Raw genomic sequence first — 72,089 nt, 5'->3', positions numbered from 1 at the left:
AGAAGAAAGGTATAGGAGATATAGGAGAGCAATAGGACAGGGGACGGAAGGCACTCTAGTGCACTTGTACTCGCCCCTTACTGACCTCTTAGGAATCTGGATAGGTCAACTTTAGGATAGGTCAATATCCCTTCCTATTTTTGACCTGTTGTTTTGGAGAGTCTCTAGAAGGCATAAATCATGTTATGAATCCTTAATTTCTGTTAGGAGTGACACAACCAAAATCACTTTAACAAAGCAGTTTTCCCCACTTTGCATGTGCAAAGAAATTTCCTGAAATAAAGACATTTGACATTCTGAAATAGAATGATAACAAGAGGCATTTGGAGTATATTTCAAATCTAAGTCATTTTTCATTAACTCATTAAAATTAGCCATTCGTGGCAAAAATTGTATTCCTCCCAGAGCCCCTATATGAGGGAGATGGACAGTTAAGATAGAAGGATGGGTGGGTGGATGGATGAATGGATGGGTGGGTGGGTGGGTGTGTAGGTAGGTAGATATAGGTATAGGTATAGATATAGATATACAGAGTGAGAGAGAGAGAGTAGGGTCAGGGACAACTATATAATACATGGATGACTTTGAGGAGTATGCCAGGAGTAACTCTGTACATTAATAAAATAATATTACATTTTTCTGTCTTGTTAATAATTATAATTGATGGCTATCTCTGGAGACATCTGGGGATTTCACTCAATGCTTTGGGGACTCTGGACCACATGTGGTACCCAAGTGCCTTGTCCATGAAAGACAGGTCATCCAGCATCAGGGATGGATGCTCTAATCAAAATTGTGTTCTGGGTATAGTAATTTATTTTTCATTATAAAAATAAATAAATGTCATAGGTGGATAGAAAAGAAATACAGATACAGTGGTACCTCTACTTAAGAACTTAATTCATTCCGTGACCAGGTTCTTAAGTAGAAGTGTTCTTAAGTAGAAGCAATTTTTCCCATAGGAATCAATGTAAAAGCAAATAATGTATGCAAACCCATTAGGAAAGAAATAAAAGCTCGGAATTTGGGTGGGGGGAGGAAGAGGAAGAAGAGGAGGAGAATCGCTGCCAAAGGAAGAAGATGAGGTGAGGGGAATCAAAAAAATCCAAAACTTTAAGGCTTAAAAAAAAAAGAGGGACTCTGAGGCGGTAAGGAGGAGCACGCACCTCCCATATACCTGGCGTGAGGCTTCCTCCCATACACTGCGCCAGAGAGAGAAACCCAGGCGGGCGATAAGGGGAAACCCCCACTCCTTTGACCGAAAGGCGGGCGGCGGCTGCTGCTGCTGCTAGCTGCTTCCTCTTCCTTCCAATGCTGAAGGGCTCCCCTCTCCTCTTGCTCATTCACTTTGTAACCGGTGCCTTTCCTTCACTGTGGTGACTCCTCAGTTTGGCTGAAGCCAAGTTGATCCAGCAGGGGCGAAGTGCCTCCTTTTGCCTTTCCGCGCTCAGACGTTCTGGGAGGCAACCTTGCGCAGGGTGTGTGGGAGGCAGCGTGAGGGAGTCACCACAACGAAGTGGTTTGTTCCCTCTCCAAGTGTCCAGAGAAAGGAAAACGCTCTGTTCACTCTGGGCTGCCCAGAGCAAAGGGAGTGTTTCTTTTCTCTGGGCGCTGGCAGACGTTTATTCCCTCTCCAAGCGCCCAGAGAAAAGAAAATGCTTCGTTCACTCTGGACTGCCAAAGCCTCCTTAAGCGCCACCAAAAGACTCCTATGGCAGCTCAGAAAAGCCGGAAATGGCCAGGATTAAGGGGGGAATGGCAAGAAACTGACCAGGCCTTTGTGCCGCTCTCAGATTTCCTGAGAAATTATTCCGGGCTCAGGTTCTTAAGTAGAAAATGGTTCTTAAAAAGAGGCAAAAAAATCTTGAACACCTGGTTCTTACCTAGAAAAGTTCTTAAGTAGAGGCGTTCTTAGGTAGAGGTACCACTGTATTCTGGGACACTTGGGGGTGTGTGTGTGTTCTGTCTTAATATCTTTAATGCCATTCTGATTTCCTCTCAGCAGTGCTGTACAGTATATCTTAATTAATTAATGGGAAGCACTGATAATCCATTGTATGTATATGTACCCTGTTTCCCCCAAATAAGACATCCCCTGATATTAAGCCCAATTGAGCTTTTATTTCAGGTTTCAAAAAAATGTAAGACATGGCCTTATTTTTGGGAAAACATGATATATCCCTTTTGAGATATATAATCTTATTGCAAATTTTGCTGGACAAAAATGTTTTGAATCTTGGAGGCTATTTATTTCTATACATATGACCAAAAAACCAGGGCTAGATAAAAGTTCATATTTATTGCTGGACCATCTGATTGACATGTGCTAGATCAGCAATTATTTAACGGTAGGAATAATGAAATTCCTCTATTCTAAATCCTAATGCTAATGTGAAACAAATCTGAGCAGGTGGCAGCACTCAGGCAACCTTGACAGATGGTAGAAGATAAATATTTGGCGAGAGGTTATGCCTGGCGATGCCAGGATTGTGGGTTAGATGGAGAACTAAAAGAAAACCCAGAAAAAACTATAGAAATCCACTTCTTTTATATTGCTAAGAAGACTGCATAGATGTACAGTAGTTATCATTTGCTTTAAAATGCTTTAAGGTGTGGCTGAATTCTATATTAAATGTTTTAATAAGTGCTTTATAATTTTGTTTTTACAACTTTGATTTTTTTTAAAAATTCAGCCATAGTAGAAAATCCCTGCATTTATCTTCAAATACACCTTCTTGTCGTTTTTCAAAAATTCCACACAGTCAAAAGATAGATCATCGTTTACAGCTGTGGAGTGTCCCCACACACACAATTTCAAGACAAACCTGAATTGTATTTTTTTTTATGCCAATACACATCCCTTTTAAAGAACACAGCACAGAATTCCTTTCAGTGAAAGGAAATAATTTAAGGTCTTCCTTCTTAAGAGGATGGAAAGAATAAAAAAAATATTGCAATTGTCAATTTCAATTTATTTCTTGGTTTTTCATTCATAACTCATATTTAGAGATTTTTTTTTCTCATCCAGCATAACAGAACTGCCAATAATTAAAGAAGAATACCAGCAAACTTTATAGGAAATGTTACTAAATGGATAGAAACATAGAAACATAGAAGTCTGACGGCAGAAAAAGACCTCATGGTCCATCTAGTCTGCCCTTATACTATCTTCTGTATTTTATCTTAGGATGGATATATGTTTATCCCAGGCATGTTTAAATTCAGTTACTGTGGATTTATCTACCATGTCTGCTGGAAGTTTGTCCCAAGGATCTACTACTATTTCAGTAAAATAATATTTTCTCATGTTGCTTTTGATCTTTCCCCCAACTAACTTCAGATTGTTTCCCCTTGTTGTTGTGTTCACTTTCCTATTAAAAACACTTCCCTCCTGAACCTTATTTAACCCTTTAACATATTTAAATGTTTCGATCATGTCCCCCCTTTTCCTTCTGTCCTCCAGACTAGATGGATGGCTGAATTGAGATAATAACACATAATTGTTTAATTTTCACAATAACCAACACATTGGTATTTAAATGCTTTGGGGTAAACAGTATTTTCTCCATAGAGATCATGATTAAATCCAGCAGAATAAATGAAAACTGCAGACTCCTTTCATAAAGAAAGAATGCAGAAAAAGTAACCAGAGTAACTGAGCTGTTAGGCTTTTCTATAAGGCAATCATGCTGGCCCTTTACTGATGTCACTTGATCAGCTCTTGCTGCTTACTTGATGATAGCAATAATTAGCATTAATAATGAAAATGCTGTAATGTGCTGCAAGACAATAGCCAGTGCATATTGAAATTATTTCCCAGACATACAATTTCAGCTTCTGCATATGGTATTGTGAGCATTTCCCTTCCCTTGTAATGCTGGAGCAGAAAACAGGCCATGGTTTTAAAAGTGTGTTGAGGGTGGTTGCATTTGCCACAATACATGTTTATGTTTAGCTGTGTTTAGCCCATCAGTTCTCTGCCTTCTGCTGCACGAATCCCAGCGACCAATTAGGTCCCACAGAGTTGGCCTTCTCCGGGTCCCGTCAACTAAACAATATCGGTTGGCGGGCCCCAGGGGAAGAGCCTTCTCTGTGGCGGCCCTGACTCTCTGGAACCAGCTTCCCCCAGAGATTAGAACTGCCCCTACCCTCCTTGCCTTTCGTAAACTCCTCAAAACCCACCTTTGTCGTCAGGCATGGGGGAATTGAGATATCTCCCCCGGGCCTATACAATTTATGTATGGTATGTTTGTGTGTATGTCTGCTTAATAATGGGGTTTTTTAAATATTTTAAATTGTAAATTATTAGATTTGTTATGAACTGTTTTATTGTGTTGTGAGCCGCCCCGAGTCTACGGAGAGGGGCGGCATACAAATCTAATAAATAAAATAAATAAATAAATAAAAGAACACCAATAGCATTCCTGTTTTAGCTGCCTGAGAAATTTTCTGGAGGGTTCTGTCCTGAACAGGGAGCCCAGCTGTGGGATTTTACTCACACCAGCTCTTATCTCCCCTTGTTTTAGGTGGTCAGCTTCTTCAGCCTCCGCTATGACACTGCTCCCACCTGGATGGTGCTGGCGGTCCTCTGGTGCTCCATGGTGCAAACGCTGCTACTCCCATCATTCATCTGGTCTTGTGAACGTTACCGGGCAGATGTCCGGACTGTCTGGGAACAATGTGTAGCAATAATGTCAGAAGATGATGGGGAAGAAGGTGAGAAATCTACCCACTTCAGTCTTTGTATCATACATTGAGGAAGTCTCATACTGTGGAGAGGAGGGGGGGGGAATAATCACAAGCTTCAAAGGTGTGTAGTGTGAGATCAGCAACCAGAATTAGGTATCCTGTCAGGAGATTCATTAGAGGAGCAGCTATCTTTTTATCTGCTGCAAATTTGCATATTTTAGATGTCTGTGTTAATTCTCACAGAGGGCCATCTTAAATAATTCCTAAAAGTGCAATGTGTTCCACAGAGGAAAACAAAACAGTTTCTTACTTTCCCTTAGTTTTAAGGATGAGGGCTACATTAACAGATCATTAACAGTTTGTGTTATTGGAATCTTTACACTCCTCCCCTTCAGCATGATATGCACAATCGATTTCCTATCGAACCCTGTCATTTTCATATCCAGGACAGGGAAGGGAAGGCAGTAGGTTTAGAGCAGTGATGGCAAACCTTTTTTCTTCTGGTGACAAAAGAGTGCCCACACACATAATTCAATGCCTGAGAAGGGCAAAAACTGCTTCCCCTGCCCCCCAGAGCCCCTCTGGAGGCCGGAAATGGCCTGTTTCCCAACTTCTGGTGGGCCCAGTAGGCTCGTGTTTCACCCTGCCCAGGCTCCAAAGGCTTCCCTAAAGCCAGGGGAGGGTAAAAACGCCCTCCCCATTCACCCAGAGACTCTCTGGAAGCCAAAAATGAACTCCCAGAGCCTCTGCAAGCCAAAAATCAGCTGGCCAGCACACACATGCACATTGGAACTGAGCTAAAGGCAATGGCTCGCCTGCCAGCAGATATGACACGCGTGCCATCTGTGCCATAGGTTCGCGATTACTGGTCCAGAAAGTAAACCCTTATTCCTAGAAGCCTGGAGGCCAGTCCATTTCTGCCATTATAAATAGTCAGGTACCAAGATGGAATTTAAAATACAACATTGCCATTTGTGTCATTCTCAACATTAAAATATATGACAACGTGTTACTGAAATCAAATTGTAGAAAATCAATTGATCAGATGACATCAGCTAATATTAGGTAAAATATCTGAAAAATTCTAATCTAATCACATTCAAGGCATAACTCTTATTTCATTTTTCCCCCAGCATCTACCTTGCAGGTGTATTGTGAAACACTTGCTCTTAACTCCATATATTAGTTACTAGATTACTACAAGTCTGGAGGCAGAGATGCTGCCTCTGCATTTCTGCTGTTCTTAATAGATCAGTACCAGATTAGGACATTGTAGGCCTATGCCTCTGTCTGAAGCTTCATCCCGTGATCCTTCCCCAAACTGCTGAGTTGCATGTGCTGATTAAATGTTAGCAATGATGCTGACCCTTCCATAACCAGCTCTTAGGCTGGATGTGGACATCCATTAAAATTGTAGAATAGATTGCAGCAGTAATCGTCGTAGAAAAATAAATTCACACTTGCAGCAAATGAGACAAGAATTGCCTGCAACTGTTCTACCCAAGAATGGCCATTTAAGCAGGAAATAAAAGAACTGGACATAATCTAGCTTGCTTATTGCTTAGGTTTCTCAGCAACCTCTTTCATACACGGCATACCTTTCACAGCACTAAAAAAAAGAGATTGGGATATATCATGGGCTATTTATAGAATAGAATAGAATAGAATAGAATTTTATTGGCCAAGTGTGATTGGACACACAAGGAATTTGTCTTGGTGCATATGCTCTCAGCGTACATAAAATAAAATATACATTTGTCAAGAATCATGTGCTATGACACTTAATGATTGTCATAGGGGTCAAATAAGCAATGAAGAAGCCATATTAATAAAAATCTTAGGATATAAGCAACAAGTTACAGTCATACAGTCAACATGGGAGGAAATGGGTGACAGGAATGATGAGAAAAACTAGTAGAATAGAAGTGCAGATTTAGTAGAAAGTCTGACAGTGTTGAGGGAATTATTTGTTTAGTAGAGTTCAGAAAAAACCTGTTCTTGTGTCTAGTTGCAAACTACTAACAAAAGCAGGTCTGTACTGTGAAGTGCAGGACTAAGACAGAACAATACAGTCTTCGAACCCTTAGGTAGGTAAATTATTTTTAGAAACCAACAACATACCATCACCTTGACTTTTTTAAAAAAGTTTTTATTAAGTTATAAAATATTATAAAATACAAAATACAAAAGTAAATAAAAAAGCATTGAGGAAGGAGGGGAAACAATGAGTTTCAAATGATACCCTGCCATGCCAGTGTGGAGGTGTGCTTTCTCTATGGGGAGGGCTGAGGTGGGAAGGGGAGAGACCTTTGAGCCTTTTTATCTTTCTCTTCTCCTATATAGATGGCCCTGGCGACGATTATGGAGATGGGAGGATCTGCAAGGTGCGATTCAATGCCAACGGTGCTACAGCCATGAAGCAGGATCCTAGGGATGCTAAGCTGCTGCCGGTGCACCATATGCTTTTGCCCCATGACAGGGTGCATTATTTGCAGGTAAGCTGCCAGCTCTGAGTGATCATTGGTTGCAGCTATCATACGAATAAAGAGCCAGTGTTGTTAGTAAAAATATTGAACTGCAGATTCTAGTCCATCTGCAACTATGGAAGTCTCTAAGTGACTTTTCAACAAGTGGTCTCTGCCCAGGGGCGGATTCCGCTTTCCACCGCTATCGGTGTGTTTCCCACGGAGCTCTGTGACCCCAGCGCATGGACATGCACAGGAAGCCAAATCCCATGCAAGGACATGTGCAAGTGCAAGATTTCGGCGATTTTTGGCAGTTTTTTTGCTTCCACGAGTCTTCGGAGAGGGGCAGCATACGAATCTAATAAACTAAACTAAACTAAAAAATAGGCAAAAATTGCCGAACTCTCACGCTCGCGTACGTTCTTGCACAAGATTTGGTTCCGGTGCATGTGCTGGAAGTAAATCTCACTCTGATGCGCGTGTGCGCCCGCCCACCGGTCAGCTGGAGCTGTGCACGCAGCTCCATTTTTGCTGCCAGAACGACGTCCCCTCCCTGTCCTTTCAGGAACTCAACACTGTCTCTACGCAGTCTACTTGACGATTGCAATTGTGGGGCAAAGTAGGAAGAGGGATTGCTTTGTACACCACCATGAAAAGAACAGGATAGAATAACAATAGCAAAAGGATTTACATACTGCTTCACAGTGTTTTACCTCTTTAAGTGGTTTACAGAGTCACCATATTGCCGCCAACAAACTGGGTTCTCATTGTACTGACATTGGAAGGGTAGAAGTCTGAATCAACTTTGAGCCCTTCAGAATTGAACTGGAGTAGAGCAGAGTGAGCAGTACTGTATTCTAACCACTGTGTCACCACAGCTCTATTGTGTATTGTGTATGTATGTATGTACAGTGGTACCTCATCTTACGAACGCCTCTTCTAACAAACTTTTCGAGATACGAACCCGGTGTTTAAGATTTTTTAGCCTCTTCTTCCGAACTATTTTCACCTTACGAACCCAAGCCGCTGCTACTGGGATGAAGGGGTTTCTGTTTTTTTCCTTTTTGAAGAAAGAAAAGGGAGGGGCGGCTTGGAGGGGGAAAGAGTTTGCATTTTAAAAAGTAGGAGAACAGCGTGCTTGCACAGGCACTGAAAGGGTGTCTTTTGAAGAAAGAAAAGGGAGGGGTGGTTTGGAGGGGGAAAGAGTTTGCATTTAAAAAAGTAGGAGAACAGCGTGCTTGCAGAGGCACTGAAACTGTGTCTTTTGAAGAAAGAAAAGGGAGGGGCGCCCCCCTTGCCTTTCTTCCTTCCCACTCACCCTTTAGCCTAGCCTTGCTTCTTCCACCCGCCCCCTTTAGCTGCTCCTCCCTGCCCTCTGTTCGCCTCCCTTCTAAAGTTTGGGATTTTCCTGAAGGATTTGCACGCATTATTTGCTTTTACATTGATTCCTATGGGAAACATTGTTTCATCTTACGAACTTTTCACCTTACGAACCTCCTCCTGGAACCAATTAAGTTCGTATCATGAGGTACCACTGTACGTACGTACTTACTTACTTACTTACTTATTTATTTATTCGATTTTTATGCCGCCCTTCTCCTTAGACTCAGGGCAGCTTACAACATGCTAGCAATAGCACTTTTTAACAGAGCCAGCGTATTGCCCCACAATCCGGGTCCTCATTTTACCCACCTCGGAAGAATGGAAGGCTGAGTCAACCTTGAGCCGGTGATGAGATTTGAACCGCTAACCTATAGATCTAGAGTCAGCTTCAGTGGCCTGCAATACAACACTCTACCTGCTGCACCACCCCGGCTCTTGCTCAGAAACCTGATGCATAAAAAATAAACTACACTTCTAAATATATGCACATGGTCTTCTATTAGACTGAGTCAGTCCATGTATATCATGCCAATGTTGCCTAACCATGTTCTCTTAGATTTAAAGTACTGTACAGCAACAACTCGCTGTCCTTTGTATTTGGGGACAAGTTTATCTCTTGTTCTTTATAATACGGTAAGCTAATATGGTTAATTGGATTGAGAGACTGGTCCACTTAATAGATGTTATGGCTGATCAGATTTGAACTGAAGATCTTCTTTTCTAAGTAGAATTTCAAAATAGACCATCAATCTTGAACTCTAAAACTGGATTCTGCTTTTGATTCTACAATTTACTGGAGGCTTTTTAGGAAGACAATGGATAGCCATCTGTATGGAAAGGAGGTTGGACTGGATGACCTCCGAGGTCCATTCCATCTCTTATTTTGTAATCTACTTCATAATTAGAGACACATTAAAAGCTAAGTGGGTCTTTATTATTTCTAGGGATATAGAGGCATTTAAACCTATTAGTTTGATGAATGTACATAGTTGACCTGTTTTCTAAGCTAGTTGTTTTCCTAAGGGGGTATTTGTAACTAACCAAACAAAGAGTATTCCTAGTTTGATGCCAAACTGCTCTGTGATAATTATGGATGTATTTTCACAATCATCTGGAGAGGAACATTTAAATATATAGCTTTTTTAAAATTCAGACTGTAATCCACACACCCTCCCATCTGTTCCTACATCTCTTGTAAGGAATATGACACAATTTTCCTCCAAGCAGCTGAGCTATATGCAATAATTCATGTTTGTGTGTTTAGGGAACATCGTGGGATAAAAACAATTTGGAGATTGATGTAGCACTGCAGAGAGATATGGTAGAAGCTTTATTCACTCTATTTAAAAATGTAGTATTGATTTGAACTGGGGAGCTGCTCCTCTAATTATTGAACATATTGGAAGATTGATATTCCAGAGTAATGTGGATATGGTGGCTATTACAGCTTTCCTTTTATAATTGAATTTTATGCTGAGGAAAGATGTATCTGGGAAAACATTGAAGGACCACCATCTGGATTTTTCTAAAATTCCTGGCAACTACAAATTGCAAAATGAAGCCCTCGAATAAAAACAGTATAAGAGAATGGTGGTACACAAAGGTACTTCTCCCCATTTCTACAAATACATAAGAATACATGTATAGTAAAGAGAGAGAGAGGACAGGACAGTAGGACAGGGATGGTAGGCACAATGGTGCGCTTATGCACGCCCCTTACAGACCTCTTAGGAATAGGGTGAGGTCGACAGTAGACAGTCTAAGGTTAAAATTTTTGGGGTTTGGGGAAGAAACCACAGAGTCAGGTAGTGCATTCCAGGCATTGATCACTCTGTTACTGAAGTCATATTTTCTGCAGTCAAGTTTTGAGCAGTTTATATTGAATTTATTGTGTGCTTGTATATTGTTACGGTTGAGGCTGGAGTATTCATTGACAGGTAGGACATTGTGGCAGATGATTGTATGAACTACATTTAGATCGGATCAAAGGCGACGTAGCTCTAAGCTATCTAAGTCCAAAACTTTGAAAGAAAGAGAGATGGGAGGGAGGGAGGGAGAAAGAAAGAAAGAAAGAAAGAAAGGAAAGAAAGAAAGAAAAGAGGAAGGGAGCACGTTTTTTTGTAAAACAACATTATGAGCAGAGGGCTCTATCTGTTACACTCACATAAACAAAGAACAATTAGGAAATTCAAATAACCAGACATTTCAAAGCAAATACTATATATCTGACAGGTGCCTTCTCTGATCTTCCCCATCTTGAGATGGCTTTTGCATGCTGAGAAAAGAGATACCCGAACACTCTAACTGCACAGGAAAAAGTAAACCTGATTTTTGCATCAGGCATTCTAGTCAATTAGTGGGAAGGCATTGGAGTGATTAACAAATTCTTGAGAAGCTTTTAAGTTTCGTAGTATTAACATTTGATTAAAGACAATTCAAACTTAATTACTTTAAACACTTTACCATGTATCCCCTATGACATTTGCCTGTGAGCCATCTGGGACTTGTTATATAAAGAGAAGAGAGGGATATGTTAAGTGGTTCAGATTTCTTTCTTTCATTTAGACTCCCAAAATGTTTAAGCTATTGGACATTTCTGTCAATGGAGAACAATCTATATTCTTCAGCGGCTGTTTGTCTACCGACTTTCCTTTCAGGTTCCTCTCTCCCGGAGGATGTCTCACGACGAAACCAATATTTTTTCCTCCCATCGTTCGACTCCTTCCTTCCTTCACAAGTGGTCCTCCTCTGATGACATTCGGGTGGCTGCTCCACACAGACATGGCGGACCCTCCAGTTATCTGCCTCCAGAGTTCCATAACTACCATCCCCGTCGACATTCCCCCGAGGATGAGTTCACTACACTTCGGCAGTTTCTAGAAGCCGGATTGGCTCGGGGAGCTGGGCCTGGCTCCAGCGCTTGCTTCTTCCGTGACGAGATTACGACCTTTATCGATGAAACACCACTGCCCTCCCCTCACAGCACCCCGCGCCACTCGCGCCTCCCATTCACAGTACAGCGTGAGAGGCACCATTCCCTAAACGGTGCGGAACTAGAAGGCCCTGGTAGGAACCAACCGTGTTCGTTGACTGATGGCGAAAGTCTATACCTCTGTGCTGGAGAACAGGGGCCTGGCAGATGGACAATGGCAGCTCATGGAGCACAATCCTTGCAGGAAGTCAGCCTACACAGTTGCACCAAAGGCAATAGCTCTGCTGTGGGTTTTTAAGGAAATCCCAGAACTCAACATTTAGGCTCCCGTGTTTTTTCTTGATACTCCAAGAAGGCAGGAGTTATGCCATAAGGGAACCTGATACGGAGGGGGAAATAGTACCGGGTGTGTGTGTGTAGAAAAACGTCACGGCTGGAGAGCACAGGGGCACCCTGTCCTCAGTTGACAAATTGCGTCCAGACCACCCGTGTTAACTGAGGGAACTCTTTCTCTGCTCTCTATCTTTGGCAGCGTTGTTAGCACTAAACATTTTACACCTTTCTTAGCTCCACTCATTACGAGAGGGGGGAAAAATGGGCGTGGTGAGAAGGAATATATATGGTTTTTGTTTTAGTGTTAATCATATTTTTCTGCTATTAAAAGTGATTCAGGCTACAAACCAATATGTACGTAGCTGGGAGTTAGTGCCCCTAAAAACTACAGGACACACCACAGAGGTATACAAGAGAGTGCTGTCATCAAGTGCTGAGTACGTCTTAGCAGGACAAACGGGGAAGAATCACCCTCAGCTAACCTTACCTTACCAATGATGTGCATTAAATGTGAAAAGAGAAATCTCTTGCACTGATCATGAAAGCGTTTATCATGCATTCCAATGTTGATTGATTGACTATGTGCCATCGTCATTGTTGACTTCTAAAGACCAGCAGCTCACACGTAATACAATACAATGGGTCTCTTGGAAAGTGCTATCATCCATACATTAGTGATGAAGGGAGGGTGGGGGCTAATGGGAGACATGAACATGTTCAAGAAAGCAATGGACACTCACCATCAACAGAGACTGATGAAAGCAAGTATTTCATTAGATCTTTGACCGCTATCTTTTATCATCATTCTATCAGGTGAGCAGAGCTGGTGCCAAAAGCTGGAAGAAAGATGCCATAAACAGCTGAACTTGTCTGGGTTCATATATTCAAAGCTTGTTTTTATGCCAGATCTATCCCCAGAGGATAGTAGTTAATTCAGGGGAAAGAGAAAAAAGGAATTGCCTAGTGTTGTATTCACAGTTGAAGTATTTCCAGATGATGCTTTTAGTGTGCAGTTAGAATTTTATGAAGGTGAAGATGTTATTTTCCACCGGTCAGTTTTCCATGTTTCTTACAACAATTTTTTACCAAAGAAAATGCATTAAGGAAAGAAAGGTGGAATAGTGGCATGGTGCTTTTGACTGGTACAATACTACCTAAGAGACAACCATTTGGGGATATGGAGTATATTATGCCTTGTTCACTCACATTCTGTTGGTAATGGGGAAACATATATGTGTGTGTGTGTGTGTGCATGTGTGTGTGTGATCCACCTATGTAGTAGCAGATGGTAGCAACTACCTGATTTTGATTGATATTCCCCAAAAGCTAAACGGAGTTGGATCTAGTTAGTAATTAGATAGAAATCATTTGATTCTTATTTCTTCCTTTTACTTCTAATAATCTTGATCTTTAGTCCCTTTGAATAATGTTGTGGAACTTGATTTCATTTTTTTTCTTTGTCCCTTCCCACAAAGTTCTTTAAAACTTTAACAAACTTCTTTTTGGAAATCCATAGGAAAAATATCTAGGGTTTTTCTTAATTAAAATGGATATACAAATAACAAATTAAGACAATCTTACACAATCAAGTGTAATATCTTTTTCCATATAATTCTTGTAGCCTGTCATTTTTAAATCCACTTTCAAATCAGTCTCAATCTTGTCAAGTAAAACCCTCCATAACATCTTATTAAACACAGTTTATAATGACACTCTTAAAATTAACTTCTGAGTCCACGGTTCAATAGTATCCATCAATGTGTCCAATGTTAATTTTGCTTCATTCTGTAATTGTAAGTTGAATTTGAGATTTCTCATTTAATTGTAATTTCAGTCCCTCTAGTATCCAATTTTTAAACTCTTACTTATCTTGAAAATTCGGCATTTTCCTATGGGAAGGATTCGTTATAATGAATTCCAAAATCGTATTTAATTTATGTTTAGTTCGCTTAGTTAATTTCTAACTTTCTAAAATTAAAGTTTACAGTATTCACTATTTGCTGGTTATTCCCCCTCCCCATTTTATATAATTCTTGAACTTGTAGTTAAAACTTCTTCTAGTATGGATTTTAGAAAAGCTGATGTATAAAATCTGTTTGAGCCAAAGGTCCCCAATAGCTAAAAAGCAATTAAACCATTTCTGAAAGTGATTAGACGGGTAGTATGTAATCTTAGTGTCCTTGCAAAGCCACCAACTATGGCTTGAGCAAGGTGACTCTTTTCTTATTTTCCAGAGCTCTCAACCCACGAGATATTGCTGTTCTTGGTCTCCTTGAGGGGAGCAGATGTCTGGAGCACTTGTGGGTAATCTCAAGTTCTATCTTTGAAGAGGAAATATCAAAGACCCAGTGTATTCACACGTTCTTCATTCTGCTATGCTTCTTGGTTCCACTTTTTTCAGAGCCACCTTCAGACTGTCATTTTATCCTCAGAAATCACAAATAGGCCTTTTTCCAAACAGATGCTAGCCAATCACCTCTCATGTTTTCTTAGGACTCCAAATGACCTAATCACTTTTTCTACACTATTTCATCTCAGCCATCCATTCATATCATCTAGCATTAATAGCTTTTCCTCGGGACTGCATTTATTTAGAAAGTTGTTAAGTTTTCCGCAAACTAACCCCCAATTCTATCATATATTTCTTTAATAGGTAAAGAAATAATTTGATATTTTTCCAATTTTCTCCACCAAAGGCCTTCAAATAGCAGATGAATTTCTCAGAGCCATTAATTTAGCCATCATTGCCAGTTCTTTTTATATATATTTTATTTGCAATTCAGTGAATTCTGTAATTGTTTTCATTAATTCCCCACAATCAAGCTACGTTCATTCAAATGTATTATATCCTTCCCGTTTCTCTTAGTTTCACAGGCACATCATGTGTCTTTACAATACATGATCCATATCATTTACACTACAAATCACAATGTTTCATATACCACAGTTGTCACTAGATTAACCCATAACTACCGATATCTACTATTATTGTGGTTTTCACATAATGGCTTGTTACCAATAAAATAATGTGTTACAGTCAGTTTAGGCTCATTTAGAATAATATGCCACTAGTATAATCAAAGCCCAATTTTACTCCAATTTATACTCCAAAAACCCATTCCATAGATTTTTAAACAAAAGACTATCTTGCAAGTCAGCAACCTGTTACAATCACTCACATGTCACCAACTAAGAGACACTGCCTTAGTTTACTGATGGCCATTCAGAATGTGCTATCTAAGTTCTGTCTACATTCTTAATAGATCTGGAGAGTATTTAATTTGAAACACCTGCAACTGGTCTTAGGAATTAGTGTGATACGTATTAAAAAAAGACAGAACTTCAACCACACTCTTGTAGTCACTATCTTGACTTTTTTGGACCATGTCACTTAGATACCTCCTACTTAATTTCTATTCTTAGTATTTTCCTTGGTAGTTCAGGTAGAAATAATTTGCTTTCCTCAACCCACAGCATGTAAAAAGCTCAAATCTATTGACCTAAGTGCCTATTTTTCACATGGTAATGAACTGACTCATATTTTTAACCTTATCTACCATATTAAAAATATAGATACCTCTGGGTAGTAAGAAAAAAACACACTCTGTTAATCCCGCTGTAATATATTGGGAGGCAACCATCCCTACTGATGAGAAATTCCCATTTAAAAAATGACAGCTAATAGACACCACTCGAACTGAATCGTCAGACATATTCAGATAAGATCTCAGTTGTCCTGCTAGGAGCCCCTCCCGCCCTCCATCTCTAAAGGGCAAAACCTGAAACAAATGCATGATATTTCCCTGCCCAAATCCAGAAATGCCAAACTTAGAAAACATTACGCATACCCTAAAACAGTGATGGCAAACCCTATGGCATGTGTGCCACAAGTGGTACTGGGAGCCATATCGGAAGGCATGCCCTAGGTCAGCGCCAGCGTGCATGATTTTCAACCTTGGGGAAGGCGGTTTCACTCTCTGGAGGTTTAGGGAGTGCGAAAAAGTGCCCAATAGGTAAGTCGGAAGTCCGTTTTTCTGAATTTTCAATTTGCCAATTTTTTCAACGTCCCAGCCCTCTGTTCATGCGTGGGGTGGGGGTGGTTCTACACAGGGGCAGGCTGTGCGCACATGTGTGGTGGGGAATGGGGGTGGGCACACACCTTTTTGGCATGCAAACCAAAAAAATGTTTGACATCACTGCCCTAAAAGCTCTAGAGGTAACTGTACCTTCTGCCCAAGGAAGAGTTCAATGAGAATTTTGGAATACACAGAATAAATTTATTTGGGGAAAAGAGGAAGAACAGCGGAAAAGTACCCATATAGAATTGCAAATAAGATTCATAAAGTTAGTTTAAATGTGCAGCTCCAGAATATATATAAAAGACTTTACAGAGAAAATGAATTGAGAGCCACATCTGGGCTTTCTGTTGGATGGCAAGTTGTTAACATTGCTCTCTTGCAGTGTTACAGCCATCTTCTTAGGAAGAGATCAGTTACTATCTTGTGCAGTCAAGTTGTTCTAACTTTATTGTTCCATCTGGTGAAACAAAAAATTATCTATTAGTTAAACCCACTTTCCCAACTGTCTTATAGATAAATGATAAAGCACTGATTAAAGCATTAGATTGAACAATAATAAACTGGAGGTACATTTTGGGAAACAATAGCTGAATCCTGCTCTATTTAAACGCCTAGCAGGACCAACTTATTTGGGAGCATCTCTGGTGTGGTTGAAACAAGCCAAAAGTTGATACATATATATGTTACATGTTTTTTTGCTGAATTTGAAAACTAGGATAGATCTATTTCGGCCTTATTTTGGCCTCATCAGCTAGCCATACCCACTGGGACTTGAACCTGCAACCTTTGCCTTGTAAGGCAGAGAATTATCCTCTAGGCTACAGTATCCAATCCCTTCAGCTCTGCACCAGGGAAGGGTGTCATGCTGTTATTGATAGTTGGTGTTCATGGATGCACTCTGCTAATTTTCAGCCTGTCTCTCCTACATAGTGGCTGTTAAAGTCTTTACGTTGTATGTTGTAGCAGACTTCTTACTCTTTCAAAATACTAGGTCTCGAGGGGGGGGGGTCATCCAATGAAGCTAAATGGTGCATGATTTGGAACTGATTAAAAGAAGCATTTCTTCACAAGGTGTATATTCAAAGAATGACATTCATCGGAAAAAGAGAAATGCAGAGATATTCATCAGAAGATTCTTTTTTTTGGAGTAAGTATTATGCAAAATGCAGAAATAAATAAGAAATTAAAGGCATCACTTCACGGAAAAAGAAATACGGCTACTTCCTATTGTATTTACCAGTATTTATTATTCATATTCTAAACTGCCCATCTCCCTTAAAGGGGGCCTTCTTCACACCAAACTGTTCACGTGTCTAATTTTCCAACTCTATCCAACCATGATTTTCTAGTAATTCGCCTTTTTCTTGACCGGTGCACTCTTCATTCAGATAACTATTTCAATATAATCCTCTTCATTTTCTCTGCACAATGAATGCATATCAACCAGCCTCTCTTCTACAGGTCACTCATCCCTATGCTCAGTCCATATTCATTCAGTACTCACTCATTCTCAATTGTTGTATCTGTGTCTGACAACAGCTGTGTGTATATATTAGGTGGCAGAATAAGGGCAACAATGTACTGGCTTGTAAGATAGCTTCTGCATAAGAAATCCTAGCTTGCATTAAACAACTTGAAATAAAACTCAGCTCCAATTGAACTTGTGGCAATCTGGCGTGATATCAGAAGGAAGACCAAGCTTGTTCCTCTATACAAAGCGGATGAATGGAAAAACTACAGGTGGGTTCATTTTCTACATACTGTATACCCAGAATAGTGTATGGAAGGCTTCTGATTGAAAGAATATAAAAAGAATTAGCAAACTTTAGGAAGTGCAGGATGGCTGGGCAGCAAGTGAGCAACTTACATAGGTCTGCTCTGTTATATAGTATGGAAGTGAATATGGAAGGTTAAGAGAAACACAAAAATAAGTCAAACATAGCTGGTCTGAGTTTTTAAGAAGTGTGCAAATGGTAAAGCAAAAAAGAAAAGAAGTCAAATGCACATTGCTGCAGTGGAATTTATTTATTTATTTATTTATTAATTATTTGTCAAAAACATGTACAAGATAGTAGGTATCTTGGTGTAAACATAAAAGCAAATTAGGTACAGGTAAATTTGGATGACAGTAAGACAAGGGATGGTAGGCAAAATGGTGCACTTATGCACACCCCTTACAGACCTCTTAGGAATGGGGTGAGGTCGACTGTAAACAGTCTATAAGCTTAAAGCTTTTGGGGTTTGGGAAAGAAATCACAGAGTCGGGTAGTGCATTCCAGGCACTGATCACTCTATTGCTAAAGTTGTGTTTTGTGTGCTTGTGTATTATTGTTTTTCTCCCTGCACTCCTGTTCAGCTTCCAGCTAGGGTCAACTAGGTGCTGCCACCTGTTTCAGTCGAATTGCCTTTTATATGCAAAGTTCGGGGGAGGGGAGGATTAAGGTAATTAAAGGCCCTTTCAGCTCACATAGGCAACAGCCAAAGCATCTATAGCAAAATATTTATTTGTTTATTCATTCATTCAAATTTGTTATTCTGCCCAATTCCTAAATTGGGAGTGTGTGTGTGTGTGTGTATAAATTATATGCAACATATTTTTTTCCTGATAAGTGAACAGGGAGACTAGTATAGATCTATTTTGAGCTTATTATGCTCTCATCAGCTAGCCATACATACATATATACATACATACATACACAGATATGTATGTATATGTGCATGTGTATATAGATTATGTATTAGAGCAAAAGAGCTCAAAATAGATCTTTAGTAGTCTCCCTTCCTTTTCATTATCAGCAAAAATATGTTACACACACACATATACTTTTAATTAATAAAATTAAAGTTTATTACTTTAATGCAAGTAATAAACCATGCATACGTTTTATCTGCAAGCAAAGGCGAACTCCCATTGAAACAGAGCATTTATGGAGCTATAGTACTTCAAAGGCCGGAGCCTCTGTGGTGTTGTGAGCTGGGAGACGGCTGTCCATTTTGTCCTCCCTCCCTCAGGAGAGATCCTCCTCTCCCGCCCAATGACTGGAGGCCAGAGGGCCGGGGCTCTCCCGCTCCTTCGCCAACCCCTCCGCTTCGGGAGGCTCTGAGGGACCGTCTCTTTCTTTCCTCCAATTTGGGTCTCCGCCGCCTTCTTCCCTTCCTTCCAGCAGGCCCCCCTTTCCATCCCAGCCAAGCAGAAGAGCGGAAAGCAGCCGAGGCATCTCTCTCTCTCTCTCCCCGCCCGCCCCCTGCCTTCCTCCCAGCTACGTTTGCAGCTTCCCTCCTGGCTTTCGTTCCCTCGAATAATCCCGCTTTCCCGGCGTCCTCTCCTCGCCTCGGCCATGCTGTCGTTCCCTTTCCCCCTCCTCCTCCTGGCTGGAAGCTGCGGCTGCTTCTCTTCGGGCTCGAGCCAGGCGGTGGCCCCTTTCGACTCGCTCTACGCGGATGGGGTGCAGGCTTACTTCGCCCAGGACTGGCCTCGGGCCTCCGAGCTGCTCCAGCGCTCCCTCCACAGCTACTCGCAGCTGCAGGAGGCGCGCCGTAAGTGCCGCGACGGGTGCCGGAGGGAAGCCTGCTTCGGGAGCCCGTCGCCTTTCCAGCCGTGGGAGGCGAGTTTCTTCGACCGGGTGCTGCAGCGAGCGGAATGCCTGGAGGAATGCCTGGGACGGAGGCTGGGCGGGCGGCTGTCCCGCTACCGAGCCAGCCGCGTCATCCAGCAGGACTTCGAAGAGAGGGAGCCCTACAATTATTTGCAAGTCGCCTTCTTCAAGGTGAGCGGCCCGAGAGGGCGGGGAGGTCTGGGCGCTGCAGTTGCTGATGTGGCTGCCCGTCCTCGGCCCCCCTCTCCCACGCCTGCGAGAAAAGCAGCGCAACAGTTACCCCCCCCACCCCAAGACCGCCCATTCCTCACCGAAGTATTAGCAGACACCGAAACACCTTCCTAAACTCCAGGAAGCTTTTAAGTTTTCCCTGCAGATGCTCTCGTGGCTTTGAATTTCAGCTACTGTAGTCCATTATCCAATCAGGTTTTAATATATTCTTTGCATTAACATTGTACACTGCTCAAAAATAAATAAATAAAGGGAACACTTAACAGAATATAACTCCAAGTAAATCAAACTTCTGCGAAATCAAGCTGTTCACTTAGAAAGCAACACTGATTGACAGTCAATTTCACATGCAGTTTTGCAAATGGAATAGTTGTGCAAATGAAATATTCAACGAGAATATTTCATTCATTCAGATCTAGGATGTGTTATTTGAGTGTTCCCTTTATTTTTTGAGCAGTATATATTTATTCTTTGAGGCATTCTTAACATTTAAACTATTCACTAGGGCTGTACAGTATTACTATTACTATTAGTTTTTCTCATCTTTCCTATCACCCATCTCCTCCCACTTATGACTGTAACTTGCTGCTTGTATCCTTACAATTTATATTAATATTGATTGTTTCCTGATTGCTTATTTGTACCCTATGACAATCATTAAGTGTTGTACCTCATGATTCTTGACAAATATATCTTGTCTTTTTATGTACACTGAGAGCATACGCACCAAAGACAATCACACTTGGCCAATATAAAGAATTCTATTCCATTCCACTCCATTCTGAGATGGGTTGTGACTGAGGGACAGGTCTAAAGTACTAAAGTCATCTGTTAGGTATACAGTAAGCTCTGTTGAAGACTGCAGGATATTAATCTTAACCCTCCCACCCAATTTTTATTTTCACTGCATCTGTAGGTTGTTTCTTTTCTCTTTTCCCCCCCATTGAAACCAATAGTCCGGTCATTGAGTTCCTTTGATAAAACTTGCACTAATTCCTGGCATCACATTTTAATTATTTTGTACTACTGTCTTGCATGAAATGTTGATCCATCTATTGATTGCAAATGCTGGGCTTGGGCCATCTTTTAAAAAGCACTAGTTTATGGGTCATTGCAAAACAGAAGAACTAATCTCACAGGATCCTAATTCAGAGCTTGTGAGATACACAGTGTGGAATGAAGAATAATTTGATAGCCAATGGGTGAGCAATAAAATGATTTAGCATTGCTGTTGCTGCTGTTGTTACATTTATACTGCTTTTTTTGTTTCGTCTGGGTGGTGTAATGCAGTGTTTCCCAACCTTGGCCACTTGAAGATATTTGGACTTCAACTCCCAGAATTCTCCAGCCAGCGCTTGCTGGCTGGGGAATTCTGGGAGTTGAAGTCCAAATATCTTCAAGTGGCCAAGGTTGGGAAACATTGGTGTAATGAATGTTAATTTGTGAAGAAACACTATATTCTTCAATCAGCAAAATGTCTCAGGTTGACCTGCTGTTGGAATTTTCACTGGGGACTATGTTAGCAAAGCTGATCCTACAGGGTGAAATCTTGAATTTCTTTTCACTTTGGGTTTACTCCATTATTTATTTATTTTGTCTTGCCCAGCTTGTTAGACTACTTTCTTCCTTCCGAGGGGTGGGGAGGATCAGTTGGCATCCATTATCCATCGCTATCTTAGACTGAGAGGGCTTTCAATAGTCAGTGTTGTTTTTCTTGACAAATTAAAAGGAAGAAAAAAAGGAGAAAAATAACTTAAACATATACTGTATAATGTAAAAATATTATTCTAAATGTAGCACTGTTTAGAGTTTACTTGTTTCTATTGAAATAACCTGATTTCCAGAATAATAGTCCTCAACTTTGTTTATTTGATTGTGGTTATTGTTGTTGTGCTTTTTGTAGGGAGTTTATTTTTTTTTATCAGTAGCTAAGAAGACTCCTCTCCATTTTCAAATTTGAGGTGACCCCTTGTTCCAATCCCCTGTTTTCTTAGAGTTCTCCATCTAGTTTTTTTTAGAAAGAACAATGTTTCCACCCTAAGTGGGAGGGGCTATGATGATTAGGCTTTATAAATCTAATAAAATAAATAAAACTGCCTGCTGTACATATCAGTGATAATCATGTGAATTTAATCCTAATGGCACATAGCTGTCAAGGCACATGGGATGAGGTTTCCTGCAGATTCACTACAGAGAATAAGGATTTTAAAAATCAAGTAGATGGTATATTATGGGTATTGGGGAGGGGGTTTGTGTGTGTGTGTGTGCTAAACAATTAGCATGTGAATTATTGTATAATTTTAATACAATAAATATTATTTCACAGATACTTTAGTCAATAGTACTATCTAGGAGCAAATGGATCTAACCAGAGGGATTGCTGAATTCCTTTTTAAACTCCCTGCTCCCAGACTGAGATAATTCCCTTGTAGTCTACATTCAATCAAAAAGGATTTTATTTTCTCTTTTTAACAGTTAAAAAAACTGGATGAAGCTGTCTCTTCAGCTCATACATACTTCATAGCCAATCCACAGCACCTACAAATGCGCGAGGATATGGAGAAATACCGGCGCATGGCAGAGGTGAAATCTGAAAGCTTTCGGGATCTGGAGGCTCAACCACATTGGGTGAGATATTTTTGGAAAACTGAATGCTATAGAACAGGTCAGAAGGGCTGCTGTGTAGAGATTGTAAGTTACAATTCTAAAGACCTAAGAACATGTCGACTCTCATAAATAATTGTGCTGTTAGTCCTTGCTTTCTAAGGGGTAAGAAAACATTGTCCTCCTGTGTTTTCCTCATATTTCTTCTGCAAGTTCTCAGAACAAAACTTCAGCATAAAACTTCCTATGTAAACCACTCCAGCACAAATCTTGTGGTCCTGATTGTCCCAGCTTTGTGACTGCCAAAAATGGTTGTCATTCCTGCTGCCGTTCAGCATAGCTTGCTTTGGACCTAATGAGGAAATTGCAGATCCTTCGTGGTCAGCGAAGCGCCTCTCCTTCCTTCACCACCACTACAAGACGGATGTGACCCTAAAGGATTACCTGGCAGTGGATACCAGCTGGATTTCACCAGGCTCTGCAGAGCCCGCTATTGTCCAACCATTCTTGCCGTGACGTCAAACCGGAACAATTATTTAGCAGAAATCTAACAACTGTTTTTAAAAAAACAAACTGCTTTTTAAGATTGAATGGTTATTGAGCCCTAGAAGTTATGTTTTTCTTTGTTTCAAATTTTTCTCTTTTAAAAAACTGTTAAAATGTATTTTTGAATTATTTTTGTAAAGCAGGATTTAAATTATACAAATGCTTATAAGGCAAATCCAAAAATATATTTTTTTAAATGATCTGAAAATTTTTGGAGATAATGCGCTCTGCCGAAGCATCACAGTAGTGGGCAAAACATCACAGCGTGCTCACTTGTCGTGAGTGTGAGAATTCTGCAAAGGTGATAAGTGCAAGAATTAGTTGTAAGTCATTTTTTTCCATTGCTATGGTAACTTCAAATGGTCACTAAAGGATTGGTTGTATGTTGAGGATTGCTTGAATTATTTTGACAATTGTAATATTCTTTGGATTCAGTAGTCCCCTCCTGCGCAATCTTTGAACTTTAACAAAGGTGGCTTGGTTCTGTGACTCTGCAGGTAGCTTATGAAGCTGGGATGCATTATTATGGTATGGATGACTACCAGCAGGCAGCAGCAAAACTGGAAGAATCGCTCAGAGAGGGGCTGCTGGCACTGGAGAATTGCAGAGCTCTTTGTGAAGGTCCTCGAGAAGATGAGTACAATAAAGAAGAGACACAACTTGGCCTCTATGAAAGCATTGCAGGTAACATGAAAGGTTTAGAAAAGTATGATGAATTGTGTGAGCTAGCAAAACCATAATGCATTGTCTGAAAAAACATCTTTTTAAAAAAGAGATTTGCAGATCTTCAAAGGAATGTGTCATTTGGACAAAAGATAGAGCAAAATATACTTTTGAAGGTATTTTGCAAAGCAATACAGCCTTTTGCTTGTGAGGCTTCCTTTTCAGGAATAACCAGAGAAATGAGAATTGGAACTACTGAACAAAGCTTCATTGGAACTACTGAACAAAGCTTCCAAAAATGGTGGAAGGTCTTAAGCATAAAACTTATCAGGAAAGACTTAATGAACCCAATCTGTATAGTCTGAATGAAAGAAGGGAAAGGGGGGGCATAATCAAAACATTTAAATATGTTAAAGGGTTAAATAAGGTTCAGGAGGGAAGTGTTTTTAATAGGAAAGTGAACACAAGAACAAGGGGGTACAATCTGAGGTTAGTTGGGGGAAAGACCCGAAGCAACATGAGAAAATATTATTTTACTGAAAGAGTAGTAGATGCTTGGAACAAACTTCCAACAGACCTGGTTGGTAAATCCACAGGAACTGAATTTAAACATGCCTGGGATAAACATATATCCATCCTAAGATAAAATACAGGAAATAGTATAAGGGCAGACTAGATGGACCATGAGGTCTTTTTCTGCCGTCGATCTTCTATGTTTATATGTTTCTAAGATTCAAGATTATGCAAAATACTTCTCTGGGGAATTCCTGTCCTCTATTTAATACTTGAGCATGACAAGGGAAAGTTTGAAATGGTAAAGTGTTGGGGTTTTTTTCCAAATTTGGAGCAGTTAGGTGAGGTATAGCTCTTAATCAGTGAGATTGTACAGTTACTTTTAGAAGAAATTGTTTGAATGGTATGACTTATTCAGGACAAGATAACAATGGATCTTCACTTATTAAAACTGATTAGAAAAAGTGTCCCTGTAAAGAAAAACAACTGCCATTTTTTCATGTTCTCACAATAGCTGTAATAGCTTTTGCAAAATAAAAGAAAAAGAGGGGCGAGGAGAATTCTGAAATTTGGAATCAGATTTGGGAGAAGATTAAGTTATTGGCTACTTTAAAAAAAAATATTGAAAAATTGGGAGTCTGTGCTGAAATTTATGGGAATGTCTATGACCATCTGTCTATTACTCAATATTCAATGTGCCAGTCTCTCCCACCCCCCAAAATTAAGAAATGTCAGGAAGGATTGATTGCTTGATCGGGTTTGTAGGACTGCCAGATACCTCCGGAACCGCCTTCTACTGCACGAATCCCAGCGGCCAATAAGGTCCCACAGAGTTGGCCTACTCCGGGTCCCGTCGACCTAACAATATTGTTTGGCGGGCCCCAGGGGAAGAGCCTTCTCTGTGGCGGCCCCGGCCCTCTGGAATCAACTCCCCCCGGAGATTAGAACGGACCCCACCCTCCTTGTCTTTCGCAAGTTACTCAAGACCCACCTATATCACTATGCATGGGAGAACTAAGACATCTCCCCCAGGCTTTCTTATATTTTATGTTTGGTATGTATGTGCTGTATGGTTTTTAAATTGTTGGGGGTTTTATATAATTTTATTATTAGATTTGTCCCATTATTATACTGTTTTTATTACTGTTGTGAGCCACCTCGAGTCTTCAGAGAGGGGCGGCATACAAATCTAATAAATTGAAATTGAATTGAATTGAATTTCGTTACTAGTCTCCACCCTCCAAATGTTGCACTCCTGAACAATCGTACAAATTAGAAATTCTCTCAGTTTTAAAAGAGGCCAATGAGAAGGGACTGGGAGGCACCCAAATGAATGTGTGACTCCAGGCTGCCAGGATTTTAAAAGGCATTTTGAGATAAGGAAATCAAAAAGTAGGTATCAGAATAAGATGCAGTAAATTTGGAAGATTTTCTAATTTGTACCAATAACAATAATCAAAAAAGGTCTCCATTGTCCTAGGGAAAATTAGAAGAGGGTTATTAGTCAATTTCAGAGCCCAGCACAAATGGTTGTAAATGCTAGCAGTGAAAAATGATACCCAGCTAACTGCTAACTACTGTATTTTTCAGAGTATAAGACACACCGGAATGTAAGATTCACCTTAGTTTTTGGGGAGGAAAATAGACAGGGTGGCTGGGTGTAATTCTGCCTACCAAGTATTCATCTGGCTAGTACTTAGCCTGGTCAGCTTCAGCACATTAGCTCACTTGCTGGTTTTGAGGTTGGGTCCAATTGAGTCTGTGCTTTTAAAGCACAGCTGATTGTCAGAGGGAACAGCAGTTAGGAAAAACAGCTTCAAAAGCACAGCTGAGCTCCAGTGACTAAAGCAGGCAAAGGACGGAAGGGGTAAGAGAAGGCAACAGCTCTTCTGTGTAGCCATTTTGGGCACCGCACGTCGAGCATTTGGAGGCTGAAAACACAACACACAGAACCCAAAAACTTAAGCCATTGTCAATGGCAATCTCTGCAGCCAGGAAGAGGACACGCGGAGGCCGAAGGGTAGGGGACAGAAGATGGGCGTGGCTACATTGGAATTTTAAGACACACCCAAATTTTCAGCCTTTTTTGGGGGGGGACCGTGTGTCTTATATTCTGAAAAATACAGTAAATCAGGCACTGAATATGTTTCTTTGGGGATCTTTTCAGTCTCCAATTTCTGATCCATACTCTATTATATTTTTCTATTTTGCATGACATGGTCTTGATGCCTCCCTTGGCCCACTAAAATTGAGACCACTTTTTCCAATCTCTGCTTACCGAAGTCTTTTTAAAAAAATAATAATAAACAACATAGTATTCTGCACTTAACTTGCACAGGCAATCAATGCTGCACAAGTTGTGACACAAGCCAAAACAATGTAGATAAGCCAATGTATTAGATTTTGAAATAAAATATCACATTCAAACTACAGTGTTCCCTTGATTTTCGCGGGGGATGCATTCCGAGACCGCCCGCGAAAGTCGAATTTCCGCGAAGTAGAGATGCGGAAATAAATACACTATTTTTGGCTATGAACAGTATCACAAGCCTTCCCTTAACACTTTAAACCCCTAAATTGCAATTTTCCATTCCCTTAGCAACCATTTAGATTATTACTCACCATGTTTATTTATTAAAGTTTATTTTAAAAAATATTTATTAAAGGCAGACGAATGTTTGGCCATGACATATGACGTCATCGGGCGGGAAAAACCGTGGTATAGGGAAAAACCCCGCAAAGTATTTTTTTAATTAATATTTTTGAAAAACCGTGGTATAGACATTTCACGAAGTTCGAACCCGCGAAAATCGAGGGAACACTGTACTTAAAATTAAATTTAACATGCATTGCTTGAATGGGGAAATAAGAAACACTGAAAATGTAGGATTCTTAGCAATACTTGTTCCACTGTTTCTGTAGTTGAGACGCCAAAGCCTCTTGTGTTTCTCTCTGCTTTCCAGCTCATTATGTCCAGGTCTTGAAATGCAGGCAAGAGTGCGTCCTTGGTATTGCCACCAAGCCAGGCAGGGTGTCTTCCACCGAAGATTTCATCCCATCTCATTTTGATTTATTGCAATTTGCCTATGACAGAGGTAAGCAGGGAATGAACAGCTGAGAAGTTCATGAAGTTTTGCCAGAATGGCAGACCGAAAAAACGTGATGATGAAATGAAGTTCATTTTCTTTCTTTTAGTTGGAAATCGGACTGTTGCTGCTGAATGTGCAGCTACCTTCCTGCTGTTCTATCCCTCAGATGAAAAAATGCTGGAGAGGCTGAAAGAGTACCAAGCAGATCTGGGAAAAGAAATAGCTATTCCAGCCAGAGAGGTAGCCAGCAGCACTTCTCTTATCTGAAATCAGTTCTCAGTTTTGACAAATTAATAAGGTTTCAGTGATAGAATCATAGAGTTGGAAGCGGCCTTGGAGGTTCCACTAGAACAGCCGTGTTAAACTCAAGGCCCACAGGCCAAATCAGGCCTGCGAGGTGCTTAGATCTAGCCCCCGGGGCCAGTCTGGAAGTAGCAAAGGATTGGCTTACAGTGCCTCTACTAGCAAAAATGGGGCAACCACTTTTGACCTCCGGAGTGGCCCAGGAGGCCTTCCAGGCCCAAAACGAGGCCTTCGTACTACTGCTGGAGGCTGTTGACTCAGAAGATTATAAAAGGGAGTAAAAGTAAAATAGTTTACCTTTCAGGCTTGCAGGATTGCTACTAGCCCAGTGACGGTAAACCTATGGCATGGGTGCCATGCAGAGCCCTATTCGCTGGCATGCAAGCCATTGCCCTAGCTCAGCTCCAACGTGCTTATGTGTGCCAGCCAGCTGATTCTTGGCTCACATAGCAGCTCTGGGAGGGTATTTTTGGCTTCCAATGACAGGCATAGGGCTAACAGTTTATTTTTAAAGGTTGTGGCTAACAGGTTGCCAAATGCAGTGGCTAACAAGCGCATTCTCTCAGCTAACGGCAAAAGCTGAGACCCTATTTGACAGCTCTTTTTATACTAGCTGTCAAACAGGAATAAGTGTAGCGCCCTGTTATGGTCGGACCTGAGGGAAAACTGAAGACATAGCATTCCTTCCCACCTAGTGAGCACATGTGTAGTCAGCTAGGTAGGCAGGGTGCTGCCAAACTAGCCCAGATCTTCTTAATATGCTTTTGGAATAAGGCTGGGCCTTCTTAGCTTCTGGTTTCAATGGGGACCCCATCGCTACTCCGGTTGGCTGGGCTCTTGTCAGACTATGGTCAGAATCTGCTGGTAAGTCTTTCACTCACTCGTCGGGTTCCTTCTCATTTTTGGTGAGAGGCCTGTGTGAAGTTGGGCTGCTGCCTGCTGGCATCAAATTGGTAAGGCTTCTAGTTTGTACCCAGTCTTGTGGTTGCCACATTGGAGTGTTATTTCCACTCTCATAGCTGGTTTAGGTGCCGCTTCCACACTTTGCCATCCTCTAACTCGACTTCGTACAAGCATGGCCCTGTTATTCTTACTATTATCCCCGGTAACCACAAGGGGTTGCTTGCATGATTCCTTGTGCAGATCCCAGTTCCCATTGTGAACTCCCTCAGCTCTCTGACGGATTCTAATAGTTTTTTTGGGACATGATCAGGGTGCTAGTGGTGTAGCATGGTTCTGATTCTGCAGCCCATTAACAGTTCTGCCAGGCTGACGTTGGTTAGTGGGCATGGTGTTGCATGCTGAACCATCAGGTATTTATCTATCTTTGGCTGGCAATCCTCACGCCCATTTTACTTAATGCTTCCTTAGCTGATCAGACCTTTCTTTCAGCAAGCCATTCCCCGCTGGATGGAAAGGAACCACCAGCGCATAGCAGATTCTTAGGTCCACCAAGACCATCACAAAGGATGCTGCAGTGAACTGGGGCCCATTATCCCAGGCTAAGAGGTCTGGCAACCCATGGGTTGCAAACAATTTTCCAAGGGCTTCATCTATGGGTAAGGTGACCAGACGTCACGTTTTTGGCAGGACAGTCACGCTTTTTGATAATTTGTCCCACGTCCCAGGGTGTTTGAAAAATGTCCTGCTTTTTTAAAAGATCAAGTAGTTGGCGCGACAGTCATTGCCGCAGTCATCGCCGCAGTCATCAGCGGCTCCAGACCGGTTAGCCTCCCATCAAGCCAACCCCACCGGCCTAGACCACCTGCTGGATAACACCCGGGTGGGAGCCTCCAAGTCCAGCTGAGCCGGGCCCCTCCCTCAAGAGGAAGGTGGACCTGGCAGCCCGTAGGAGAAAGCCGAAGCAGCCGGGCGTTTGACAAGTCTCGGCAGCTTGGGAAACTCTCCTCTTCTTTCGCCTCCTGTGTGAGTCCTTCTGGCCAGCTCCTTCGATGCAAAAGGCCAGGCACCTCAGCTCCTGAGCCCCTTCTCCTTCCCTCCCTCCTCTTCTTCCTCCGCCCCCACCCCTCGGCCATGACATGATCTTCAAAGGGATTCTCCATTTAGCCCCTTTGCCCCATTTAGCCCCTTTGTTGGTATTCACTTTGAAAAAAATAAAGAGTTGAGTGGATCCTACTCAACTCTTTACTGGCTTGCTGAAAAAATGGGGGAGGGAGGGAGGAAGAGAAAGAGAGAGAAAGAGTGAGAGTGAGAAGGAGGGAAGGAGGGAGAGAGAGGGGCACTTCTGAGCCCCTTCTTCCCCCTCCTCTTCTCCCCTCCCCCCCCCACGACCAGGGCACGATCTTCAAAGGGACTCTCCATTTAGCCCCGTTGCTGAGCCCTGGCTTGCTGAAAAAACGGGGGGGGGAGGGAGGAAGAGAAACAGAGAGAGAAAGAGGGAGAGGGAGGGAAGGAGGGAGAAAGAAAAAGAAAGAGAGGGAGGAAGCAAGAGAGAAAAATAAAAAAGAGGAAGGAAGAAAGAGAAAGAAAGAAAGAAATCGAGAGAAAGGGAGGGAGGAAGAGTGAGCGAGAGAGAAAAAGGAGAGGAAGGGAGAAAGAGAAAGAAAGAGAGAGTGGGGGGAGAGAGAGAAAGAGAGAAATAGAAAGAGACAGGAAGAGAGAGAGAGAGAAAGAGAGAGAGAGGAAGGGAAGGAGGGAGAGAGAAAGAAAGAGAGGGAGGAAGAAAAAGAGAGAAAGAGAGAGAAAAGAGGAAGGAAGGAAGGAAGAGAAAGAAAGAAAGAAATTGAGAGAAAGGGAGGGAGGAAGAGTGAGAGAGAGAGAAAAAGGAGAGGAAGGGAGAAAGAGAAAGGAAGAGAGTGGGGGGAGAGAGAGAAATAGAGAAATAGAAAGAGACAGGAAGAGAGAGAGAGAAAGAGAGAGGGAGGGAAGGAGGGAGAGAGAAAGAAAGAGAGAGAAAGAGAGAGAAAAGAGAGGAAGGAAGAGAAAGAAAGAGGGACGGAGAGAGAGAAAGAAAGAGGGGGAGGGAGGGAGTAAGAGAGAAACAGAAACAGGGAGGAAGAGAGAGAGAGGAAAAAAAAGAAAGATTTTTTTTCTCCATGTAGTCCAAATTTTTAATCAAGAACCATCATCACCACCACCACCCCATCAATGGTGTCCCTCTTTACCAATGTGAAAATCTGGTCACTTTATCTTTGTGCTTATCAACCACCATGGACCACCATTTGGTGACCGCTGCTTTAAGCTGTCTAGATCTATTAACATCTTCACTCTTTCATCTAAAATATTAATGATCCTTTCCATCTCTGCACGTTGTAAGTGTCCCGTCAATTACTTATTCAAGTCTCTCATAAAATTGAATACGACAGGACTGGACCCTGTGGCACTCCTCTACCTATTTTCTTCTATAAATTGAAGCAAGCCACTAATACGTTTTCACTGGATGCAGTCACTCAACTATGAATCCATCTAGTAGTAATAGTAGAAGTAGTCTTTTCTATAAAACATGTATTAATATATAAGTGAAACAATAATATGATTAGAATGTTATCTACCAACTCTTACTCATTGCTTTGTACCCAACCACTCTGTGCCAATAATAAAGCTATTCTTTCATAATCCAAGTGGGTTTATGTAGATGCCTTAAAGCAGAGGTCTTCAAACTTGGCCACTTTAAGACTTGTGGACTTCAACTCCCAGAATTCTCCAGCCAGCTATGCTGGCTTGAGAATTCTGGGAGTTGAAGTCCACAAGTCTTAAAGTGGCCAAGTTTGGGGACCCTTGCCTTAAAGCATTATCTTCCTATTACCATAGGGCAGTGATGGTGAACCTTTTTCCTCGGGTGCTGAAAGAGTGTGCACACGTGAGTGCCCACACCCATAATTCAATGCCTGGGGAGGGCGAAAATAGCTTCCCCCGCCCCCCAGAGGCCCTCTGGAGGCCGGAAATGGCCTGTTTCCCAACTTATGGTGGGCCCAGTAGGCTCATGTTTCTCCCTCCGCAGGCTCCAAAGGCTTCCCTGGAGCCAGGGGAGGGTAAAAATGCTGTCCCCTATCCCCCCAAAGGCTCTCTGGAAGCCAAAAATGTCCTTTCAGAACCTCTCTGCAAGCCAAAAATCAGATGGCCAGCACACATATGCATGTTGGAGCTGAGCTAGGACAACGGCTCTTGTGCCAGCAGATATGGCTCCGCGTGCCACCTGTGGTACCCATGCCATAGGTTCACCATCACTGCCATTAGAAATACTTTGAGACCAATTACTTTAAAAGAAAGGCTTTAATATTCTCCAGTGTTTCAAGCACGCAATTAAGTGGATGATTAATGACAGACCTACAGTATTGAACAAATCATGACTTCTAAATACCTATGCATCCACTTTCAATCATGTATTTGCCAGATCAATCAAGCAAAGGACCTTTACATATGAGCTCCCAAAGCATCCTTTGCAATTATTAAATATTCCTCTCAGCATAGTAACAACCACATTCAAGGCTAAAGTACTGGGTTCAGTAGATGTATTTATAAGGATGCTTGTAGGTTGAAAGCTATCCAATACGAATTTTTAAAGCTATACCCCTGGATCCTTTCTTTTATTTTGTTTCATTTCCAGCATTAGTTTACAAATTGCCAAATTGCCTATAAGAGCAAAAACGGGTAGATAGATCAATATTCTCTATGAAAATCACACTGGTATATTTATCGGTAGATATAGAAGTTGAATCTGTTCCATGTTTGTTTATTTATTAGATTTCTATGCCGCCCTTCTCAAGGCGACTGCTACACTTTGAAATAAATTAACAATAGAATGCATTACACTTATTGTTAGAAATCTTAATTGCTTCTCTGAGCAGGAGCTGATCATTTCATTTTCATTTCATTTATTTGGATTTGTATGCCGCCCCTCTCCGAAGACTCGGGGCGGCTCACAACAAGTGAAAAAACAATCCAATACATAATCCAATTAATTAAAATATTAAGTTTAAAAAACCCCTATACTAACATACACACACACAAGCATACCATGTATAAATTCAACGTGCCCAAGGGGAGATGTTTAGTTTCCCCATGCCTGACGGCAAAGGTGGGTTTTGAGAAGTTTACGGAAGGCAGGAAGAGTAGGGGCAGTTCTGATCTCCGGGGGGAGTTGGTTCCAGAGAGTCGGTGCCGCCACAGAGAAGGCTCTCCCCCTGGGGCCCGCCAACCGACATTGTTTAGTTGACGGGACCCGGAGGAGGCCCACTCTGTGGGACCTAATCGGTCGCTGGGATTCGTGCGGCAGAAGGCGGTCTTGGAGATATTCTGGTCCGATGCCATGAAGGGCTTTAAAGGTCATAACCAACACTTTGAATTGTGACCGGAAACTGATCGGCAGCCAATGCAGACTGCGGAGTGATGGTGAAATATGGGCATACCTGGGTAAGCCCATGACTGCTCTCGCAGCTGCATTCTGCACGATCTGAAGTTTCCGAACACTTTTCAAAGGTAGCCCCATGTAGAGAGCATTACAGTAGTCGAACCTCGAGGTGATGAGGGCATGAGTGACTGTGAGCAATGAGTCCCGGTCCAGATAGGGCCGCAACTGGTGCACCAGGCGAACCTGGGCAAACGCCCCCCTCGCCACAGCTGAGAGATGGTTTTCTAATGTGAGCTGTGGATCGAGGAGGACGCCCAAGTTGCGGACCCTCTCTGAGGGGGTCAATAATTCCCCCCCCAGGGTAATGGACGGACAGGTGGGATTGTCCTTGGGAGGCAAAACCCACAGCCACTCCGTCTTATCCGGGTTGAGCTTGAGTCTGTTGACACCCATCCAGGCCCCAACAGCCTCCAGGCACCGGCACATCACTTCCACCGCTTCGTTGACTGATCATTCTACCCCAAATGTTAACTAAATAACATTTAGTTATTTCCAATAAGGTTGCTGAATTTTTAACCACAGTCGTAGTTTGCAAAGATCATCCTTTACATTATTACTTTAAGTCCTGTTATACAGAATATATAATATTTAATGTATTATAATATTGTCTTCTCTTAAATATTGATCTGGGGCTGTAATAGGTTCCTCAGAGTGAATGGCAAGAAATTTAGATATTCCCCAAGAAATGAATGGGTGAAGCAAAAAGAAGGATGGCCACTAGATTAAATTGTTTCCAGCTCATCCTTAGCCCATTATCCATAATCCCTTTGGCAAGGAATCTGCGTGCCCTTGCTGTCCCTTTCTTTTTCTGATGCTCACACCACTTCATGACCTTAAATCAACTAAGATTTGTTTAGTTGGCAAGCAGCTTCTTTTGCTTGGGAAAAAAGTGAGTTCTTACTTGTTTCAATCTATTGCAGCCCACCTCTTTGGTTCTCCGAGTTGCAAAACCGGATGTTAGTTTAGGGTATTTAGTTTAGACATTTTCAGAAGTCTAAGATGAAAGTTGTGGATAATTTTTCTCTTTTGTCCTTTAGAAGTTCTACCATTGCTGTTTGCCCCAAGTTGCTGTTGACTAGCAGTTTCCTTTCGGGGGCAAGTAACAGAATACCCCACGAAAGCAGACTATCAATCCTAGTTCTAGAAAGCCTAGAACTACGTCGCCTAAAACACGATCTAAGTATTGCCCACAAGATCATATGCTGCAATGTTCTACCTGTCAATGACTACTTCACTTCAATCACAACAATACAAGAGCACGCAACAGATTCAAACTTAATATTAACCGCTCCAAACTTGACTGTAAAAAATATGACTTCAGCAACCAAGTTGTCGAAGCGTGGAACTCATTACCTGACTCAGTAGTGTCAACCCCTAACCCCCAACATTTTTCCCTTAGACTATCCACAATTGACCTCTCCAGGTTCCTTAGAGGTCAGTAAGGGGCGTGCATAAGTGCACCATCCCCTGTCCAATTGTCTCTCCCTATTTCATTTATCTTTTCTTCCTTTCAAATATGTTCACCTATACTTTTATATCTTCTGTTCTTTTCTTTATTTATACAGTATTATTACATATCTATTCTCTTCAATGTGTATTATGTATTGGACAAAATAAATAAATAAATAAATAAAATTTCAAGGATGGTTGCAGCATGGATGGCATTAATCCCTGTCTCTGCCATGATTGTGACCACAAGACAGAAATATGAAGCTCATATTGACTATAATATCTAGTTTGGCCTGAAGGTTGATTGCCTGCAGCAGAGATGGCTGTGTGTTTTTGGTGTCTTGTTTTCTTGAACAAGAAACACTCAAATCATTTATGATTTCTGTACATTATTTTATATTACTATGTTGTAACATCTGCTTTCAATCCACAGAACATCCGCCATTATGTGCAAAGATCCTTTATGGAAAAGAAGCTGATCTATTATGCAGTACAACACCTGGATGAAACTTTTAAGGATCCAGTAAGTGTTTGTCTTTCTTCAAAGCTAGGTTCACCGTGGCCTCCTTGCAACAAAGCTATTCATTGATGTCATCTATCAAATACTGCTTGATAAAATAGTACATAGGATCCTCTTTCTGTCCTCCTTTTCTGATGCCTGAAATGAATTGAAAGAAGTTGTGGTTTAAGGGCATCAGTATATTCATTTATTATAAACCTTTTTCAGCCAATGTCATCTAAGACTGTCAGGGCAATATGTAAGAAACATAACATCCTAGATATCCTACCTTAAAGGTAAAGGTTCCCCTTGCACATATGTGCTAATCCAGTGATGGCAAACCTTTCTTGATTTGGGTGCCAAAAGTGTGCGCACCCGCACAATAGTGTACATGTGTGTGTCCACATCCATAATGCAATGCCCTTCCCACCTGCATGTACACAATCCCTGTGCTGCGCCCCCCCCCCTCCCCATGCATACACACAACACCCCTTGCCCTCCTAGACCTGTGTACAGGCCTCACTGTAGCCTCTGGGAGTTGGCCCAATAGGCCCATTGATCAGTTTTTCACTCTCCCCAGGCTTCAGGAAAACCACCCGAAGCCTAGGGAAGCCGAAAAATGGCTCAATGGGCCAACTGAAAGTTTGGAAACGAAACGGAAGTGGAGCAGTCCTACTGCTTACTTTCAGATTGTTGCAACCAGGCCTCACAAAACTCAGCCCATTTCTTCAGCAGCTGGCAAAGCTTTCCTGAAGGCCTCTGTAGAAGATAACAGAGCTCCGAATCAATCTGGAGATCTGTTAACAGCTGCAGAGGCCTTTCCTAAAGGCCTTTCCTGAAGGCCTCTGTAGCCAATAACAGAGCTCTGGATTGATCTGGAACAATGCTGTCGGCTGGAGAGGCCTTCAGGAAAGCTTTGCCGGTTGCAGAAGAAATGGGCCTAGGTGTGTGAGGCCTGGTTGCAACTATCTGAAGGTACGTAGTAGGGCAGCTCTGTCTCGCTGTATAATGACAGCCCGTCAGAAACATTCAGTAATGAAACAGTTAACTAGTGTGCCTTATTGCAGTGTTTCCCAACCTTGGCAACTTGAAAGTATCTGGACTTCAACTCCCAGAATTCCCCAGCCAGCATTCGCTGGCTGGGGAATTCTGGGAGTTGAAGTCCAAATATCTTCAAGTTGCCAAGGTTGGGAAACACTGCCTTATTGGATCCTCCTCTCGTGTCACTTCCTTTTCCTGCTTCTTCTTCCTTCTTAACCTCCAGGAATCTCCAGGATGTAAGAAGCATATGTTCTCCTGTCCCTCGAGACAGTCCTTTATTTGTTTTATCTCTGTTTTTGAATAAATATCTTGTTTAAAGAAATGATTGGGGCTTCTGTCCATCGACCCCCGGAGTTAAGGTTCTAACAGACTTTACGTTCCGTGACAAGCTCCATTTCTGTTTCGTTTCTGAACTTCCGATTTGCCTGTTGGGCCATTTTTTGGCATTCTCAGGCTTCAGGTGGTTTTCCTGAAGCCTGGGGAAAGCGAAACTGACCAAAAAGAAGGCCGAAAATCAACTGGGCAGAGCGAGAATGCACGCTGGAGCTGACATAGAGCAACCCTTCACATGTCCTCAGATATGGCTCCGCATGCCACCTGTGGCTTTTGTGCCATAGATTTGCCATCACTGTGCTAATCATTCCCGACTCTAGGGGGCAGTGCTCATCTCTATTTCATAGCCAAAGAGTCAGCGCTGTCCAAAGACCTCTCCATGGTCATTCGGCATGACTAAACGCCAAAAATGCACAGAATGCTGTTACTTTCTCCCACCAAAGTTGGTCCCTTCTGCAGGCAATTCAAACCCCCACGCTAGGGATTTGAACTGCCGAACTGCTGACCTTTCTAATCGACAAGCTCAGTGTCTTTAGCTACTGAGCCACCACGTCTTACAGCCCAACAGAATTCTAAAACAACACCAGACTAAAATAAATCAGAAGAATGTTAATGATATACCAAAGGAAACGTAAAGCAGTGCATAGAATTTGAAAACATATGTCAAATAGAGGTCTTTAAAATGATAGCATTTAATGCCGGTCAAGTATGTATAGAAAAAATGTTCCAAAGGTGGTGTGTTACCACAGTAAAAGTGCTAACTAGAGATGGAACTGTTTCTAAAAAGCTGTTACTGATTGTGTGGGAAGGATTAGACTGCTTGTCGAACTGCAGGAAACAGGACATATGATTTTTTTTCCCAGTCTGCTGAACTTTCACAAATATTTCTACTGTGTGGAATAGCCAGAAAATAGGACACGTGTGCCTGCTGTGGTGAGGTGTCCTGTGAAAAAATAAAATGGGCCAATAAACCTAATTTTGTAGTGCTAAGTCCTGGATGTGTTTCTTTAGGATTTATGGACTCCCGAGGAACTGATCCCTGAAAGCATGAAGGAGAAGCGCAAGTAAGTTTCTGAACAGAAACATAATATATGGATGCAATTCTAGGACATCTTAATGAAAGGCAAATGATTCAGCTCTGTTCGGAAAGATTAAAGAGTCCTTAAACGTAACGGGATAGAAATTATAACATATTTGATTTATTGCTGAGCTATTGAATTGAGGAGGCAGTCTCCTGCCCTGTAGTTATGGCCTTTTCTATATTTGTTTATTAACCCCAAGAGAAGATCAGGAGAAGCGAAGCTTGAAGGCCTCACATATGCAACCACAGGATCAAAACGGTGAGTACCAGACAAAGAATTGATGAATGGGAAGAAAGATTATCATGATTCTTCTTCTTACCATAAAGAGAGAAGAGGGAGACTCCAGCAGGATGACTCCACAGTTTCTCCTAAAAATGAGATGGAATAAGTCTCCTTCCCAGTACTGAAGTTCACCTGCTGAAGCGTGGGATTGTTTGGGATTCCAGTTTATTAGTTGCCACAGGGACCCAAAGGGATAGTAAAGCTGTAGAACTTATCTCAGCACAGAAGATGTATTCAGAGCACCTCTTGGGCATTAATGGCCTATGGCCACAGCATCTTCTCCACAGAGGACTGTCCTCAGTTTGGATGTCAGCCAGTGAATCCTAGTTCAAATCTTATTACCCTTCAGATACGTTAACATAGAACTTCCATCATGCTGATTAAGCATTGCAGGTGCTTTAATTCACCATACAGTGGTACCTCTACTTAAGAACACCTCTACTTAAGAACTTTTCTAGATAAGAACCGATCTTTTTGCTTCTTCTTAAGAATCATTTTCTACATAAGAACCTAAGCCGGGAAAAATTTCCCAGGAAATTTGAGAGCGGCACGAAGGCTCGGCGAGTTTCCTGCCATTTCCCCTTTAATCCCGGCCATCTTGGGCATTTCTGGCTGCCAGAGGAGCCTTTCGGTGGCGCTTAAGGAGGCTTTGGCAGTCCAGAGTGAACAAAGCATTTTCCTTTCCCTGGGCGCTTGGAGAGGGAATAAACCTCTGCCAGCGCCCAGAGAAAAGAAATGTTCCCTTCGCTCTGGGCAGCCGAGGAGTCACCACAGCGAAGGAAAGGCGCCAGCTACAAAGTGAACAAGTGAGAGGACAGGGGAGCCCTTCAGCATGGGAAGGGAGAGGCAGCAGGTAGCAGCAGCAGCCAATGTATGGGAGGCAGCCTTGCGCCAGGTGTATGGGAGGTGTGTGCTCCTCGCCGCCTCAGAGTCCCTCTTTTCTTTTTTAAGCCAGTTTCCTGCAATTCCCCCTGGTTTCTCTCTCTGGCGCAGTGTGTGGGAGGCAGCCTCGCGCTGGGTATATGGGAGGGGCGTGCTCCTCCTCGACGCCTCTTTTTTTTTTTAAGTCTTAAAGTTTTGGATTTTTTTGATTCCCCTCACCTCACCTTCTTCCTTCGGCAGCGAATGTCCTCCTCCTACTGTTCTTCCTCCTCCTCCCACCGAAATTCCGAGCTTTTATTTCTTTCCTAATGGGTTTGCACACATTATTTGCTTTTACATTGATTCCTATGGGAAAAATTGCTTCTACTTAAGAACGTTTCTACTTAAGAACCTGGTCACGGAACGAATTAAGTTCTTAAGTAGAGGTACCACTGTATTTGGAAATATTGGTTTGGGGAAAGAGAGGGGAGAAAATAACTTTGAAAGTGGACAACAGCCAGATATCACTGGGTCACAGTCAATAGTGGGTTGCACCTGATACGGGCCACACTATAGTGTGGTAGCGGAAATGGAGATGGGTATGCATCTCCGCGTCACCGACACGTGCCAGAAGCAAAATCTTGCACAATAACACCCATGCGCGAGAGACTTTGCCGATTTTCAGCAATTGCTTTGCTTTCGCACATGTGAAAGTTCTTTCTTTCTTTGCGGAAGCAAAGAAATAGCTGAAAATCAGCAAAATCTTGCTTGCCTGAGCGTCTTTGCATGAGATTTTGCTTCTGGCGTTTGCACAGAAGCCGAATCTCACGTCGACGCGGGCCTGCCAGACGTGCCCGCCCCGGTCTCTGGGAGGACACTGGTAGCACCAGAGACGAGGAACCCTTGCCTGGTCACAATGTACGGATATCACTGGGTCACACCTATGATAAGATGCCTTATACAGTGGTACCTCATGATACAAACTTAATTAGTTCCAGGAGGAGGTTCGTAAAGTGAAAAGTTCGTAAGACGAAACAATGTTTCCCATAGGAATCAATGTAAAAGCAAATAATGTGTGCAAATCCTTCAGGAAAATCCCAAACTTTAGAAGGGAGGCAAACAGAGGGCAGGGAGGAGCAGCTAAAGGGGGCGGGTGGAAGAAGCAAGGCTAGGCTAAAGGGTGAGTGGGAAGAAAGGCAAGGGGGGGCGCCCCTCCCTTTTCTTTCTTCAAAAGACACCCTTTCAGTGCCTCTGCAAGCACCCTGTTCTCTGCAAAGTCTTTCTCCCTCCAAGCCGCCCCTCCCTTTTCTTTCTTCAAAAGACACTCTTTCAGTGCCTGCAAGCACGCTGTTCTCCTACTTTTGTTAATGCAGTCTTTCCCCCTCCAAACCGCCCCTCCCTGTCACACACCCCTTTTCTTTCTTCAAAAGACTCTTTCAGTGCCTGCAAGCACACTGTTCTCCTACTTTGGTTAATGCAGTCTTTCCCCCTCCAAGCCGCCCCTCCCTTTTCTTTCTTCAAAAGACTCTTTCAGTGCCTGCAAGCAGGCTGTTCTCCTACTTTTGTTAATGCAAAGTCTTTCCCCCTCCAAGCCGCCCCTCCCTTTTCTTTCTTCAAAAAAGGGGGAAAAAAGAAACCCCTTCATCCCAGCTGCAGCGGCTTGGGTTCGTAAGGTGAAAATAGTTCAGAAGAAGAGGCAAAAAAATCTTAAACACCAGGTTCGTATCTTGAAAAGTTCGTTAGAAGAGGCGTTCGTAAGATGAGGTACCACTGTATTTCTGTTTAAATAAGTACAGTGATTCCTAAATTGTATCTCTTCAAAAAATTCATTGGTCAGCTATTTATATTTATTTATATATTTATTTTATTTATTTTATTTTTATGCCACCCTTCTCCTTAGACTCAGGGTGGCTTACCACATGTTAGCAATAGCACTTTTTAACAGAACCAGCCTATTTCCCCCACAATCCGGGTCCTCATTTTACCCACCTCGGAAGGATGGAAGGCTGAGTCAACCTTGAGCCGGTGATGAGATTTGAACCACTGACCTACAGATCTACAGTCAGCTTCAGTGGCCTGCAGTACTGCACTCCACCTGTGCGCCACTTCGGGTCATGTGTGGTTGTTGGTGTGTGCTGTGTGTGTTTTTGCGTGTGTGTGACAGGCAAAAAAGGCAGATAGACAAGGGCAGAAGAAAGACAGGCAGATAGAGATGGATTCTTTATTTGGGTACAGGTAGTCCTTGATTTATGACTGTAAATGGTGCATGAGTGAAGGACAATAAGTGCTTTACCTCTGTTTTTCCAGGACTTTGGAATTATATCACTAATGACACTGTAGCAGCTATGATTTTACATTGATTTTTAAGAAGTAAAATCTAACTGTTTTGAAAGTTCAATAGTTGCTAAGTGGCCCTGGGTAGTAGCTACTGCTAATTCTATTAAATGGATATCTGTTTTTAATTTAATTCAGATATTACTTCTTATTTTCCATTGAGCCTTGAAGAGACAACATTTTAAATGAATAATACAGTATAATAATAATAATAAAGGGTGACTGGGAGCAGGGAGGGAAAGATGGCGGCAAAAAAGGGAAGTAGTGAGGTGGGAGCTGTTTCAGGCTGAGCCCCCCCCCCCCCCAAGCTGGGCTCTGTGCCCCTCCAGGTCCAAGCATATGTCATAGTAATTGGCAGTCAACATTTGCATTAACCGAAAGCTAGCGGCACAAGTTCTTGGTGATAAAATTATCATAGCAGCATGAAATGAAAGAGAAATTGTAACGGAATTGGAAGCAACCAAATGTCCCTATCGTCCAAAAGAGAGGAAAATCCAGGAATGATCCATCCCTTTTGACCCAGGAGATGCTTCTTCTCAAAAGAGTTGTTATTCATGAGTACCTACCTTGAGAAGAAAACTCTTCCTTTATTTCGCTAAATGGAAATGAAGAAATGCTACTTTGATCTTTTTACCGCTCCTCATTGTAAAAAATCATCACATGAAGCAGAATTTAGTTGCAAAGCAACTAAAAGGAATATAGGGACTTTCATGTGAACCAGGCCTTTGCGTATGGTTTTTTTGCCCTCTAAAAGTGATTGTGCATTACAGTACAAGCAATTGTCAATTCTTGTTGATATTTTGATTCATTTTAGTAAAATAATTCATCACGAAAAATAAACCCCCAGTATAATAATAAGACCATACATATCAAGGTACCTGTGATAACAGTTGAGTCAGTAACACAGTTATAAGCTTTGTGCCAGACCATTTCAGTAACCTGGCATCTGAATTCTGAAATTGATGGATAATGACAGCTTAGCGGTAGATTTTTGGTATCAGTTTCCAAAGAATAATCTGCAAATGAGGATTGTTTATTGGCACGGAGTCTTTCAAGGTTCCTTTTGCAGATACCAATTATAACTTATAAAATGTACGCGTGTGTTCAGACGTGGCAAATTAGAGCATACAGATAGTCCATAACTTACAACAGTTCGTTTAGTGACAACAGCACTGAAAAAAGTGACATAACAATTTTTCACACTTTATGACTGTTGCAGCATCCCCCATGGTCACCTCATCAAAATTCAGTGTCTTGGCAATTGTCTCATATTTATGATGATTGTAATATCCCGGGGTCCTGTAGAATGTTTGGCTGCATAGCTAGAGGTATAACAAGCAGGAAGAAGGAGATTGTGATCCCCTTATATAGAGTGCTGGTGAGACCACATTTGGAATACTGTGTCCAGTTCTGGAGACCTCACCTACAAAAAGATATTGACAAAATTGAACGGGTCCAAAGACGGGCTACAAGAATGGTGGAAGGTCTTAAGCATAAAACGTATCAGGAAAGACTTAATGAACTCAATCTGTATAGTCTGGAGGACAGAAGGAAAAGGGGGGATATGATCAAAACATTTAAATATGTTAAAGGGTTAAATAAGGTTCAGGAGGGAAGTGTTTTTAATAAGAAAGTGAACACAAGAACAAGGGGACACAATCTGAGGTTACTTGGAAAGATCAGAAGCAATGTGAGAAAATATTATTTTACTGAAAGAGTAGTAGATGCTTGGAACAAACTTCCAGCAAACGTGGTTGGTAAATCCACAGTAACTGAATTTAAACATGCCTGGGATAAACATATACCCATCCTAAAATACAGGAAATAGTATAAGGGCAGACTAGATGGACCATGAGGTCTTTTTCTGCCCTCAATATTCTATGTTTCTTTGTGATCACCTTTTGCAGCCTTCCGACAAGCAAAGTTAATGGGGGAGCTAGATTCGCATAACAAGGGTGTTACTAACTTAGCAACCACAGTGATTCACTTAACAATTGTGGCGCAAAAGGTTGTAAAATGGAGCAAAACTCTCTTAACAAATGTTTCACTTATCAAAAACAATTTTTGGCTCAATTGTGGTCATAGGTTGAGGTCTATTTCTTTTGTACTCAAAGATGAATGGTAATATTTGATGGCATCTCTATATACACTTCTGCCCTCCTTATTTTTTCCAGAGCCGCTACCTTTTGAGGACATCACTATCACCATGGATTCTCACCAACTCAATGGTACCCAGAGGGTCGTCTTTGATAGAGTCCTGACTGAGTCAGAATGCAAAGACATCCTTCGTCTGTCCATGGTGAGCACAGGAGCCGGCAAATGTTCTGCGTCATCCCGTCTGACAGAAAGAAAAACTTTTCACTGGCGAAGGACAAAACCAGATCTTTCACAAGTTTGTGCTTTTTTCAGGCAGCTGGAGGAACAGGAGACGGCTACCGTGGCAGAAAGTCCCCCCATACTCCACATGAGCGATTTGAAGGCTTAACAGTGACAAAAGCTTTGCAGGTAAAAACCTTAGTGGTTTTAGAATGAGCTAAGTTCCTGATCCTGCAGGACTTTCCCCTCTCCTCCCGCTCCAGTTTCACAGAATCTAGACCAGGGGCTCCAACCTTGGCAACTTTAAGACTTGTGGACTTCAACTCCCAGAATTCCTCAGCCAGGAATTCTGGGAGTTGAAGTCCACAAGTCTTAAAGTTGTTAAGGTTGGAGACCCCTGATCTAGACCAGTGTTTCCCAACCTTGGCAACTTGAAGATATTTGGACTTCAACTCCCAGAATTCCCCAGCCAGCAAATGCTGGCTGCGGAATTCTGGGAGTTGAAGTCCAGATCTCTTCAAGTTGCCAAGGTTGGAAAACACTGGTCTAGACACAACACCCTTCCCTACTGGGATTCGATCTGGCAGCCTCTGCCTTGTAAGACAGAGAATTAGCAGTTGAGCCAGGTGAAAAGTTTGTAAGACGAAACAATGTTTCCCATAGGAATCAATGGAAAAGCGATTAATGCCGCAAGCCCAAAATTCACCCCTTTTGCCAGCAAAAGTGCCGGTTTTTGTGTTGCTGGGATTCGCCTGAGGTTCCCCTCCATGGGAAACCCCACCTCCGGACTTCTGTGTTTTTGCGATGCTGCAGGGGAATCAAAGCAGGGGAATCCCAGCATCGCAAGGACAAGTGCTTCGCTGGCAACGGAAGTCCGGAGGTGGGGTTTCCCATGGAGGGGAGCCTCAGGGTAATCCCAGCAGCGCAAAAACGGGTGCTTCGCTGGCAACGGAAGTCTGGAGGTGGGGCATCCCAGCGGCGGCGGTGGGTTTGTAAGGTGAAAATAGTTTTTAAGAAGAGGCAAAAAAATCTTAAACCCCGGGTTTGTATCTCGAAAAGTTTGTATGACGAGGCGTTTGTAAGATGAGGTATCACTGTATACACATTACAAAGTTGATATTAAAGATGTGTAGGACACACGCACATCTTCTCCATCCTTTTCCTAATACAGTGGTACCTCTACCTAAGAACGCCTCTACTTAAGAACGTTTGTAGATAAGAACTGGGTGTTCAAGATTTTTTTGCCTCTACTTAAAAACCATTTTCTACTCAAGCCTGGAAAAATTTCCCAGGAAATTTGAGAGCAGCACAAAGGCCCGGCCAGTTTCCTGCCATTCTCCCTGGGTTTCTCTCTGGCGCAGTGTATGGGAGGCAGCCTCGCGCCGGGTGTATGGGAGGGGCGTGCTCCTCCTCACAGCCTCAGAGTCCTTCTTTTTTTAAAAAAAAGCCTTAAAGTTTTGGATTTTTTTGATTCCCTTCACCTCACCTTCTTCCTTCGGCAGCAACTGTCCTCCTCCTCTTCTTCCTCCTCCTCCTCCCACCCAAATTCCAAGCTTTTATTTCTTTCCTAATGGGTTTGCATGCATTATTTGCTTTTACATTGATACCTATGGGAAAAATTGCTTCTACTTAAGAACGTTTCTACATAAGAACCTGGTCACGGAACGAATTAAGTTCTTATGTAGAGGTACCACTGCATTTAAACTCTTATGTATTATGCAAATAAAAGTGAAAAGATTTCCAGTTGCTGTTTACTTTGGGAAAAGGTTAGTGCAAGTCTCAAGTGGTAAACAAATGCTTAACTTTTCCTTCTTTCTGAAACAAAGCAAAATGACCCGGCATGCATCCGCACATGCGTCCCACCATGCAATTTCACTTTCACCCACGCTCAGGACGACATTACAAGCCAAAACCAGCTGAATAGCTATTGCTATTTTAAAAAATCAAATTAAAAAGTAAATTAAATTAAACCTTGGGAATGTGGTTCTGCTCTCTGTATGGCCATATCCATACAGCAAACACACCTTAGCACTTGCTTCCAGAGTCCGTATCGTTCATCCTTTACCTAGAATTATCTCAATATCAGCCTGCAGCCTGAAGAGCCTTTCTGGTCCTTCCTTCCAGATGATGTATTTTTTCTCTAATCCCAGCTGAAGACTTTCCATCTGGACAATGCATGGTGCAGGAAGGAGGAGGAGGGTTGACGAAAGCACCCCTGCCTGTCTAGCCTCTGGGTTTTCTGCCTATTTTGCAGTCCTGGTTTGCCTACAAGAGAAACCTGGAGAACCATTATTATCTTTGCTTGCATGAGTGAATTGTTATGCATCTCTAAGTCTGCATGCATTTGGAAAAGACCCTGATGTTGGGAAAGGTTGAAGGCAAAAGAAGAAGGGGAACAGGATAGGATGTGATAGTTAGGTAGTGTCATTGATGCCATGAATATGAATTTCAGCAAACTTTGGGAGACAGTGAAAGATGGTGTGGGGGGCTGGTCACAAAGAGGCAGGCACAACATAGTGATAATGAAATAAAATAATTTAAGGCAAATAAATTAAGGTGGAATCTTTGCTCGATTCTCAATTTTTGGAAAAAAATATATGAATATTTCTATTTAATATTAAGGTAAACAAAAAGCAGAAAGTAGAGCCAGGAAAGGTGCTAGATTGTTTTTATCTCTCACTTTATTGATACCTTGTAAAAGAAATACACAATTAACTGACAATCTAAGACTCTAGGTCATGGGTGTCAAATTTCCACGTGGAATATTGATAATGGGTCTTTAACAATTTTCTTTTTCATGAATATCCCTGGAACATCCTGAGATTTAATAGAAATTAAATATTGCACTGATTTGTTTTTCTTTTATAGCTGGCTGAGGAGAGTAGTATGAACTGGAAAGATATTAAACTTTTCCTGCAAGCCAGTGAAAAATCCCGGAAAATTGTGGAATCCTATTTTACCCCTGGGAAAAATCTCTATTTTTCTTTCACACATCTTGTGTGTCGCACAGCTACAGACAGTAAGTAGCTCTAAAGTACTTTCACGAGATCTGCAATGTAAGAGTTTTATGTTTATGATAGAAACATAGAGAAATAGAAGATTGACGGCAGAAAAAGACCTCATGGTCCATACCTTATACTACTTCCTGTATTTTATCTTAGGATGGATATATGTTCATCCCAGGCATGTTTAAATTCAGTTACTGTGGATTTACACGTCTGCTGGAAGTTTGTTCCAAGCATCTACTACTCTTTCCGTAAAATAATAACGATGCACCTGGGCAGGTAGCGAAATCGCACCCGGTTTCTCTCTCTGCCCAGGTGCAGTAGCAGGATTGCGCTGGACTCTGCTGGCATTCAGAGCCACGGGGACGAGCACACGTCACCGTTCCACCTTAGCAACCCACCTCATGCTGCATGTCAAAAACTACCAGCACTGTAGTGTAAATTCTATAGTTGTAGAAGAAAATGAGGAATCAGCCTTTGAGTTCCTTTTGTCTATTGAGCAATAAAATGCTGGTCAAGGGAACAAAACAGTTACGACTTTTGTTGTCCTTCCTCAGGAGAACAGGAAGGCCGCATGGATCTCAGTCATCCAGTCCATGCTGATAATTGCCTCTTGGACCCAGAAGGAAACACTTGCTGGAGAGAACCCCCTGCCTACATACACAGGGACTATAGGTAATAGTTTCAGAGTGAAAACAGTGAGAGGCTGTATCTCTCATGCTGAGCCTGTTATACTTAAATTATTTAGATAATACATTTCATTTATTGATTTATAATTAAAGATGATGAATTTTAAACAGACTTGCAAACCCCATTCAGCAATTTGGAAGGAAGGAAGAGAGTTTATGCTGATTGGTTGATGTGACCAATATACCACTGAAACTGTTTATGCTTCAGGAAGTTTAGAATTTTTTAATTTTATTTTATTTTATTTATTTATTTATTTATTTATTTATTTATTTATTTATTTATTTATTTAGTCCAATACACAATGAAGATTATAGAGGATATACCCTTAGTAAAATATATCAGAGAAAGAATAGAAGATATATAGAAATAAAATATAGGAATAAAGATATAGTATATAGGAATAAGATATATGAATAAAATATATCAATGAAAGAATAGAGAAAGGATATAGGAATAGAAGAAGAGATATATGAGATATAGGAGAGACAATAGGACAGGGGACGGAAGGCACACTAGTGCACTTATGCACGCCCCTTACTGACCTCTTAGGAATCTGATGAGGTCAACCGTGGATAGTCTAAGGATAAAATGTTGGGGGTTAGGGGATGACACTACAGAGTCCGGTAATAAGTTCTACGCTTCGACAACTCGATTACTAAAATTGTATTTTTTACAGTGTAGTTTGGAGCTGTTAATATTAAGTTTGAATCTGCTCTGTGCTCTTGTGTTGTTATGGTTGAAGCTGAAGTAGTTGTTGACAGGCAGGACATTGCAACATATGATCTTGTGGGCAATACTTAGATCATGTTTAAGGCATCGTAGTTCTAAGCTTTCTAGTGAAGTATCTTTGGACATTTTCGAGGGTGTTGGCCTTCTCCGGTTCCCGTCGACTAAACAATGTCGTTTGGCGGGCCCCAGGGGAAGAGCCTTCTCTGTGGCGGCCCCGGCCCTCTGGAATCAACTTCCCCCAGAGATTAGAACTGCCCACACCCTCCTTGTCTTTCGTAAACTACTCAAGACCCACCTATAGCACCAGGCATGGGGGAGTTGAGACACCTTTCCCCCAGGCTTTTTATATTTTATGTTTGGTAGGTATGTGTTGTTTGGTTTTTAAATATGATATGATTCTTTTTAATATTAGATTTGTCTCGCTATAATATTGTTTTTTATTACTGTTGTGAGCCGCCCCGAGTCTTCGGAGAGGGATGGCATAGAAATCTAATAAATAATAATAATTATTATTATTATTGTTGTTGTTGTTGTTGTTGTTATTGTTGTTATTGTTATTATTATTATCTAGAAGAGGTGGCTAGGAGACATTACATTGTTGAAAAGCTGCCTTGACCATACAAAGGGTTCTACTGACCTGCCTTTCTATTTATAGCACATGATTTTCACTGTTGTCTCTGTCTTTTTATTTACTATAATAACACTGTTAAAGGAAGATAGAAACATTTCAAAATGCTCCATCACTGGAGGCTTATAAAAAGAGATTGGACAGCCACTTGTCCAGAATGGTGTAAGGTCTCCTGCTTGAGCAGGGATTGGATTAGAAGGCCCTCCAAGGTTCCTTCCCACTCAGGGAAACAAGGGTAGTATGATTTATCCAAAAAGAATAGAAAGGGAAGCAGATGCCATAAATTCAACTGAGATTCATTGACAATTCTTAATTTGGAGCCATGGGATGGAAGGGTGACTACTTATCTAAGGGTCGATTTCAGTATCTTTAAATTCAATTCTGAGCCAATTGCTACAGTTTTACATACTGTTTTGCTCACTTAACAACTGTCTTGCTCAGCAATGGAAATTTTGGTCCCAATTGTGGTCAAAAAGAACTTTGTTGGTGCAGTGGTTAGACTGCAGTACTGCAAGCTACTTCTGCTGATCACCGGCTGCCAGCAATTTGGCAGATCGAATCTCAGTAGGCTCAGTAGGTTCAAAGTTGACTCAGCCTCCCATCCTTCCAAGGTCGGTAAAATGAGGAACCAGGTTATTGGTGGCAATATGCTGACTCTCTGTAAACCACTTAGCGAGAGCTGTAAAGCACTGAGAAGCGGTACAGGTATATAGGTCTAAATGCTAATGCTAAAATGTAAGGACTACCTGCAGTTCTGTGTATAGAAATATTTTGAGTAAGTGAAGTGGTAGAAGAATTCTGGAGAATTTTATGTAGCATCCAAACAGCCATTTTAATGTTTGATGCAATTTCAGGGAGCATCCAGATACTGTATGTTATTCTGTTGAAATCAGTCCAAATATTATTCCCCTTAGTGGGAATAATTCAGTTAGTCGTCATAGAAACAAAGAAGACTGCCGGCAGAGAAAGACCTCATGGTCCATCTAGTCTGCCCTTATACTATTTCCTGTATTTTATCTTACAATGGATATATGTCTATCCCAGGCATGTTTAAATTCAGTTACTGTGGATTTACCAACCACGTCTGCTGGAAGTTTGTTCCAAGGATCTACTACTCTTTCAGTAAAATAATATTTTCTCATGTTCCTTTTGATCTTTCCCCAAACTAACTTCAGATTGTGCCCCCTTGTTCTTGTGTTCACTTTCCTATTAAAATCACTTCCCTCCTGGACCTTATTTAACCCTTTAACACAGCGGTCTCCAAACTACGGCCCGTGGCCATGGGCCAGATGCGGCCCGCTGAGGTCTTTTAACCGGCCCGCGGCAGCACATGAGATTTTACCGATCGATATAATAAGCTCCCGAATCTCCTGTCCACTCACCGCGGTCAGCTGCTGAGCGAGGAGGAGGTGGAGAGGCAGGAGGCGGGGAGGAAAGCGGGCCTGCAATTGGCCCCTTTCTTTGCCGCCTTTAGGGAAAGAAACTGCTGCTGCCCTATGGCAGAGCAGCAACAGTGTGAGAGATACAAAGAGGGAGAGTTAGAAAGAGAGTGAGTAAGAGAAAGAGAGAAGAGAGAGAGAAGGAAAGCAAAGAGAGAGAAAGAGAGGGACAGAGAGAAAAAAAGAGAAAGAGGGAGAGAAAGGAAGAGGGAGAGATGGAAAGAGAGAGAGAGAAAGAGAAAAATGAGAAAATGATGGAGGGAAAGAACGAGGGAGAGGAAAATGAAACAAATGAGAGAAAAGGAAGAGGGAAGAGAAGTGGAGAGGAAGGAGGGAGGGAGGGAAGGAAGGAAGGAGAAATGGAGGAAGTTTGTTGATTTAAGTTTAAATTTACTTGTTAATAAAGAAGTATAAATTACTTAATTATTAATTACTTAATTACTTATTACTTCTTCTTTATTTTAAATATTGTATTTGTTCTCATTTTGTTTTTTACTTTAAATAAGGTATGTGCAGTGTGCATAGGGATTTGTTCATAGGGTTTTTTTTATAGTCCAGCCCTCCAACAGTCTGAGGGACAGTGAACTGGCCCCCTGTGTAAAAAGTTTGGGGACCCATGCTTTAACATATTTAAATGTTTCCATCATTTCCCCCCTTTTCCTTCATAACTCTAATTGGCAACTGTGTGGGTGTTTCTTATTGCTTTGCTCTTACAGGTTTTAGTCATGTGGGACTGGAGTGATAGTCTTCCCCCCTCCCTCCAACTTTTGTTATTCCGAGGAGCCATATGGCGGCATTGTTCTCCTCATGAACCTTATATCATTTTTCAAAATAGAATTCTAGAATTTCAAAACGCTTTAAGCTTTTTTTTGTGACATTTGTTTATTTCTTACTCATCCCAGCTAAAAGAAACACTGTTTTGTGCGTGTATCAGTTGACAATCTACCTGGCAAACAATTCTTTTATCATGGAATTCATTAAACTAGCAAAAGAAAAGGACTGAATCGCTGCCATGTATTTTGCTTCTTGGTCTGAAACTACAAAGAGACCTCTTGCCTGCCATTCATAGTTTGATGGTTAGAATAAAAGTGTACAAGTGATGCTTTTTCCATGTTCAAGACAGCAACAAGTTTAACATTGGTGTCACCCTTGTGTATTCTTAATCAAACTGTCTGCTCATTGGAAACTGAGCCGATTAACTCTGCAAGTTAATTTGGCTTCTGTGTAAGAAGGAATGATTGTGATTATTGTTTTAGCGCTCTCCGTCTAGAAATGCTGGGTAAGAGATGCGCCTTGTTGATAGTAAGTTTTGCCTAGCCCTGTCCTGGGATTCTTATTGGCTTGCGGGTTCATTCTTCCTCTTCTTCCTCATGAATAGAATAGAATAGAATTCTTTATGAATTAGATTAGATTAGATTTATTGGATTTATATGCCGCCCCTCTCCGCAGAATTGGGGCGGCTCACAACAATGGCAAAAACAGTACATAGTAACAAATCTAATATTTAGCAATCTAATTTACAGTTTTAAGTTAAAAAGTCCATAAAAGCAACCCCAATATATATAAAAAACAAGCACACAATCAATCATAGACCAAAAGTACATGGGCAAGGGGGAGATGTTTCAGTTCCCCCATGCCTGACTGCAGAGGTGGGTTTTAAGGAGTTTCCTTAAGTAATCTCTGGGGGGAGCTGGTTCCAGAGGGTCGGAGCCACCACAGAGAAGGCTCTTCCCCTGGGTCCCGCCAGATGACATTGTTTAGTTGACGGGACCGGAGGAGGCCAACTCTGTGGGACCTAACCAGTCGCTGGGATTCGTGCAGCAGAAGGCGGTCCAGGAGATAATCTGGTCCGGTGCCATGAAGGGTTTTATAGGTCATAACCAACACTTTGAATTGTGTCTGGAAACCGATCGGCAACCAATGCAGACGGCAGAGTGTTGGAGTAACATGGGCATACTTAGAGAAGCCCATGATTGCTCTCGCAGCTGCATTCTGCACGATCTGGAGTTTCCAAACATTCTTCAAATCCTGTGGAGAGCATTACAGTAGTCGAGCCTCGAGGTGATGAGGGCATGAGTGACTGTGAGCAATGACTCCCGATCCAAATAGGGCCGCAAATGGTAATTAATAGAATTCTGGCCAAGTGTGATTGAACACACAAGGAATTTGTCTTTGGTGCATACGCTCTCAGTGTACATAAAAAGAAAAAGATACATTTATCAAGAATCATGTGGGTACAACATTTAGTGATTGTCATAGGGGTCAAGTAAGCAATGAAGAAACAAGCAATATTAATAAAAATCTTAGCAAACAAGCAACAAGTTACAGTCATACAGTCCTAAGTGGGAGGAAAAGGATGATAGGAACGATAAGAAAAAACTTGTAGAAATAGAAGTGCAGACTTAGTAAATAGTTTGACAATGTTGAGGGAATTATTTGTTTAGTAGAGCAGTGTTTCCCAACCTTGGCAACTTGGAGATATCTGGACTTCAACTCCCAGAATTCCCCAGCCAGCATTTGCTGGCTGGGGAATTCTGGGAGTTGAAGTCCAGATATCTCCAAGTTGCCAAGGTTGGGAAACACTGTATTAGAGGTGGGAAGGGGTGGGAAGTGTTCTTGTGTCTAGTTGTCTTGGTGTGCAGTGCTCTGTAGCGACACTTTGAGGGTAGGAGTTGAAACAGTTTGTGTCCAGGATGCGAGGGGTCAGTAAATATTTTCCCCGCCCTCTTTTTGACTCATGCAATATACAGGTCCTCAATGGAAGGCAGGTTGGCAGCAATTGTTTTTTCTGCAGTTCTGATTATCCTCTGAAGTCTGTGTCAGTCTTGTTGGATCTTGTAGCTATGTTCCTCCCATAATAATGGCTGGTTTCTTTTTTCAACCTCCCTTCTTTTCCCAATGTAAGAAGCTAATATGGAAGAGCACAGCTGGGACTGCCTCTTGTTTCTGGTGCTCTCTAATTGGATAGCTAAAGGAAAAGTTGGGAATCGGTGTGCCAAATGCCACACAGCGGCATGAAAATATGTGGACGGGAGCCATTGGCTGTGTGGAGGGGGTCTGGGAATGAAAGTGATCTTCATGTCAAGTTGAGCCATGCTTTAATTAATGTGTGCTGCTGCTGCGGAAGAGAACAATGTAAGACGTGGAAGGAAAATGATCCCTGCAGTCATTGATTGAGAATGGATCAGTTCCACATTGCTGTTGGCTCTCATCCAGAAGCTCGTATGCTAGGAATATTTTGAATTTTGGAATTCTGGTTTTAATGGGTTTTTTTAAAAAAAAGCTGTTTCTGCAAATGGATGAAGGATAGAATAGAATAGAATAGAATAGAATTTTATTGGCCAAGTGTGATTGGACACACAAGGAACTTGTCTTGGTGCATATGCTCTCAGCGTACATAAAATAAAATATACATTTGTCAAGAATCATGTGCTACGACACTTAATGATTGTCATAGGGGTCAAATAAGCAATGAAGAAGCAATATTAATAAAAATCTTAGGATATAAGCAACAAGTTACAGTCATACAGTCAACATGGGAGGAAATGGGTGATAGGAATGATGAGAAAAACTAGTAGAATAGACATGTTCAAAATGAACCTATGCTCATTTGCTCACAGTGCATTGATGGAGAGAATGAGGAAGAGAGAGAGATTGGGTGGCTCCCTGTGAAAGCTTAGAAGAGTAAAAGGAAAATCGTTGGAGAAATGAGACATGGTAGGAGGTAGGGAGAACAGTATATATTTTCTTCTTCCCATTCAAGGTATTTAATTAAGCACGCTGTCTTTTTAGGCATGCAAATTTAAATTATCCCCCCATATTAATGCCTGCTGGTACAGGCATTATATCCAAGATATAATGGATTATATATTTTCTGCACTAAAACATGTAACAGGAGTGGGTGGTATGGAAAATATCCATGCTGCAGTTCTGCAAATAACAAACAAGCAGGATAGTAAACACGGAATGTCAAAGACAATTCGCAAATAGAGCAGCTTTGCTTTCAACTAACTGCTGGCAATAAATGAAGAGCACGCCCAGAACGCGCGCACAGAACGAAAAGAGAAAGTGGATTTGACAGTTGCCACTGGGTGTGAATAGAGATGAACCTTTTTAAAGGTGTTGGCATCCAGGCAACATTGCTGGTTGTTGTAGCACAACACAATTGCAGGGGAATAGTTTGAAGAAGGCTGCTTCAGGCTCCATACATTTCCCTGAATAATTTGTTTGATCCTTATTAGAAACATAATAATTAATAATAATAATTTATTAGATTTGTATGCTGCCCCTCTCCAAAGACTCGGGGCGGCTCACAACAATAACAAATACAATAACGGTAATACAAATCTAATTAATAAAAAATAGAATTAAAACCCCTTAATATTAAAAACAATCAATACAACACAGTCATACCATTCTTAAGCACTATAGTCAAAAGAGGGGGGAGTTAATCTCCCCATGCCTGGAGGCATAGGTGAGTCTTTAACATCTTGCGGAAGACGGGGAGGGTGGGGGCAATTCGAATCTCCGTGGGGAGTTGATTCCAGAGGGCTGGGGCCGCCACAGAGAAGGCTCTTTTCCTGGGTCCCGCCAGATGGCATTGTTTTGTTGACGGGACCCGGAGAAGGCCTAATCGTGGGACCTAATCGGCTGCTGGGATTCGTGCGGCAGAAGGCGGTCTCGGAGATATTCTGGTCCGATGCCATGAAGGGCTTCATAGGTCATTACCAACACTTTGAATTGTGACTAGAAACTGATCGGCAACCAATGCAGGTTGATCAGCAGCCAGTAATGTTTTTCCAGGTGAACCTTTGAATCTGCTCTAGCAACATCCTTTGTGGAAACTCTCTCTTAAAAGAATGTCAGTCTCTGACAATTTAAATATGAAGCTTGATTATTTAAGACAAAGAAAGGTTCATGGAAAAGTGCCCAGGTACCCTTAGCTTTCTTTATTTTCTCATTTCTCTGCAGTGCAATCCTTTACCTGAATGAAGACTTCCAGGGGGGAAATCTCTTCTTCACCGAGATGGATGCTATAACCCTTACAGTGAGTCAGCCTCAAGCCTTGGATATGGGATTAGGAGAGAAGGAAGGACAACTGGAACTGAATTCACAGTATTTGTCCCTAACAAACTCAGCAATCAGGCAAATTCAGCAAAATGTTATGTTGGAAGATACATTAACTTCCTCTCTACTGGGCTTGAGCAATTCGCTTCTTGTCTCCAAAACAAGAAAATGTTTTCCCATCTACTATATAGTTGACAGTCATCGTATGACCTTGAGAGAATTCCATGGCAAGGAAGGGGAGAACTATTGATTTATCATTTCCCCCCTCTCTTTTTGGCAGGCTCAGGTGCGCCCTAAATGTGGGAGGCTGGTGGCCTTCAGCTCTGGTGAAGAGAATCCTCATGGCGTGTGGGCTGTGACCCGTGGGAGGCGCTGCGCTATCGCCCTCTGGTATACGCTTTCTCAGGAGCATGCGGAACAGGTAACCAAGCAAAGAAGAGGGGGAAGGGGGGGAAACGGACCCAAGTCCATGGGCAAAATAAAATGTAAGGACTGCCGATCAATGTTCCCTCTAATTTTTTTTCGGTGTGGGCGGAAAAGTATAGTGTCTGAGCGACTGGGCGGCATAGAGGTATAAATAAATACATACATACATACATACATACATACATACATACATACATACATACATACATAACCCCCTCATATATACAATTCCATGTAACATCCCCTTATAAATACAGTCAATCATCAATCATCCCTCCTGAAATTTATACCACTGTCTCATTTCTGGGTACTTCTCCTGTCTTTCCCCCTTTTCTCTCTCATGTTTCTCATTTCTCTCTCTTCCTCCCTTTTTCCCTCATTCCTTCTCCCTCTCACTTCTCCTCTTTTTCCATCCCTGTCTCTCTCCCCCCCCTTATGTGTGTGTGTGTAACCATTTCCAAAACCAGTTGAGGGCTGGGTTTTTTTTCTCTTTTATTCTTTTCAAAAACAGGTGTGGGCTGGGGGGGTTTTCTTATTATTTGGATGCTTTTTACCATATGCTTCAAGAATCACCCCTCTCTCTCTTTTGTTTCTCTGTCCTCTCATTCTCTGCCTTAATCATTTTCTCATTTCTAATTTTTTCTCCCCTTTTTGTTCTCATTTCTCTCGCTCTCCTTTCCTCTCCCTATCTGTCTTGCTTTCTCTCTCTCTCTGCCTCTCTTATATGTCTCTCTTTCTCTCTCTCTCTCTCAGCTGACTGCAAGCGGGAGCCCTGACGGCGGCAGCTGGACATGCTGCTGGACACCGTATATGCCAGGTCCGCAGCGCCAGCATGTACGACGTCCAGCAGCACATCCAACCGCCACCATCAGGGCTCCCGCTTGCAGTCAGCTGAGAGAGAGAGAGAGCTCCCTCTCGCTGCCGCCTGGAGCTCCCTCTCGCCGCCACCATCTCCCCGCGACTGCCTGCGGCCGCTGCAAACCCCCCCCCTGCTCCCACCGCCAGTGCCCTCCCGCTGGGCCACAAAGGACACTTGCTGCCGACGCCAGGGAAGCTCCAGCTGGGTGGGGCACTGCCAGTGCCTCCGTCCTGGGGCTCCCGCTCGCAGCAGTCCCCCGGCTCCTGCTTGATGCCGCGGTTTTCGGCGCTCTCCTGCTGGGCCCCAAAGAAGGAAGGCGGGAAAAAGGCGTGAAGAATGGAGCTCTCCTTCTTCCTGCCTTCCTTCTTTGGGGCCCAGCAGGAGAGCGCCGAAAACCGCGGCATCGAGCAGGAGCCGGGGGACAGCTGCGAGCGGGAGCTCCACGTCAGCACCGGCAGAGCCACGCCCAGCTGGAGCTTCCCTAGGCGCTTCGCGGCACACCTGGCCGTGTCTCGCGTTGGGAAACGCTGGCCTAAGCGACGGAGCCGAAAGGCAAACGGCGCACCCCGCCGCTTAGGCTTTTGCTGCTCCTGGAGGGGGGGAGGATTTTCTCCTCCCCGCCCCCCCCCCCGGCAGCCAAATGACGCTGAGGTTTTCGGCATCGGCGCCCACCCCTCCAGAAGCAGCAAAAGCCTAAGCGGCGGGGCGCGCCATTTGCCTTTCGGCATCGGCGCCTTCCCCTCCACGAGCAGCAAAAGCGTCAACGACGGAGACGAAAGGCAAACGGCGTGCCCAGTCGCTGAGGCTTTTGCTGCTCGTAGAGGGGTGGCGCTGATGCCACTCCCCCCCCCAGGAAAGAGGTGCAGGAAAGCAGCGTGTTTAAAAGGCGTGCTGCTTTCACGGAAAGCAAACCCGGCTTTCCTGGCCGGCACAGGGCTTTCCCGCCGCTCCCCCCCAAAAACACAACGGAGGATGACAAGCAGGACGAAGCGGGGTGGAGCAACGCGGGGCTCAATCAGGCAGCTTCCGCGCGTTTCTTTCGGCGGAAGAGGAGAGGGAGCGGATCGGCTGGGCGGGGGCAGCGCCTTCTACTGCCAGCGCCTCCCCGCCCCTGCCCCCCCCCGCGGGCTGGCAGGGGGATGGGGACTGCGCGCCCATGAAAAAGGGCGCGCGGGGGGTATTTTGGGGCGCGCAGGCGCGCAGCCTACGGGGAACGGTGCTGCCGATAAGTTACAGTCAAGAAACGTAAGAACAGAATCACTGGATAAATTTCCAAGTGTCTTGATTTGAAATTGCATCACTTCCCATACAAATACAGTGGTCTTACAAACCCCTTGTCATACAAACTTTTCAAGATACAAACCCAGGGTTTAAGATGTTTTTGCCTCTTCTTTCAAACTATTTTCACCTTACAAACCCAAGCCGCCGCCGCCACTGGGATGCCCCGCCTCCGGACTTCTGTTGCCAGTGAAGCACCCGTTTTTGCGCTGCTGGGATTTCCCTGAGGCTCCTCTCCATGGGAAACACCACCTCTGAACTTCCGTGTTTTTGCGATGCTGCAGGGGAATCCCAGCAGCTCAAAAACGGGCACTTTGCTGGCAACGGAAGTCCGGAGGTGGGGTTTCCCAGTGAGGGGAGCCTCAGTGAAATCGCAGCATCACAAAAACACGGAAGTCCGGAGGTGGGGTTTCCCATGGAGCGGAGCCTCAGGGGAATCCCAGCAGCGCAAAAACGGGTGCTTCGGCTGGCAAAAGAGGTGAGTTTTGGGCTTGCACGCATTAATCGCTTTTCCATTTATTCCTATGGGAAACATCTTACAAACTTTTTACCTTACAAACCTCGTCCCAGAACCAATTAAGTTCGTAAGACGAAGTATCACTGTATTGAGAATAGGTGAGAGTAAGAAGGAGGCCATCAAGTGGTGAAGTGCTTTTCTAACATGGTCCTTCTTTATTTTTCCACTTCCTAATTTCTTTCTGGTTGCAGGAACGGGGTCAAGCAGAAAAGCTGATGAGACAGAAAGAGGCAGAACAGGAGCAGTCACAAAAAGAAGACACAGAGGACAACAATTTTGTACCTAAAAGTGGGGATTCTCCAGAGCCTCCTTCTCCAAAGGGAAGAGCTAGATCCACAAGCCGGAAGGTTAAATTGGACTCTAAATCTGGAGTGAAATCCAGGAGCCTGAGAGTAAGAGATGAATTCTGACCAGATTCAGTGCAACCTGGTCTTTTGAAGCTGCTCTTAAGTGACTTTAAGTGGGCAGCCCAAGAACTTTTGCAATTCATGAGTTAAAGAGTTGCTTCTCTATGACGCGCAAAGTATAGATCAGAGAGTGATATCCTAGACTTCATCTACTACTTAAACCCGAACATTGTGATGTCCCAGTAAAGATGCCAAGCATGTAAACTAATATAACATGATGGCTAAAGCAGACTGAGAGACAAATCTGTTCATCAGATCAGCCAAATTCACAGAGGGCACTAGTTCCTCTCATTCAGAAGCCTTCATTTTAAAATATAGATACAGTTAATACATATCTACATTACATGGTTTTTCTGAGGGAAACAGAAATAATATTAAATGTACTTGTATTTCTTTTAAAGTGCTATATTAATTTTAAATGTCTTCCTTCCAGTTTTCCTCCACATTTGAAGGAATCAAAAGTGGGAAAATATAATATTGATTTGTGTGAGCTTTGGGATGGGATGAATGAAAACATTCAACAAAAGCACACAAAAACAGGTAAAATGTTAAGAAGCAGAATTACTATGAGTTCTTTGTTCAAGCAATGTATTCCAAAAACAGATTGATAGTCAGATTCTAGATCAGGGGTGTCAAACTCAAATTTCATTGAGGGCCATATCAGGGTTGTGTTTGACCTCGGGGGCAAGGGTGAGTGTGGCCAGCTTGATGTCACTTATGTTGGGGACTATTATGGTGGCCCAAGTGCTCTGCCAGCTAAAAATGTGCTCCTGAGCTTTGTTTTCAGCCGTGATGGCCTCTTACCACCTTCTGCCGATGAAAACAGAGCTTGGGCAGAGGGGCTGCATCCCCCCGAGCTCTGTTTTCACTGGCAGAAGGCAGCAGGAGGCCATCGCAGCCAAAAACAGAGCCTGGGAGGGTTGCATGCAGCCCTCCCGTGCTCCATTTTCCGTGGGAGAGGCAACACAGGCCAGTCCTTTGCTGTTTCTAGGGCGGCCCCATGGGCCAGATCTAAGCAACTTGCAGGTTGTATCTGGCCCCCAGGCCTTGAGTTTGCCACCCCTGTTCTAGATAGTCTAATAATGTGCTTTTAAAAATCTTTTTTTCTTACACGGTCTTATTCAGCACCCAGTACTATATTCTATATATATTCTGCAATTGCTTGGGTTAGAAAGTAACAGGAACATAGACTCCAGAAATTTGGATGTATTTGCATTGTTCAGTGTTGATTTTGAAAGAGGGGGTGATGGTTTCAAATATTTTTATTTTAAGTCAAAATTAAGTAGGATGCAAACAAAACTAAAGGTCGAATTAAATATTTTTAAAAGAGCAGCAGTGTAACTCTGGGAAGTAGTGGTCTGGATCAGAGATATAGCCGGTTGGAGATGATACTTTATCTTTCCCAGCTGTTTTTCTTTGCATTTTCCTTTTTTAACTTTTTTTTTATTAAGGCATACACAAATAAAAATAAAAAACACAAACATACATTTGGGATACTTATATCCCCATTTCTATTCGAAGTTCCAGTGGGAGATATTTACATTTTTACATTATTTTGTTAACATTTACGTTTGCACATTTTTATTTAAACTACAAATAAAATTGCTTTTATCTATTGTTAATCTTTTAGGCTATATTTCTATTTAATTTCGCTTCCTTTGTCATTTCTTTTTTTTTAACCAATTGTAAAATTTGTCCCATATCTGAATAATATCTGAATCCTCTTTCCCTTCTAATTTACTTGTCAGCATGTCCGTTTCTGTGCAGTGCATAATTTTTTTATTTATCATTCTTTCTTTTGGTATCTCTTCATTTTTCCATTGCTGGGCATAGGTAATCCTCACCATTGTCAAGATATGGATAATCAAGTATTGAATTTCCTTTTTATACGTCTTATTAAAAACACCTAATAGGAATAATTCTGGTTTTTTTCTCAATTTTGTCTTTTGTAATTTCTTTTAACTATCCCCCTATCGTGTTCCAATAAATTATTGCTTCTGGACAAGTCCACTATAGGTGATAGAACATTCCATTTTCTTTTCTTTTTTTTGCATTTCCAATAGCTAGGGGATGCGTTCGGGAACATTTTTAATATTCTTTCGGGTGGTAAGTGCCAGCAATAATACATCTTGCACTGGGTTTTTTTCAAAAAAAAATTTAAGTCAAAAAAGTAAGTAGGATACAAATGAAACTAAGGTCAAAATTAAATATTTTTAAAAGAGCAGCAGTGTAATTCAATAATGGTCTGGATCAGAGGTACAGCAGGTTGGAGATGATTATCTTTTCCAGCTATTTTTCATTGCATTTTCCATTGACTCTGTGATGAAAAACACAGCAGAGAGTGAGGAATTGTGAAGATAGACAGTGGAGGTGAAAGGAAGGTTGAGAAGAAGAGAGTTAAGGACTTCTCACAAACGCCTGACATTTTTCTATGATAATATTCTCTAGCTAGCCTGCCATTTCAGGCGACTGGTGAACCAGTTCCCAGATCCATGCTTGCTTCTAAACAGCTGGTTTTAGTTTAGTTTTAAAAGGAAAAGATTTGTAGGAATAAGAGTGAGGGGCTGAAAGGAGGGGGAAACAAATAAATTATTTGTTAATTTATTTGCCGCGCATCTCACCACGTGGTATTAATAACGATGGAATAGAAACACTGAACAAACGATACCTGTAAGGTAGGGACATGAGAGTACTGATCAGCAAAACTGCTTAAGAAAAAAGAGCTTGCTTGTTTCAGATGCCACTGTTAAGGAAAATAGCGACATGACTGAAAGATCATGACTGGATGAGAAGAAAACCTATTTATAATAATAATTAATAATAATTTATTGGATTTGTATGCCGCCCCTCTCCGTAGACTTGGGGCGGCTAACAACAATGATAAAAACAGCATGTGACAATCCAATAATAAAACAACTAAAAACCCTTATTATAAAACCAAACATACACACAGACATACCATGCATAACTTGTAATGGCCTAGGGGGAAGGAATATCTCAACTCCCCCATGCCTGGCGGTATAAATGAGTCTTTACGAAAGACAGGGAAGGTGGGGGCAATTCTAATCTCCGGGGGGAGTTGGTTCCAGAGGACCGGGGCCACCACAGAGAAGGCTCTTCCCCTGGGGCCCGCCAAACGACATTGTTTAGTCGACGGGACCCGGAGAAGGCCAACTCTGTGGACCTTATCGGTCACTGGGATTCGTGCGGTAGCAGGCGGTTCCGGAGGTAGTCTGGTCCAAAGCCATGTAGGGCTTTAAAGGTCATGACCAACACTTTGAATTGTGACCAGAAACTGATCGGCAGCGAATGCAAGCCACAGAGTGTTGAGGAAACATGGGTGAATCTTGGAAGCCCCACGATGGCTCTCGCGGCTGCGTTCTGCACAATGTGAAGTTTCCGAACACTTTTCAAAGGTAGCCCCATGTAGAGAGCGTTGCAGTAATCGAACCTCGAGGTGATGAGGGCATGAGTGACTGTGAGCACTATTTGCCTCTCAAAAGGTATATCGGGATGATTTAGACAGTCTAAGTTCTCTAGCTAATCTTATATGACAAGCTTTTAAGGATGTGTATTTTTCCTTTAAGAATTTTGTTTCACTGACAGGCAGACTCTTAAGTCCAAGTTAGGCTGGACACGGACAATAATGATTCATTAAATGGGCATGCTCCCCCCCTCCAAAAAAGATAATGCTTTGAGCAGTTTACAGAGGAAATGACAAAATTATATGAGTAATAATAATCAAATATAAAATTAATTAAAAAGCAGCATAAAACATCTAGTAGATATAGAACAATGAATAGTGCTGTTACTTGTATTGAACAAAAATGGTTTGAATTTTTTTCCTTGCTATAATGTATGTTTTTTGAAACACCACAAAAACATTTAAAGATTGCAAAACGATATAAGTATATAGATCCCTGCACACTATTTTTACACTGAAAAACCACTATAGATACGTCTTTGATTTATTACCATAATAGAGCTTGCCCCTTGAAGTTGTAAGTCATGGCAGTCATAAATCAGGTCACTGACATTGCCAAACCAATTTTGTGACCTTTTTTGTGTTGGTTGTTAAGTGAATTAATAGTTTGCTACAGACTGGTTTTATGAAAAACCAGAAGTAAATGTCGATTTTCAGCAAAACCATCATAAAACAAGGTCAGAACAGAACAGAACACAGTCAGGTGATTGCAGAATGCTACAAATAGTGTGGCCATGTGACCCCATGGGTGTGAAGGGAGGGAACTTTGAATATGGATTGTAAGTACCCATTGTAACTTTGAACAATTGTTAAGCATTTGATCATAAGTCAAGGACTACCGTACCTGTTTTGGTCTCTGACAGTAGACTTAATGGCTATGGTTCTGTAATGTGCTTAGTTACTGAACTGGCCTGTTTTTCTAAGTTCAGAAAATATATTGAACACATAACATACAAAGGAATTTTACCCATTGTTTAATTGAAGGTCTCTCCACCCATGCTTAAATGGCAGGAGAACTGGACCACATTTGGATTGGCTACCCCTGTAGCCCATCTTACTTCTATTGCTTCTGTTCCGGATGTTGCCATCCCTCTGACTGAAGCACACCCAAACCTCAAATATTGAATCCACTTTCAAAGCTGTGATTGGAATGTGTCAAAATAAGGTAGAAAATACTGTGTCAAACCCAGAAGAGGTAAAGATGACTTAAGGCTCATTCAAAGGGTTGGGACAAAAAGAAGGCAACATCAAATAAGTACATTAGAAAAAAGATGTTGCCAGGGCATGTTTGTGCCTTTTTTAGATACAAATGGAGAAAGACCCTAAGTCAGTGATGGCAATAGGCTGATTCTGTAAACCGCTTAGAGAGGGCTGTAAAAGCACTATGAAGCGATATATAAGTCTAAATGCTATTGCTATTGCTAAACTATTAGGTTCCAAAGATAGGAATACAGAGGCAAGGTTGGTGAATAAACTGATGGACACCATACAGGCTATGCAGGAATCCCTGGTGTGTGAAGAAATTTCACTGCTACAGGCAACATTAACAGAAACAAACAAAAATGTAGGCTACTGATGTGGCAATCAAATCCTTATCTTCCTCTTTATGGCAAGTTTTCATACAGTCCATAGCAATGTCCTGCATTTAATGTATAGTACCAGATAAATAGTACCGCCCAGAGTCCTTCGGGATTGGGTGGCATAGAAATGGAATAAATAAATAAAAAATATTTTTCTAGAATAATTCCCCATCAGCACTAGGGACGGGGAGAATAGACTGAATATCAGCTGCAGTTGTAATTGTTCAAATTATTTCTCAAATAAATGGAAATGACTGGTAATGTAGTCGACCTCACACATTATTGCTAAAGAAATTTGCATTTTTTACTGACAATTTCCTTTCCAAATAAACTCACATACATTATAGCTTTATATATCGCAACTCAATATCCTTTATGCATATGGTATTTTTGTGCCTGGGTGAAGCCAGCAAACCCAAACTGATGAATGTTTTGCCATTCTGAATAACAAACTACTGTAAAAAAAAAAGAAGAAGAAAGTAGTGGGGAGAGATATGCATTGCTGTTGCATCAAAAAAAAATGAAGAAGGATAAACTAACAAATAGCCTTTCTCTTCCCTGTAAAATTAGTACAAACTGAGTGAGAATAGAAAGTGGGTTGCAGATGATCACATTTGCTTTTTAGAAAAACAAACAAAAACTGCAGCCAGGAATTATTCGGACTTTCATAGTCTGTACCTACATCAGATCAGCCACTTAAACAGAAGGAAAGACAAAAACTTCTGGATTGATTCCAGAGTGGGATAAACGGAATCTACTGTTCCTTCGGGCTGAGTCAGGATTAGCATCTAATGATGGGATTATATTGTAACCCAATAGAAAGCTAGAGGGACATAGGAAACAGTATCAAAGAAAGCATTTGACCCAGTCCTTGGAAGACTTAGATCTAGGTGAAGGGAAGGTGATTCCAGTGTCAGTGGTTTGATTCAAATTTTTTACTACCAGTTATGTGGGTGTGGCTGGGTGGTCATGTGACTAGGTGGGTGTGGCCAACTCAATGTCACTCACATCAAAGGGCACCTCACCTGGCCTCTCCTCGCCCCTCCCACTCCCAGCCACTCCTTGACTCGTCTTGCATGTTATGGTGAGAGAGGAAGTTTTGTCAAAGTCATCTTCCCCTTGATACTAGCCAGTAAGATGAGATTTTGTTATCAGAAGAACTGATGTACATTTCCAAATATTTTTTATCATCATTCTCTTGGCAAGACTGACACACACACACACACACACCGATATCCGTGCTGCTCCCACCCTGCTGGCCTTTCGCAAAGCTACGAAGACCTGGCTTTGCTGACAGGCCTGGAGGTCATAAATTCACAGCTTGATGGCCAACTGTAAGAATGGTGTGTATGCACATGGGTGTGATTTTCTTTTTCTTCCTATTTTTAATGGGTTTTTTTCATTTATTATGTTTTAACTTTAGCTAACTGTTCAACTTCGTTTACTGTTTTGTATTTATTTTTATTGTACTTATATCGTAGTTGTAAGCCGCCTTGAGTCCTTCGGGATTGGGCTGCATAGAAGTCGAATAAATAATAAGTTTCCATCTCACAGTTACTTCCATTTGAGCCAGGCACTACCTAATGTTTAAATGTTTTCTTGTCTGTGTAAAATCTTACTTTATTCTCCATTAAATTGCATTTTTGGTGAGAAATGAAGTCCTACAGTGGTATTCAGTTTACTGCAATGATTTTTGCAAAATGCATTAAAGCTTGAAAAATGTATCTCCGCTTATATTAATAAAAATTATTCTTTTTGAACATTAAAGCCTACAGTCAAGCAAATATTTCCAATCCTACAATTGAAAACACATCTGACAGGCATTTTCAAAGCAGTCAGTTAGTGGATGTCTTACTGTTCTTTCTCCTTTAATTAAAATTTTCTGCTTTATTTTTTTTTCCGGGCCTTATTGCAATATTCCAAAATTTTCACAGATCTTTCACAAATACTGTAATCACTTCTAATTTAACTTGAATACATTGTTTTCATTCTGAATTTTTCTGGTTACAGAACTCACCATTTCTCCCTTCAATGATGTTTGTATGCACTTGCAAGAAAAGGAAGCATTTAACTTTGGAGCCTGGCAGCATCCCCCGAGTGGTGATCCTACCATTGGTGGCCACTGCTGCCTCACAAGACAGCCAAGCCCGCCAGGCGCTCCTGGACAATCTCCTGGAGGCAGCGTGCGAAGGGACAATTGCACCCAGTCCTTCGTAGCCCGAAATGCCAGTCTGATAATGGCAAAATTTCCTCCCCTCCCTCTTTTGGTGAGATTAACAAACAAAGGGATGTGTACTTCCATCCAGGTTCCCCCTGCAGCCTCACCCACCCTCGCTGGCAGCTCTTGCCTGGGTAGCAGTTTGGCTTTACCTTGCCTTTATCTTCCTTCTGTGTCTGGTGGCAAAGGGGAAGGCCAGCCCCTTCAACTCCAGCAATGCCCTGTGATACTTGCCGATAACTTCCTGGTGCTTCTCCAGGTAGCATTGTACTCCTTAGATTTTGAAATCCAGCACTCTTGGATTTCAAGAGTGCTCTGGCTCGGTAGCTGGAGAAGCGGCACTGGATTCCAAGAGCCAAGCATCTAAGTGCTACAAGGAGAAGCCATTGGCAAGACAGAGAGCATTCAACCAGCATTCAGAGGCAAGTGGGAAGCTCCGGGAAGCACAGGAAGGGACGTGGACAAGTGGCCTTCTTCCCAGACAGCAGAGGAATGGCGGGAGATGGCACAGGTCAAGAAAATTCCAAGCGGTGCAACGGGGCTTGTTCTGGCCCGCAAGCGGCCAGCAGAGCTGGCAGCAGATTCGGACACTGAGGAGGTTGGGGAGGGACATGGGCCAGTCCTGGAGTCTGGAGAAGACTCAAGACGAGTGCTCTGCATTGGAGGCAGAGAAGGGGCCAGGGCAGTCTGACAGTTATCAGTTGCCTTTGGAGTCAGATGTTAGTGAGGCAGGTGAACAGCTGGAGCCTGTTCCCACTGTCCGTATGCATAGAGTCGCCAGACGAAGGGAACCACTAAGGAACAAGGGTCAACTTGGGAGTAAAGCCACAGGTGGACGATGAATGCCCCCTCCCATAGGGAATAAAAGAGGAGGGGTGTTTGTAGGAGAAAATTAGTTCCTTTGGGCAAAGATCTGTTCCTCCATTCTTGCCATGTAATCTATTATAATGTCTGAGAGATACCAATTTGGCAGTTCTCCAAGCCTGATAAAGGTCTGCAATTGGGATACATCTTGAAAAGCTATTGGCAGGTACTTTGCTGGAGATAATTCACTCTAAGCTAAATAAAAGGGGTTTTGTTGAGCTGCAGAGTCTGCTTTGTGCTTTTGGGTAAGCCTAGGTCAGAATAGGTCTGTTCCTCCTTATCTCACGCTGGTCGCTCTGTTGCCCATTTTGCCATTGCAGCCCCAGGCTACACCATGGAGCTCTCCCTACCCACCACCGCTCTGATGCCATCGCTTCTCCCAGGCATTATTTTGCCTGCCTGATGTCCAGCTCCATCGCATTTCTCGCCATCAAGTGCAGGGGAAAGAAACTGTTTATGGGGCTAAAAAAAAAAAATCAATTCCAACTTTGCAAAATCTTTTTCGCCTCGAGAAGGGTGGCATCGAAATCTAATTAATTAATTAATAGAAGCTGGGATTGAGTGATTGAACTTTTTTTAGCCCAAACAAACTTTCATTTCCCTGCACGTGTTGGCGAGAAGTGTGATTGAGCTGGAAATCAGGTAGGCAAAGAAATGCTTGGGGAATTTGGGGCAAGCAAGGGCATCTGGGCAATAGATGGGGGAAAGTCTTCTGCCCACAAAGAGAAGAAAAGAAGGAAGAGACGAGAGGGCAGGAGGAGCTCTGTCTCGCTCCACGTGCCCCAATGAAAAGCAGAAGCAGCCCAGCCACTTCCCTTCCCCGCAAAGAAGGCAGACAAGCATGGTGGGACCACTTGATAGAAACATAGAAACATAGAAGACTGACAGCAGAAAAAGACCCTTATACTATTTCCTGTATTTTATCTTAGGATGGATATATGTTTATCCCAGGCATGTTTAAATTCAGTTACTGTGGATTTATCTACCACGTCTGCTGGAAGTTTGTTCCAAGGATCTACTACTCTTTCAGTAAAATAATATTTTCTCATGTTGCTTTTGATCTTTCCCCCAACTAACCTCAGATTGTGTCCCCTTGTTCTTGTGTTCACTTTCCTATTAAAAACATTTCCCTCCTGGACCTTTAACATGTTTAAATGTTTTGATCATGTCCCCCCTTTTCCTTCTGTCCTCCAGACTATACAGATTGAGTTCATTAAGTCTTTCCTGATTCGTTTTATGCTTAAGACCTTCCACCATTCTTGTAGCCCGTCTTTGGACCCGTTCAATTTTGTCAATATCTTTTTGTAGGTGAGGTCTCCAGAACTGAACACAGTATTCCAAATGTGGTCTCACCAGCACTCTATATAGCGGGATCATAATCTCCCTCTTCCTGCTTGTTATACCTCTAGCTATGCAGCCAAGCATCCTACTTGCTTTCCCTATCACCTGACTGCACGGTTCACCCATTTTGAGACTGTCAGAAATCACTATCCCTAAATCCTTTTCTTCTGAAGTTTTTGCTAACACAGAACTGCCAATACAATACTCAGATTGAGGATTCCTTTTCCCCAAGTGCATTATTTTACATTTGGAAACATTAAACTGCAGTTTCCATTGCTTTGACCATTTATCTAGTAAAGCTAAATCATTTACCATATTACAGACGCCTCCAAGAATATCAACCCTATTGCACACTTTAGAATCATCAGCAATGCATGGAAGGGAGCAGAGAAGGCAGTCAAGAATGGCGGAGCTGCAGGCAATGTAGTTGGGCGAGAAGCAAAGGAAGACTCACCAGGCAGAGATCAGCTGGGCGGCATAATTGAGGCAAGTGAGGCAACCAGAGCAGCAGTAGCAGCTATGCTGCAGGTATGATTCTAGGTATCAGCCAAAGCAAGAAAGGCATGAAAAGGAGGGGGGGATGAGGGGTTGGTCAGTTGTGTGATTTGCCAATTCTTCGAACTGTGCATAATTGTTACTACCGGTTTGGGAGAACCCGTCCGAATCGGCTGAATACCACCTCTGTTCCAGTTACTTCATAAAATACTTTCTACTCCTTGGAAAATATGCTAGTTTGTAAATATGTGTTTTCTTATCTATCCTGAAAAATTAGTAAAAGTGATTGGGCAAGTGTGTGTAGGGTACAAAGAGAAGGTTATATTAATCTATACATCCTATTTTTTAAAAAAAGAAGGAAGCAATTTTTGGAAATGTGTATGAAACCATTTGATTATACTGTATATGCTCAATTGTGTAACTTTTTAAGTAACGTTAAAAAGCCATGCTTTATAGGAAACTAGAAGTCTGAAGGAGGATCATAATAATATATTCTTGGTGGTTGTATATCCTTTAATACTTAGAAGGAAATATTCTTATTTTAGTCTAAAGAAGTGCAGTTCTAAATGGCATGTAAAGCTTGGGGAAACAAAGCAGATTTCAGATTTCCCTTTGAACACATAAGCTGCTGATGGAACCAAGCCAGAGGGAACATGTATCAGAATCTGCCATTGTTCATAGTAAGGCGGGACCCCTGGTTATATTGTTTACTTTATTGCTTTCTTCCGTATGTATCTTATATCCTGTATCCCAGGGGTGAGCAATTAATTTTGCCGTGGGGCCGCATGAGAAGTTGGGATGGTTTTAGAGGGCCGGACTAATATAATTAACTCAGTTCTACCCAATACTGTAAAGACCAGACCCTGTCCTGACCTAAACCCCCAGACCCACTCTACAGACCCATAATTGTTTGCTTTACAGCAACATGGTACACCACAGTCACTGCGCTCGAGTGTTTGCGTGGTTTTTGTACTCGAGCGCTCTCAGTAGGAAGTCGGGGTCCGCACCAGTGCGAGGATGAAAGAGCTCAACACGTCTGCCAGGACTTCTCCGGTTCCTGCTTTCCTGATGAATCATGAGGAAAGCAGGAACCAGAGGAGTCCTGGCAGATGCGGTGAGCTCTTTCATTCTCGCACTGGAGCGGACCCTCAGTCCCCGACCTCCATGGACCAGTCACAGACAGCGGGCCAGGTCTGCTGTATCCTATTGATTTATAACCTTTAACTAGGTGCCTTGGTACCCTGGGATTTTCATACCTTTTGGGGAATGTGAAGGGAGGGAGGACCATGGGGGTTGTATTGATTGAATGCCGGTGGAAGATGACACTGAGACCCTTATCGTGTTCTCAATACAATAACATCTTCACATCTGCAGATTGGCTGAATCCACATTGGACTATTGCAGGAATGGGTTCCTTCCATTTCGAACTGGTTCACCTGGACAGGTAGCAACGCACTGGTGATGTCATGAGGGCATTTTTTAAAAAATTGATTTTTTTTAATTATTAGTTTTCTTCTGCACATGTGCAGAAGCCAAGTTTCTGGCACTGTGTATGCAGTCACCATTTTGGTTTTGGTGGGTTTCTTTATTTTGGTTTGTTTTTTTTTCATATTGCGCACATACGCCCATGAGGTGCAGCCACGCACTACAGGAGGAAGCAAACTGTCAGCGAGGTAAGTTGGAACCCACTTCTGGACTATTGGGAAGGGTTTCTAATTCCTTTATCCTAACTGTATGGTCTGTGGGTCCTCAGCGCCTGCTTTTCTTTCATCTTGCTATAACTCCAGTTCAATAAAAGGTTCCTTTTGAAATAGCAATTTTCAAGAGTTTTTACTTTCTTAAAGGAGGAGAGGCCGGACCTTACAGTATAATAGAATAGGGTGCATGAAAATAAGCCTATATGAAAGGTTTAAAATGTATATTCAATTATAATCTAAAATAATTTTATATAAATTATGTACCATTGGTATTTAACACCTGATCAATTGTCAGGCATATACAAAGGTATTTCAAATGTATGTTGGAAAAGTAAATATAAAGAAGGAAATTTTTGCCATCTTTGATTTACATGATAGCAATAGCATTTAGATTTATATACCACTTCACAGTGCTTTACATCCCTCTCTAAGCGGTTTACAGAGTCAGCCTATTGTCCCCAACAATCTGGGTCCTCATTTTACTGACCTTGGATGGATGGAAAGCTGAGTCAGCCATGAGCCTGGTGTAGATATGAAATGTCAAATTGCAGTCAGCCAGCAGTCAGCAGAAGTAGCCTGCAGTACTGCATTGTAACCACTGCGCCACCTAAAGAAATACTGAGATAGGATTCATATTTTAATATAGAAGGTTGTTAAAGTGAATATAAAAATTAAACAATTATTAATATTATAATTAGTAAAACAACATTAAATTCCCTCTTTTTTACATATCTGATGTAAAACAATTCTTTAATGTACTAGAAATTTACAATATATAACAGAATACTACAACTGAAGGGGGTATTAATAGCCAACAATAGGAAATTGAATAACAAAAATAGATTTTAAATGTAAATATATCAACTACATCCACAGTCACTAAAACTGTCAAAAGAATGACATCTGTCACAGAGCTATATCCAACCAAAGAAGATAACCCCCTAGAAAGCATATGGTTAACATAAAAGGAAAAAAAGTGCAACACTATAATAGGAATATACTACAGGCCACCAAACCAAATTGATACAATGGGCAACCTCTTTACAAGCCAGTAACAGAAATATACAATAAGCACAACATAACAATAATGGGGGACTTTAACTAACCCGACATCAACTGGAAAACCAACTCAGCACCAAGCAGAAAGTCTAATAGATTTCTCACCAGTCTCGCAGATAACTTTCTAGCCCAAAAAGTGGAAACAGAAACTAGAGGGACTGCAATACTAGACCTAATACTAACAAACAGGGAAGAAATGATAGAGGGAATCAAAGTAGAAGGGACGTTGGGTGAGAGTGACCACGTCATCCTAAAATTCAATATAATACAATCACTGCTGAACCTGTATCTGCTTCATCAGCAGGACAAAAATTAATTACCGATATGGCATCTGTCAAAAACATCAACACTTCAAAGCTTACAACCCTCATTAGACATGATAGAGGAATTTATATTAAAACACAGGAAACTATGTTTAAAACACAGGAAACAATGTTAATATTAAATAATCACACAAAAACAAGCGGAAATTTTGGAAGTAAAAGGTGACATAAAAATTAGACAAAATTGAAATAATAGAAGAGAAAACAGAGAGAAGAAAAAAAACTAGAGGAAACAGAGGAGACTAAAAATGGTAAATAGAGCATTGGAGGGAGCCAATCACACCTTGAATTGAAAAGATAAACCTATTACTTAAGGTTTCAGAATATACCAGAAACAAGAGAGGAAAATCCACCTAAATTAATATTAGTGGTACTGACAGAATCCCTTCAATTAGATGGATGAGGTTTATAGAGTACAAACCAATTATGCAAGAAAATATAGACTTCCAAGTTAGGTACATGTTAGATTCATTTAAAAAAGATATGCAGGATGAGATTTATAAAAACACGAAGTGCACAAATAAATTTGAAGGGGAAAGAAATCATAGTACTCAAACAAATTCCCAAAAGAATAAGGGAGGAAAAAAAAGAGATTTTCAATATTTTACCACAAACCTAATAAGAAATGAAATTCCTTTAGGTGTTTGATTCCTGAAAAACTCTTGGTAACATGGAAAGAAAAAGAAATAAGAATAGACACAGTCAAGTATTGCATTGTATTGTATTGTCTAATTTTTGTATATATGTCGTCTTTGTTGTTTTTAAATGTAAATAACACAATAAAAACTATTTTTTTTAAAAAAAATTAAACCAGAAACTTTACTTTTAGGCTTAATGGACAAAGAACAAAGAAAAAAGTCTGGAACTTGCTTTTATATATAGTATATTGACAGTAGCAAGAATGCTTTATGTACAAAAAATGGATGAATGGCTGGAAAAATTGGTGGAACTCCTTCTGGATTTTGTGTTTGAGATAGAAAAAAAAGGAA

At 41.9% G+C, this 72,089-nt stretch overlaps 2 protein-coding genes across 2 annotated transcripts in view; both read left to right on the top strand.

Moving 5' to 3' along the window:
* GPR162 (G protein-coupled receptor 162) overlaps window positions 1–11,767 on the top strand; it is a 12,836-nt gene extending 1,069 nt beyond the window's left edge. The window contains exons 2-4 of the mRNA XM_070742020.1: window positions 4,527–4,716; window positions 7,033–7,184; window positions 11,195–11,767. Coding sequence (XP_070598121.1) covers window positions 4,527–4,716; window positions 7,033–7,184; window positions 11,195–11,767 — 915 coding nt within the window. The remainder of the gene's footprint in view (window positions 1–4,526; window positions 4,717–7,032; window positions 7,185–11,194) is intronic.
* A 7,155-nt stretch (window positions 11,768–18,922) lies between these two features.
* P3H3 (prolyl 3-hydroxylase 3) lies at window positions 18,923–60,229 on the top strand. Its single transcript, XM_070742019.1, has 15 exons — window positions 18,923–19,648; window positions 22,184–22,336; window positions 23,356–23,542; window positions 26,998–27,129; window positions 27,230–27,363; window positions 34,680–34,769; window positions 37,131–37,183; window positions 37,401–37,459; window positions 42,853–42,977; window positions 43,088–43,183; window positions 45,863–46,013; window positions 46,557–46,674; window positions 54,457–54,532; window positions 54,833–54,973; window positions 57,824–60,229. Exons 1-15 carry the CDS (start codon window positions 19,220–19,222, stop codon window positions 58,040–58,042), a joined length of 2,163 nt encoding a protein of 720 aa, XP_070598120.1. The 5' UTR covers window positions 18,923–19,219; the 3' UTR covers window positions 58,043–60,229.
* The last annotated feature ends 11,860 nt before the right edge of the window (window positions 60,230–72,089 follow it).

Source organism: Erythrolamprus reginae, chromosome 2, assembly GCF_031021105.1.
Source record: "Erythrolamprus reginae isolate rEryReg1 chromosome 2, rEryReg1.hap1, whole genome shotgun sequence".
NCBI lineage: Eukaryota > Metazoa > Chordata > Lepidosauria > Squamata > Dipsadidae > Erythrolamprus > Erythrolamprus reginae.
Note: the sequence above shows the minus strand (reverse complement) of the source record. Positions and strands in the feature narration are given on the sequence as shown.

What these genes read in the sequence shown, in the direction of transcription:
- P3H3 (XM_070742019.1), top strand. Translation starts at nt 19,220, where the DNA reads ATGCTGTCGTTCCCTTTCCCCCTCCTCCTCCTGGCTGGAAGCTGCGGC. An exon ending in TGCAAGTCGCCTTCTTCAAG is followed by an intron (nt 19,649 to 22,183) that starts GTGAGCGGCCCG and finishes TCTTTTTAACAG; the next exon opens with TTAAAAAAACTGGATGAAGC. An exon ending in TACATACACAGGGACTATAG is followed by an intron (nt 46,675 to 54,456) that starts GTAATAGTTTCA and finishes ATTTCTCTGCAG; the next exon opens with TGCAATCCTTTACCTGAATG.